We start from the raw sequence: 72,089 nt of genomic DNA, 5'->3' as shown, positions 1-72,089 counted from the left end.
GATGACCATGGTATTGGCTGAGGAAGGAGATGTGGCAGGTAAGCTGGGCAACTAGAGCACGTATTTTCAAACAAAATAGAAAGGAAGGCTCTGAAAGGGCATTTGTTAGGTTCAAAATACAAAATACAAAAATTTCAGGGGACGATACCACCTGTGGGAGAGAGTTATTTTATAAAAAGTAAAAAACATGGTGGGCCCCAAAGTTTAAAGCACCTCTTAATCCCAGTCCTTCAAATGCAGAGAGGAGGCATCAGAAGGGCATTAAGTGAAAATAGATTATATATTCCTAGCATCTGGTTACCGGCAGATTTCTACTTGCCCTTATCTCAACACAGAAACATCCAACCAAAGATGACTTCTGCCAGAGTTCACAGAGACCTCTGGGCCTCAGTGGGGGCAGTATTGATCTCTTTCCAGATGCTTTAGGCTGAACTGTGTCCCCTCAAAATTCATATATGGAAGTCCTAACCCCCAGTACATTATTTGGAAATAGGGTAATTGCAGATGTAATTAGTGAAGATGAAATCATACTGGAATAGGGTGGGCCCCTAATTCAATATAACTGATGTCCTTAGAAATGAGGGCAGGTGCACACGCGCGCACACAAACACACACAGGAAGGGCATCGTGTGAACATGACGGGTCTACACTAAGGCGTGCTGAAGGCTGCCAGCAAACCACCAGAAACTGGGAGGGAAGCCTGGAATAGATTCCACCCCGCAGGTCTCAGAAGGAACCAACCCTATGGACACCTTGAGCTCAGACTTCCAGCCTCCAGAACTGTGAGACAGTAGATTTCTATTGCTTAAGCCACCCAACTGTGCTGTATTATGCGATGGCCGCCCTAGGACACTAATACACCAGATTAATAATTGCATCTCCAACATCTGAACTGCCAAGTGCCATCTCCTCCACAGATTATTCACCACCACTGAAGAGTTACCACCACGTCAGTTTTCAAAGTCATCTTTTAAGTTGCTTTCCACCTGGAGCCCCTTCTTATGTATTTACTTTCCACAGTTAGAAAAAGCTGTGTTTACTAATCTCTAAGATGGGATTGATGCAAAGCCATCTGTTAAATGAGAAAAGTTCCTATATATGAGATAATCAACAAATATGGTTCCGATTAATGATTTTTAATTACTATTTAAATATTGACTTGGACCGGGCCCATGTGATGTCAAAATAGCTGATTCGCGTGTGGCTATTTCAGTCAAACAATGAGCTGTTTTGCCTGCATATCGCCAGTTGGTGTGGCGGATCCGTGTTGTTATCCAACTGACTGGGCTGACCGATGGCCTTGGGCATGGGAAAGCATAGCCTGCGCGCCTTTGTGAGCACCAGGGGACCAAGCCAGAGAAATAAAAAGGCACTGCTTTTCTTTTAACTCCCAGGACTGTTAATAATGAAATACTACAGTGCAGGGGATTTTCACTAAGAAAATATCACTTAATAACATTAGTTAATAGTCCTTCCTGTGGGATTTTGTCACCACCTTATTTCACCTTTATTGTTCTACAGGGGAGTTCATTACCGAGCCCTAGGTGACACTACTGCTTTACAGAGCCCCGAGGGCTGTCGCTTCAGGTGAGGCAAATTCAACACAATGCCTACCGAGCTAATAATGAAGAGCAGGGCAAAGAGGGGGGAAGGGGGGTGACCAAGTTCTCCTTGTTTGCTTCCTCCCATTATTTCCTACCTTTCCTCACCACCCACTAGCCAGAGCGCTGGGTACTGGATGGAGGAATGTGAGGTGGAGCTTGGAGTCATCTGGGAAGAGTAGTTGGACCTGGGGACAGGGCAAGAAGTGAATTGGGCAAGCTTTGTCCATGTGGGTCTAAACCAGATCCATTATTGGACCTCAGGCACCAGCCCCCTGGCTGCCATCAAAGCTCCAAATAACATGAGGTCTTTGCGGCCTTCTCACAGCTCTGAGACTTTCCGCTCCTTTTGGCCTCCCCCACTTTCTTTCTCCTTCTGAGTCTAAAAAGAGAAAGAAAGCATCATAGTGGTCCCCATAGTCCACCTTTGCAGATCTATGGCTTAAAGGACATGCCCAAATTGGAGATTCCACAGGTTTGGGCTTCCACAGCAAGATATGGACATCACAACCTGAAATTCCTATATCCCCAAACAAGAGCACCCCACATCTATCTAGGTAACATTATCATAAGTCTTATTAGGACATTATGGAGATTTTCAAGTAATATTTTTAGATATTAAAAGAGAGAAGTCTTTCACCTAAAAGGAGAATTTAAAAGATACACAGATCAAGAAAGAAGGCTGCAAAGGCTTTGTGAAACTAACATTAACAATAAGTAGAGAAAAAACTAGCATATATAATGACAAAAACAAACAAAACACATTGCTGCTGGGAATGGAAAATGGTTCAGGTTCTCTGCAAACCAGTTCAGTAGGTCCTCAGAATGTTAAGCACAGAGTCGCTACATGACCCAGCTCTCCCACTGCTAGGTATGTACCCAAGAGAAATGAAAACATACAGCCACACAAACACTTGTACATGAACGGTCACAGCAGCATAATTCATAATAGGACCAAAAATATTTTATGAAAGGGCTCTCATATTTACAGTGGCCCCACGCAGGTGTCAACGAAAGAATGCGGGTGTAATACTGTAAAATGTTGGTGCCTGTTTTCTCCAACGTGATTTTTGTGTAAATTAAAGCATGTGCAGAGAGTGTGTGTGTGTGTGTGTGTGTGTTTCCTAACAGAAGTATAAGCTGCTAGCAGGGAATGGAGGCCTGTGTGAGAGCGCGTGGTCTTCGGTCACCCCCAGGGATGGCTGGGTTCTAGAGGGTCAGCAGAAGGAAACCCCCAGGCGTACATGGCAAAGACGGATTTCGGTGCATCAAAGAGGAAGGCTTTCGGGGAGCCTCGCCCAGGAAGGCCATATATTTCACCTTCCTTTCTTTGTCTCCTTACCTTGTGCTCCAAAGGAAGTGGCCTCCTTTAAGCAACTAGCCCTAAGGTAGAACTCAGTTCCCTTGGGAGCACGCACATTTATTAATCCCCGTGAATCACCGCCCGAAGCATTGAACCTAATGGCTCTTAGTCTGCACCCGGGGGACCTCTTCAGGCCGCTCACCCCTTGTCCAGCTCTCGGGACCAAACCATCGCACTCCACCGCACTTCGTTGTAACTTAGAGTTTAGCACGATCCACTTTTTCTTCCTCGCCCTGCGAAGCTCTGTTCTCCAGTAGAATTCGGTGAAAATCAACTAACCTTTCTAGGGTTGGAGATGGGTGAGCAGAGCTCTTTGGAATGGCACAATGTCCTCAGAAACCATGACGCAGTGTCTTAGCTCCCTCCCGCCTCCATCGTGCCACATCTGTCCCCCTAAATCCTGTCAATACTTCCCTCTCTCCCCATCCTACCTTGCTTCGCGCCCTACTCTCTTCTTGCCCCGATTATCACCAGGATCTCCCAGCTGGTCTCCTCTCTAGCCTTGTCCTCCTTTTTTCCACCTTCCATGGGCCACCCAAGAAAGTTTATAAAACATAAACCTGCCCACAAGCTCCCGTGTTTAGAGCCCCGAAATGGCTCCCTGTCACCTTCAGAATAAACATGCAGCTCTTTGTCCAGGCTTTAAATCCCTATCTAACCCAGCTCCTGTCTGCTTTTCCAAACTGAACTATTTGTAGTTCCCAAAACAAGCTAAGTTCTCTGTCCCATCCTTAGAATTTCAAATGTTATTCTCTCTGCCTGGAATATTCTTTCTCTCCATGGTGGGTTGACTAATTTTTTTTTTTCCAGACAGCTTTCCTGAGGTATAATTTACATACCATTAAATTCACTAGGCTTCACTAACTGCTAACCTTTGAGACTCCATCAGGATGTCATCTCCTGTTTTCGGTTGGTTTTCCCCAAAGACAGATCCTGAAAGAAAGATGTGGGTGCGAGGGAAGCCCCAGAAAGAAAGTGGGGGAGCAGAGAAGGTGGAGAGGAGAGAGAAAAGCCAGCACAGGGTGTGCTTGTGAGCGGGTTACTAGGAGTCTGGGTATGTATTTATTTTTCCTGCCCCTCATTAATTGAGGTTCTCTCCTAAAGGTGTTAGCTCCCTGGCAATTCCTACCTGCTCCCTGGCCAAAGACTCTCAGACAAAGAGGGGCAGGAGGCCATCAGCATATGTGGGAACCACCTAGAGTGAACTTCTGCAGTGGGCCAAGAGGCTAAGTATGGAGCGCCAGACAGCATCTCCATAAATCCTCTTAAAAGCTTTTCCAAACCCCACCTCTGCCTTTCAGGCTGGGTTAGGGGTACCTTCTCCCTGGCCCCATAACAACTATGTCCTTGCCACCTACACAATTTTGTTGTTTCACTTGTTGACCTCAGTCCACTGCACTGTGGACACCTCAAAGGCAAGGTCGCTACATGTCTTCGTGCCCCACATTTAGCAAAGTGCCTTGGACCTATCAGGCCCCAAACTGTGTGTGGTTGTCTCAAAGCACTTTACATTCATTATCCTGTTCTACACCTGAAAAATCTCCTTACCAGAGAAATATCATCATCATCTTTATTATTTTGATTCTGTGAACAGAAATCTGAAATAAGTGATGAGACAGAGCTGGATGGAAGACCTAGTTTGCTAATGGCCTGGCCAGTAACCAAACTGCTTTCTGTTGCTTGGCACACGACCGGGGGTAAGGGCATTCACCTGAGGCTCAACCTCTCCAGCCACCGTAGAACAGACCTTCCCCTATGCAGCATAATCCCACTTATAATATTCAGAAGATGCCTGAAGGTGGAAGCAAAGCAGCCCTAAAAATGCCAAGTCCTGAGCATTGTTTGAAAAAGGAAACTTTAGGTGTTTTTTTCTTTTCTCACCTAACCTCTCCAAGGAGCTGCCTCCTGATGTAACTTTCCCACAAGTCTACTATTTGTTAATATGTAAATCAGACTTTACTATTAATTAATTCACCAACACAACGCCATTCACTAGAAGGAAGTGATTAGCCATGGGGAACAGGATGCCTTGTAGCTCTGTCATTTTTAAAAGTCAAAGCAAGAAGTACACAGTTCTAATAACAGAAGGGATGAAGTGCTTTGTTCTTAGGTTATGTTCTGGAGTACAGTTTTTAAAGGGATTAAATATATGAACATCAAAGAAAGACTGCCCTGAAGCTAAAAGTTTTATCAGGAAACCCCCTGCTTCTCTTCGGTCCCCTACGTTCCCACATAAGACAATGGGTCTGGTGATTATCAAGGTCTCTGTTCACTTTATACAATAAAGGAAAGGCATTAAAGAACCTTTCCCTTTGCACTGTAATGACTGCTGCTGAGCCACTAAAAAATGGAAGACTTTCAACAGGCATAAGGTCAGAGTCTATTTGGTTGCTTTTTCTGCTATGTATTTTGGAACCACTTGACAGTTTTCCATTTTAACATTTTGAGGGATTTTTTCATGGCAGAATCCACACATGGGCTGCAGAAGTTTTGCCGTCTGCAAAAGGAGTGGGTTGGATTAGATCAGCAAACACTTGGGGCTCCATAACAGTATTTTTGTTGGTCCACAGAACTCCTCTAAGGATTACCAACATCAGAAATAAATCCAAACACTGAAAAACTGATTAATGGATAGGCCACAGTATTGCCACTTTACAACACTATTAAATAAATAGCAAATACAGAAATAGCATTAAGTTGTTTATAACATTCGTGGCATATTATGTTACATGACTAAGACGTTTTTGACACATTATGCTATCCAGTCAAAGCATTTTAGAAGAGGAAACAAGTAATTTCCTGCTTAAAGGAAGAATGATTGGCAGGAAAATATGGATTCCTTTTTATTTTTATTGAATTTATTGGGGTGACACTGGTTAATAAAATTATATGGGTTTCAGGTGTGCGCTTCTCTAACACATCATCTGCATACTGCACTGTGTGTTCACCGCCCCAAGTCCAGTCTCCTTCCGTCACCATGTGTCCCCCTTTCCCCTCTCCTACCTGCCCCCCCTTTCCCTCGGGCAGTCACCATGCTGCTGTCTGTGTCTACTACTCAGCCGTAAAAAAGAAGGATCCCTTGCCCTTTGGGACAGCACGGATGGACCTGGAGAGCATTATGCTCAGTGAAATAAGCCAGGCAGAGAAAGACCAGTACCATAGGATTTCATTTATATGTGGAATCTAATGAACAAAATAAACTAATAAACAGAATAGAAACAGACTCACAGACACAGAACAGACTGACAGCTGTCAGAGGGGAGGGGATTTTGGAGGCTGGGTGAGAAAGGTGAAGGGATTAAGCAAAATAATAATAATAATAACAACAACAACATGGATTCTGATGTCAGATGGCCCTGGGTTCTATTTATATTTCCATTACAGGTAACCCTACACAAGATATTTAATCTTCTTAATCCTCACTTTCCTCTCTTTAAAATGGGTTTCACAATAGTTAATAGCCTACAGAGTGACTTTGTAAATTAGATAGGCCAAGATATGTGAAAGGGCCTAGGGCTAAACTTAGCACATAAAAACACATAAAAATATTCTTTTCCCCTTTTTCCATCATTCCTGTAAGTCTTAGGCACAATTACTCCTAAAATTCAAGAAATTATATTTTAGAGTCACTTCTAACATTTACCTTTAAATGTCCTCCTCTCCACACAAACATCACAAGGGCATAAAAGTACTGGGCACAATTTTAAGTATGAACATATTGGATTTAGTGATCCACTAATCTAAATTTCTTTCCATTTTAATTGTTCCGGATTAGGTAAAGACGGTTTACACTCTAGGTTATATTAGTTTAAATAATCTCTTTAGCTCTAAAATGTCTCTAAAACCAAGTGATGGGGGCTGAAAGGGGGAGGAAGAACTAGGTTTAAATGACTCTGTCCCTGGTGCTGAAACCGAATAATGTACCTAAACTCTCCTCATTTAGACGCAGTGGAAGAAAACCCAGTTTAACTTAATGAAAAACCCCAGCTGCGCTTAGTTTAATATCAAGAAAGTGGCATTACTCAGGGATTCCCAGAATGAGGAGCTATCACCCTCTTTGGCCAAGCTCAAAACTTTAGGACTATCCCAAGGGAAGAGAGAAGGGGACTTCAACCAGTCCGGCCCAGTGATCAATAAACTATCAAAAAACTGATATGTAATACTTACAATTCAGATATTTATCGATATAGATATTTGTATAGGTCATATATATAAAACATTACATAACAAAGAAGCTCAAAACAGCAAGATGCTAACTCTAGGCTAAAGGTATTCTAAGACTAGAGACAAACCAGATATCACCTATGCCTTTTTTGAGCTTTCACATATTGTTGTGACTGCTCCTCTAGCATTTCCTTTACTTGGGCTTATATTTTAATCCTCAGGAGATTTATTCAACCCTATTAGACTACAAATTCCTTGAGAGCAGGGAATTCCTTGTTCAATTTCTCTTAGCTGTTGACCACCGTAGGAACTTGCTCACTGAATTAATTCAAATAAAATTGCTCACTAGAGTTAAAATAATCGATGTTGGTGTGGCAGTCAGAGAAAGCTTATTAGATATATGAGCTAGAATTTTAAGGGAGCCTTGAAGAATGGAAGGATTTTGAAAGGTGGAGAGAAGTTAAAGCCACGCTTTCTGTTAGGAGAAAAAAATGCAAATCAAAGATTTGGACCTGGCCACCTCAACCTTCTGGTGACATGAGCACAGACACCAAGACAGTGTGTTCCAAAATGTTTCTCTCTGGATCTATGCATGAAATATAGCTCTCAGCCCTGAGTCTTATGTTTATTCAAAAAAAACGATTTTTCATTACTTTTTTCCTTATGTCATGATGGATCATTCTTCTAAAAGATTCATGTCAATATTGAGAGCCTACTGAGTTGGCAGAATATCCTGAAAGACTCAGAGACCCAATCAGCACACTTGAGTAGGAATCCCCTGCACATAAGTGTGTCTCTTTATCTTAAGCAGCCTATTAAGACTTGTCACACATATGTTCTCTCTTCAATAGCAAGTTTAAAATACCTTCAGTAGTCCCCCTTTGGGTAAAATTTCTGGGGCATAGTGTCGCTCTGCATAAAACAGTCTCTTGGTCAAAACAGGGCTGAGTCCCCGGAGATATTTCATGGAAACATCCGCACTCAAGGTAATGCTGATGTCCGTCACGGGAGCTTCCCCACTATGAAAGTATAATCCTTGTTATACTTTGGTCTTTCCTGCATGTGTTTTTCTCTTCTCCAAGAGATCTTACCTAGATCTTTTAGAATGGCAGAAAAACTCAGCGCTTTAAGAAATATTTTAGTGTTACTGAGATCAGGAAAGTATAAAGTGATGATAAACACACTATACCAAGTGCCACCCTCAACTGCAGCCACCCAAATATCCTTTCCATGATCCTGCTACGCACAGTCATTTCCTAGTTGACATAGACCTCTTTAGATTTAAGATATATGCATGAAAATATTTTTTGTTTCTTGGGCAGAAAATGGTGGTGGGATTACCGAAAGCTGATGCTTGACAAACTTGCTAGACAAAAGCAGACCCTTGTTTCTAACCTTATCAAACCAAATAAGCTTTTCTTTCAAGTCCCCACTCTCTCCACACCATGATCAGTCTCTTTGGTATCTCTGAGCAAGACTGAGCCAAGAGACTGGTTCCAAATGTAACAGACAGAAATCCCCCCTCAAGTGGGAATACTTCATTTATTTTTATCAACAAATTTAATTCCTACGAAGGAATGCCCTTGTTCCTTACCATTTAACAATAATTAGAAAGATGTCTGTTAGGAGCAGTCTCTTTTAAATTCAATCCTAAGAAAATAGAGATGCAGGCAGAGATTTCTGTACAGGATGTTCAACTCAGTGTTATTTATATTAGCAAAATTTAAAAAACAAATGTCCAACAATATGGCATAAAATATGTAAATGAAGCTCAGCCATAGGATGGAATTCTATGCAGCTATTCAAATGTTTAATAGCAATATTAATCGACATGAGAAAATGCTCACGATCTACTTAATGGGGAAAAATGGTTGCCAAACAGAATGTTTATTATGACCCTCAATTTTGGGGGGGGGAGGGAGTGTATAAACATTTCATGTACATTGCCGGAGCCCTCCTGCCAAAGAGTACCAGAGCACACCAGTAGTTTAACAAGCTGGGTTTATTTCTTGTTGCAGTGAGGGAAAACATGCACCACAGAGAACTGAGGGGTGTCTCAATAAGGTGTTAGAAAGGACTTACAGGATTTGGGCTTGCATTAAGTGATTTTAAGGAAGGTTTAAGGCAGCAGGGCTTGCTCTGGATTGGCTCCTGTCAGGATGCAGGGCTAGTTTTACGATTGGGTGCCTTAATAAATCTTTGTCTAGAAGGTGAAAAGACTAGACCGATGCTAAAGCTGTAGTTTGTTTAAGAAAAACCACAATAGTCACTCATATTAGCCAGGATATGGACATGTTTGGTCATTTTTGTGGTTTGGAGAAGGTTCATGTTTTGTCTGTGTTCAGACATGATTATACAGTGGTCTTAATTTTGTCTGGAGCCAACACAGTTACAGGATGACCTTATCTGACATCAGTGTTGTGGGGAATGGTTTTGGTTCAATGAGAGACTACCAAAGCTTAAACGTGAGTCCCAGGACAGTTGTTACCACCCCGAAGTCCGCGCAGACAATACCAGGCCAGGTTCCGGATGCCAGGGGCTGATTTTCTTTTTCACACACACACACACACTCAGAAAAGACTAGAATTATAACAAATACCAGTTACTAGGTATTTGTGACATTCCAGGCCTTGTTTTTAGTGCCTTACATCTTTTATTTTTTTAAAAAAATATGTTTTTTATTGATTTCAGAGAGAGGAAGGGAGAGGGAGCGAGGGAGACAGAAACATCAAGGTGAGAGTCACTGATCTGCTGCCTCGCGCACGCCCCCTGCTGGGGATCCAGCCGGAACGGCCTGTGCCCCGCCCCGCCCCGCATTGAACAGAACCCTGACCTCCTGGTTCACGGTCCACACTCAACCTCTAAGCCACGCCTGCGGGGTGGTGCCTTACACCTCTTGACCTATCTAATGCTCACCACAGCTCTATGGCGTAGGTACTATTATTACTGCCATTTTGCAGAAGAGAAGAGTGTGGCAGAAAGAGGTTAAGTTACTCAAAGCATCACAGTAAGTAGTGGAGCAAGGACTCAACTTAATGGCTATGGACGCAACAGCCCTGACTTTATATAACGTTGCCCATGTGTACAATACCTTACCAACACAGGGTCCCTTTGAAAGCTGATGAGGGTACAGAGATACAGGTGTCTTTTTGCTGCCTTCTTTCTCTTATTAATTTAAAATTTTCTACAATTAGTATGTATTAATTTTTAATCAGGAAAAGGGATAATTTACGAATGTACTGGTGGAAGCTCTGTTCCCAAGGTCACTGTCCCAAATGCAAATGCAAGCCTTTGGTGGTGGCAACGGGCGCCCTGAATGTCTAATCCAAAGAGGAGACAACACCCTCTCTCCTTTCTTGCTCCAACTTAATTTTGACAATACTAACTGGATTGCCCGTAATAGAAAGTGGCAGAGAGAGAAACTCCCAGGCCGCTGGGTGCCTCGGAATTCAAGCAGGCAGGGCGGGAGTTTCCCCAAATGTACAGAAGGACGATTAGGAAGAGTTGGGAGAACTGGAAGCAGATGCCTGGGTCTCAAAGGAAAGGCCCTTCCCGTGTGGGAGGACGACACGCCCACCCCGCCGGCTGAGCGAGGCTGGCTTTCCCCCTAAGCCTCGGCCAGGGCGCCGAGAGGGGCCGCCTGCGCTTCGGCGGCGTGAAGGCCGACATTAAAAGGGGGTCAGTCCCAGGGACGAGAGAACCAAGGTTAGGAGGGGACCCCTTGCAGGGACAAAGACTTCAGAATAAAAAGAGCTTCGCCGAAACGTTAAAGGCTCCCGGAGAGCCCCGTGGGCTGGTTTCCCTTCTCTTACTTCCGCCGCTGCGCTGGCATCAGGGCGCGTGAACCATCTCTGCTCCCTCCCCTCGAACCGGCCCACTTCAGGCCTCCAGAGAAGTGCCCACCCCCCAGCTGCCCCCAGCTCGCCAAATGGCCCACGGCCGCGCCCCTCCCCCTTTCGGTCTTCCAGCCCCCCCCCAGCCACGCAGGACACCCACCCCGCCATTTAGCACCTCGGCTGCGCAGCGGTGGGTGGTTTCCCAGAGCGTGCGCCCTTGCAGCCCCCAGCGCTCGCCGCGTCGCTTGCCGGGGCACAAGTCAATGAGGCTTTTCCCTCCGCGATCATCGTGAATCAGCAAAGCGCTGCAGAGCGGCGGCGGAACCGCGAGCAGAAATTAAGATGCCGGGGGAAGGGCGCAGTGGAGTGTAGCAGGGGAATTTCTAGCCCCTCCCGACATGTGCCTCCCTGGGAAGGCGACACGGAGCGGTGGGGCGAGGTGCTGGCTGGTGCCGCAGGTGAACTTAGGCGCCCAGGGGGAGCTTGGGGAAGCGGTGCGCGGTGTGGCGAGCAGCGAGGGCGCCGAGAAAGTGCAGGAGGCTACAGATGGCTGGAGGGACCCGGGAAGCGCGGGCAGAGCGGAGCGGTTCCCCCCCCCACCCCCGCCAAAGCAGTTTCAGGTGTTGTTGAGGGAATATAGGAAGGAGGGTCTGGCCTGGGGGAAGGGAGGAGAGAAACCAAAAAAGGAGGATTTCCCAGCCCACGACTTCCTGTTTCCAACGTGCAAGTTCCCAAGTTCAGTTTGAGAAGTGCAGGGCCGCTTGGCATCGGGGAGTAATACCTCCCGGAGTCGGGTCTCCCACCCACTTCCCTCTCCCCGTCCCTGTCCCTCTCCCCTTCCCCTCTCTTCCTCTTCCCCTCCTCTTCCTCCTCCTCGCCCCAGTCCATCTTCCCTCAGCTTTGATTAATATGCATGTTCACGTTCAGGCGAGCGGGCCACAGCCAGGGACCGCGCCTCTATTCTTGGCCGCCTCGGGCTTGACCCTTGGGACTAGGAGGCCAAGCAGGAGCGACCAGGGGCGTGGTATGTGAAGGCCGAGCACTGGGAGAGCAAAGCCTGGGGACCCCCTCGCCACGCCCCAGTCCTCACCCCCATGACCGGGCTCGGCGACACAGTGGCCCAGACTCCGAGATCCGGCCCGGTCTGCGTTGCAGTGGACCCCGGGGCTTGGAGCGCGCAGCGAAAGGCGCTAAATGGTACCTGTGCATGGCCGTTCCCGCCGCCGCAGGTCTATCCCGGGCCCGAGGCCGGCGCCCGCCTTCTCGGGGAATTCTCTGGAGGGGGAGTTCGAGGGGAAGCACAGTGGCCGCCCGCTAGCTTAAGGCTGGCGCTCACACGTACACGCCCAACTTTGCCGAGCCTTCGGCGCCCCGGGGCTCCCCCGCGCCCCCTGCGGCTCGGCGCGCTCAGAGACCCGAATCGCTCCAGGTCTGAGTGGAGGTGTCCCCCACTCCCCACACTCGCGCGTTTGAGCAGGAGAGGGCGGGGTGGAGGAGAGAAGGGGAGTAACGCTAAGGACTCCCCGACCAGCTGTTCACAAACACTCTACACCCGCAGGGGCGCCCGCTCCAGCCCCGCCGCACCAGGTCCCCCAGACCCGCCAGTGACGACAGAGGGGGCGGGGGAGGAGGAGAGGAGGAGGAGCGGGAGGCTGGGCGGAGAGCCGGGAGTCCGCGAGCACCGGAGCCCTGGCGGCCCGCGGCTCCACCGACTGACCATCATTATCGACACTTTTATTACTGGGGCACGGGGCGGGGAGGTTGAGGGGTGCGCAGCAGAACTGCCCAGCCCCAAACCGTCGGGAGCGATCCTAGATGAGGGTTAGTCTAAAGATTCTCCACAGGCGCCTCTCGGGTGGACGTGCCCCAGACGCACACTCGGACTCCGTGGTCCCGCGGAAACTGCGGTGTTGGGATATTTTAAATGGCTCTTACTTGAGAGGAGGCGTGATTTCCACGTTCGAGCGTCTTCGCTCCCCACCCCCTCTCCGCACCAGCCAGTGCGCGCCACCACCTGAGCTTGGCGAGAGCCGGGGCGCACGCAGTCTTCAGCCTCCTCCTTTCCGCCTCTGGGGGAGCTCGGCTCTGAGCGGGTCCGCCTGATGCCCCCCGGGAGAACTCTTTACTTTTTGTTTGGAAAATCGGGGCCATTTCTTTATTCATCTCTGGGTCTCCCCGGAGGATACAGGGGAGGAGAAGGCGTGAGCGGCGGGCCGGGGGAGGGGAGCGTGGGGAGGGGAGGGGACTGGGTGTAGCCTGGAATTCTCCGTCCTCGTGTTCCTAGGCTGGCGCGCAGAGTCTCCCCGAGATAGCGCCGCCGCCGCTCCCCGAGCCACCCCGTTCCGTTGGCCTTCGGGGTCGGGTGAGTGGGGTCATGACGCGCCGCGGGGGCTGCCCCGGGCCCCTTCCGCGCTGAGCCGGGACCCAGCCCAGCCGCGCGGAGCCCCTCGGGCGGGGAGGCGGCGGAGGGTGGGGAGGGCGCACCGGGGAGGGCGGGGTGGGGGCAGCACCGAGGCCGCCAGGCTGGGGGGCTCTCCGAGCCGGCGCGGCCGCGGGCAGGAGGGCGTGTCTCCCGCCGGAGGGGACCATCCCGAGGCGCGGCGCGGGACTCCCCGATGGTGGTGCCGCGGCTCCGGGAGAGCTCCGGGTCTCGCCTTCGCCTTCGCCGCCGCCGCCGCCGCCGTCGCCACCGCGGGCGCCACCACCGCCACCGCCGCCGCCGCCGCCCGAGCCCGCGCCGAGCGTGCGCCTCGCCCTCCTCCCGCGCCCGCTCTGCTCTAGGATGCTGCGGCAGGTTCTGCACAGGGGCTTGAGGACGTGTTTCTCCCGGCTCGGCCACTTCATTGCCAGTCACCCGGTCTTCTTCGCCTCGGCGCCCGTGCTCATCTCCATCCTGCTCGGCGCCAGCTTCAGCCGCTACCAGGTCGAGGACAGCGTGGAGCACCTGCTGGCGCCCCAGCACAGCCTCGCCAAGATCGAGCGCAACCTCGTGAACAGCCTCTTCCCGGTCAACCGCTCCAAGCACCGGCTCTACTCGGACCTGCAGACCCCTGGGCGCTACGGCCGGGTCATCGTCACCTCCTTCCAGAAAGCCAACATGCTGGACCAGCATCACACGGACCTGATCTTAAAGGTGAGAGGGGGCCGAGCGCGGGCAGCCTCCGCCGGCGCCGCTGCCGCGGCTGGGCTGGCTGTGCGCGGGGTCCGGGCTGAGAGCGCCGCCTCTCCTGTCCCAGGCGGCTGCGGCAGGGGCTCCCCTGCACCGAGCGCCCCTCGGAGGCCGCCCGGAGCCTCCCAGCCTCCGGAGCGGGAGCGTCCGGTCCCGGCCCGGCCCTGCCCTCGCCGCTGTCGTCGCCACCCAGACAGCTGCTGCAACAGTTGGGGCGGCGGCAGCCAGGGTGCCGTGGTCAGTGCGCTTGTTTTGGTTGCAGTGGTCTTGGGGGTTGGGAGGCTTGGGGCAACTGGGCCAGGAAGGAGCAGAACAAGAAAATGCCTACTAAAAAAAAGTCTTGCCAGTTGAAAGCAAAATACTGTGCATGTGGGGATTCAGAGACCCATCTCCCCTTCCTCTCCTTTTCTCCCTTCCTCTGGCCCCGGGAGTGCTTCGGGAAGGGCTGTTTGGAGGGACTGTGAGGAGCAAAGGAATGTGAAGTCGGACGGTGAGGAAGATGCCTCCCACCCACCCAGAAAGACCTGTGGTCCCTGACAAGGACAGGGGCTGCCCTGCTGCCCTCTTCCTGGGAGCGAGGGAGCCATCTCTGTCTTCTAGGGTAGGAAATGATGGTTGTAATTCACACGTATTTAATCTTTCACAGTATCTCCTCTCCTCCGAAATGCAAAAACTTCCTTAGGAAAAGAGGGATTCCGTTGATGGGCTTTTATTTGGGCTCATCTGGCCCTGAGGGTGAGGGGCAGAGCCAGAGGGTGAGGACAGACACTAGGCTGTGTGGCCCTGAGAAGAGCACAGGAAAGCAAGCACCTGGTTAGAGGGTGACTCTCGCAGAAACAGGTTGTGCCATCAGCCTGAGGTGGGGATTTGATGTGAAAAGTGAGGTTAATGGTGATAACTTTCTGGAAGTTCCTAAGAAAAGCAGAGGAGTGGGGGCTAAAGATGGAAAAGTGGAGACCTTGGGAGAGAAAAGCAAGAATAAGTGAGAAGGTTCCATCTAAATGCCCATTGGGGATTGTGAGGCTTGTTTAGTTCAGGTGCTCCTCTGGGGACACCAGTCGGGAACCAGCCCCGGCTAGAGCCGGGCCAGAGGGATGGGAGGTGCTGCTTTCGTGGGGGTCTCTGGTCTAGAGCTGGGATTAGGAGCTAGTTAGGTTTCTAGTCTTCTTATCCCAAGGGGAGTCAGCCAGTGAACCTGGGGAACTCTTTCCTTCTCTTTTCCTCTACAGGCAACCCTCTATCCCTAGAGACAAGCTAATTTTCCTCCCTCTGTTGACATATTATCAATCAGTAATTAGTAATGAGGGGAATCTGACGAGGGACTCAATGGAATTAGGGCATTCCCACATCGGGTGGCTGGTGATATTTTGGCACGCACATCACACATACTCATCACAGAGCCTTAGGAACATATATCCCAAGATGTTTGCTTTTCTCACAATATAGTTCCAACATCAAAGTATTCCCCCCCACACACCCATACCTCAGTGAACATATTTTGGCACACAAACAAATACAGCTCCAAATGTTTTTTGTTGGTTTTTTTTAAGAAAAGAAAGAAAACACGTAGTAGTTTCATCACAGGCTTAAGGAAACTATAATTTAGCCATTCCTGACAGTTGGAAAGCTGCCCCATGTTTTGATAGATGATCTACTAAATGATATTTCTCTTTGTATCCACCCCTCCCCCAGGTGATGTTTCCACTGGTTTTTTGTCATTGGTTTTTGTGAGATTTTTGCCCCCTAACAAACCCTCAGGCCGGTGTGACAGGCAGTCACCAGTTACATTCACTCTCAAGGTTAATGAGACATCAACAGGCACATCAGATCTCTTTTCAACTGGACTGTTTCTCTCCTATTTGACTTTGATCTGTTTACGACAGGAAACTGCATTATAAGAGAAAGTTGAAGAGAGAAAGAGACTGGCTTTGCCTCCATGTCTAAAGGGCAACTTTAAAGGACAGTGGTCTTGACAGTGAATTGTTTTAAGGAACGGGATGGTTTTTCGAGTTCTAGGTGTCTAGGAAAACTCAGAAAACTCCAAACGCACTCAAACAGTGGTCAGGACTGATTTCTAGCTGTTGGCTCTCTGGCCAAATAAACTCATACAGCTAATAAAAACCCAGGTGTATGGAACTGGGGGAATGGCCTTTGGTTTTATGTATCCATTTTTGTCTTTCTACAACCAACTCCTATATTTGGTAGGTATGGAGCCAGAAGACAGAAAAATGGACCTCAGTAGTCATGGTAATGCAAAGTGTGAGAATGAGCACTTATTTTTTTCTTTTTTTCCATTAGACACATGACGAAGACTTGTCTTTTATAAAAGATGTTAGGAGAGGGAGTCACTGTTTCTGCCCTTCCTAGTGGTGTCCTGCTACTCTGTTGCTGGCATCGGGGACAGCCCTGACAGCTAACACTGCACGCACACCAGCCGGCCCCTGCCTGTTTTATCGCATCGCGTTAGAAGTGAAGCGGCCGGAGCCCAAGCAGGGCTGGAGGCTTTTGCAGGCCCCACTACGAGCCCAGAGAAAGTAACTTACAGGGCGGTGTCCTTTACGCCTCATAGTGTCCTGGTCGCACCTGTTCAATGAAGGGGATCCTTCTTGGGATGTTAGTCCAGCTACGTTCTGATCAAATAGAGACTGGGATAGGAAGGTGACAAAAAAGAAAAACCCAGGTTGATTTTTTAAAATATAATGGAGAGTATCACAAAAAAATAATCCCCATTTGAAAAGCCAGCTGATCTGGTTTGGAGGCGCTTTCTCATATTTGTTCAAGGCACGTGACTGCCGTGCTCCGTGCAGCGTAGAATCTGACCCCAGACTATGAGCGGGGTGACTCTCCCTCGCCATGGTTTCCTCTGAAGGCTGTGTGGCAAAGATGGAATTTGGGGTGAAAGTGGGTGGGGCCTGATGATGCTGGTAAGGGATCAGCCATTAATTTCTGAACCTCTTTAAAGAAATGTTGATCTTCAAAAGTCTTCATTTCCCTAGAAGATTAAATTTAGCTCATCATCATATTTTAACAGAAAATCCACAGTGCTTCTCTCAGAGCAAATTTCTGGGTAATGTCTCATGAGCTTTTATAGATATGTGTAAGAAGGTCTTGTTGATAATTGATCTGGGCTGTGACCAAGACAATACCTTGATTTATTGCAGAATCATCTGTGGAGAATGAAGAACCAGGTTAGCCCAGTCCGTACAATAATGCTGTCACCCATATAACACTTTATAAAATGCAAAGATGCAGGATGTTTAAATACAGTAGATGCCTCAGGGTAGGCAGGAAAGTGCTGTGATCATTTTACAGGTGAGAAAAACTCTTTAAAAACTAACCAAATTACCCATGGGAAAAAGACAAAGACAGAGCCAAGACTGGGACCCAGGGTTTTTGACCGCCAGCACGGTGCTCTTTTCACTATAATGTACTGCCTCGCCTGTGATAAACTACTTGAATGATTTAAAATGTACACTTTTGTCATCCAAACGAAGTATATTTGACCAAAGTCTCATGCTTGTCTCATACCGTTGTTCTAACAGTGGTAATTGGATCATCAGAACATTCTGTTGACTGATTTTTTCTGATGTCAATGAAAATCCACATACAGGGTGGGGTAAAAGTAGGTTTACGGTTGCGAACATGTGAAGCACGGAGTTTATTCTTGTGTTATTATTTATTACTCATTATATTATTTTCCATATGAACAGCTGTAAACCCACTTTTGCCCCACCCTGTCTAGAAACTTGTAAGTGCCCAAAGTAAAGCATAAAATATTTGTAATTAGCGATACCCAAATGTGGAAAGATGGAATATTTTACTGGAAACAAATCTCTGGATGGTCAAATGTGGCAATTTCATGTCTGAGCTCTGTGCCCCGGCCGGGGTCCGGGGCAGTCGAGGCCAGTGCCTCCCACACAGTGGAGTGGACCCTCAATAAATACTTGTCGAATGGGCCTGCCCTGGTTTACTCAGGCCCTTATGTGGCCGGTAAAGAAAATTCCATCAAAACCACTTTAAAATGTATTTTCAAGATGGCATCTTTATTTTTACAGCTTTGCAGGCAGTTGATAGGCTTCTCTTTTTCCAAGATACCCTTGTTCCTTCTTTCCTTGTTTGTCTCTGTAGGTTTCAGTTTTGAAATTGGGTAGGGAAATGTTCTCTTCTTCAGAGGAACCTCGTGGGAGATTTTTTTCCAGACCAAGGGAAGGACACATCGTTGCTATGTGGACATTGTTCCACTTACTGGGGAATGTCATTTTGTTCAAATATTGAGTTTCCATTACATTTAAACTTTTTATGTTTTCCAAGAAGGGCAAAATCATTGCTAGCTCGGGGTCGCAAAGACCTGGTAGCTGGATCAAGATCCCAGTTTTTCCAAAGACTGCCTCAGCACTTTGCATCATTACGGGCCATCACCAACATTTCTTTCTCTACAGTCTAAGGATCAGCATATTTCGGCCTGTTTTCGAGCTCAGATGTTTTTACATTTTTAAAAAATTATAGCAAAACCAAGAAGAGTATGAGGCAGAGATGGCATGTGGCTCTCAAAGCCAAAAGTACTTACTCTTTAGTCCTTTACATAAAGAAGTTCCTGCACTGAATTCCAAAACTTCTTGAGTAGAGCATTTCCCAGAAGCCAGTACTGTTAACCTCTAGGGCAGTAGTTCTCAACCAGGGCCGATTGTGCCCCCCCAGGGGACATTTGGCAGTGGTTAAAGACATTTTTGATTGTCATAATTGGCAGTAGGTTGCTACTGGCATCTAGTGGGTGGAGTTCGTGGATGCTGCTAAGCACCCTGTGTGCACAGGCCAGCCCCCCACAGCACAGAATTACCTGGCCCTAACCCTGCTTGAAGGGGTTCATTTGTCTGTTTCTTCTGTTGTATTAGGTGTGTGGGTTTTTTGCACCTGCATTGATTATGCAAAATGCCAAAATCTTACAGAACTTTGGGGACAAATACTATGACCTCTGAGGAAATGCTCTTTTGGGCAGTTTTCCAGTGTGACCTTCCCCAAGATGCTGTTATCTTGCTCTCTCCTATGGCTCTGTCCTTTACGGTCGAAGTCCCGCTGTAGAGGAACCCAAGAAACTGAACACAGTCGCACTGCTTGGACTGCAAAGCTGCTGAACTGACCCTGGCCTTGAGACTTAGAGTGCCCATTAGCAGCAGTTCTGACTGTCAGTCTGCAGCAGTCCCCCGAGGCCCTGCTTCTCCTGGCAGTGTGTAGGACCCCGCTGTGAGTGGTGGCCTGCCGAGGAGGTGGGGGGCAGCGCTTTGTTGCCTGGTCCAGCTGCTTTGCCTTTCTGAACATAAAATGTCAAAAGAAAACTTGCACCCAAGGAACAGGGGATCAGAGACCCTTGGGTTTGGAAGGCACCTTAAAGGTCATCTCTGCAGATGCTGAGGCTGGAATCTGCTCTTCGAATCTCAGGGTGCTTTGTCTGGTGGCAGGTGCCGTGACATCTTGAGCAGTCCAGTTCCTTCGGTGAGTTTTCTGAGTGGCAGATACTCTTAGAAAAGATTGAGCCCAGGCCTGAAAGGGCAGCGTTTGTGCATCTGCTGAACCAGCCAGTTGCCTTTAAAAAACTTTTTCAATTTTTCAATTACAGTTGACATTTAATATTATCTTAGTCTTAGTGCTTTTGCACTTTATTTTTGCACTAGGGGAAATTTAAAAAGAGATCAAGACTGCTTTTCATTTTCCTTTCATTTCATAGGAGGTATATCCAAATAATCCAAGCATAATACTATTCCAGGGTTGTCTGATTTCTGAACACATTTCATTTGTGTGACTAGTATCCTCAGATGCCTACCTTGCTCATCTCATTTAGATCTGCAGAGCAGTCTTTTACCTCCTCGTGCAGATACGCATTTGGGACAAACTTTGGGTAAACTGCTAATTAGAACTGAAATTTAAATATAAAGCGGGAGTGTGAGAAGAAGCCCACCTTTTTAATGACTCAGAGTGTCTTGATGGGTGCTGCATTAGACTTAGAGAAGGATGATTTTTTTTAAATTAACACAAACAATGAACCTCTCGGGATTCACCAGACTTACACACCTCACAAAACAGCTGAACATTTAATGGGCGACTCCTTATGGTAACTAAGAGAAGAAATAGGCTCAGAGAAATTATTTGTTTCCTGCCTGATAGGTTGCAGCATCTCTTAGCACAGGAGCTAGAGAGATGTAAGGTGCTGGGAATCTGATCAACTTTGACCTTGTGACATGGGCCATCTGGTACCTGACTCTGGGGCTCAGTGTGAGCCCCAAGTGATACCTGAGATAGGCTTGAAACAGACCTTTGAAGTCACCTGCTCGGTAGCACCTCACAGCAAGCAGGCCTGTCTGCAGCACTGCCTGTGCTACCCACATGCCCGGAAGGCCACAGAACTTCCGAGGAATCCTGCCAGACTGATTTAATGACCAGCAGGGGAGGTGAGTAATCTCTAACCTTTAAAAGAAAAAAAGAAAAAGGAAATCAACACCAGTTGGTATTTCATATGGGAAGCCCTGAATAATATGTCGTGCCTTCAACTTCAGAATTCAGATTTTAAACAAAAGGAGGGAATTGGGAAGCTATTTTTATCTCCTTGCTCTCTAAGAAATCCTCTTGAGAATATTGTTTCTGCTATTTTGAAAGCTGCCCATTGTTAGGTCTTCTACTTTAGGTTTAACTTATGGGCTCCATGTACAATCGAGTTAAGGGTTTGAGTGCAAGCTGCGACTTTGGGAAGTAATGTCCAAAAACACCGGTCAGGAAATGGGGACATGAAAGAGGGGGCAGCAGGAAGCCAGTCGAGGGAGGACTCTCCAGCAAGTGTCCGCTGTGGGCACCCAGGACTCAGTCTCACTGGGGACCTCTGGGAGACACTAGAACATGTGGCCAGGTATCCCGACTGGAAGTGAGGAAGCTAAACATTTATTCCCCAGCTCTCCAGTCATCAGTAGTTGATCCAGCTGCACGTGGGAGCATTAAATAAATATCTAATTCCAGATGCTGCATGTGCCCCTATAATCAGAATTGTTGCTGTTGTTATTGTTTTATAAAAGCTTCAGGCAAAAGCGCTGCATGGGTTTTCAGTGAGTAGCCTTGGCATGCAGAGGCAAGTGTAAACTGAGAAACTGGTGGGACCCTGAGAGCACCTGCCCTAAGGGTCTTCTGCCCAACTAGAGTTATGCGCCTAGAAGTTAGGGCCCAGATTCCTAGGGGATGTTCATCCCTTCACTCAACAACATGGCCGTGACCCCAGCTCCATGAAGCTTACAGGCAAGAATGAGCCGGCATGGCTGTTCTGTTTCTTCTTGAATTTGATAAACAACTGCCATTTTCAGTTCTGTCACTGGGTGGTGCTAAAAATAATTCCAAACAGGGCCTGGACACCGCCAGAACTTAAGGTTTCATATGCCAACCCCCCACATTTGAGTATCCCACTCCTCTTCATGAATACAAGAGAAGCCTGCAGGCCCCCATTTTCATACATCTACTTTTAAAAAGATTTTTAAAATAAAGTTATTGGGGTGACCTTGATAAATAAAATTATATAGCTTTCAAGTATACAATTCTATAATGCATCATCTGTACATTGCATTGAGTGCCCACCACCCAAAGTCAAATCTTCTTCCCTCACCATATATTTGACGCCCTTTACCCTTTACTACCCCCCCCTTCCCTCTGGCAACCACCACACTGTGGTCTGTGTCTGAGTGTTTGTCTTGTTTGTCCATGTGTTGCTTTCAGTTTTATGTCCCACATAGGAGTGAAGTCATATGGTTCTTGGCTGTTGCCATCTGAAAGGTAACAGATAAAGATGGCCATTTCCCACATCTGCTTTTGTTAGCCTCCTCTCTAGAGGAGCACTCACTCCTTACTCTGCCGTCAGACTCACACGTCTCCTACTTTATGAGGCCTCCCCAGAATGCCTCCTTCCCTCCCTTAAACCATCTGGCTCTCAGTCATATCCATATTCTTGAATGCTTAGCTACACACTAGTATATACTTTGCTATCTTGTCACATGATAGTTTCTCTTTGGCAAGATCATAAGTTCTTCAGGTGCAGGAACGATGTCTCATACTCCCAAATCTCTCCTAGAACCGAGCATAATATGGAGTATGCAGTAGGTGCTTAATAAACTGGTGCTGGTCGATGACTTACAGGATGGAAAATGTTCCCTCCCTCCCCTGTTGATTTAGTTGGCTCAAACATAATTTTGTCTGGTAGCACGACCATGTGATTTCTTGGAATCTGCCTTCCTTTTTTGATCCTTGGTAAATCTTAGTTCCAAACTTGATGATAAGCAGTAAGCATCCATTCTGTTTCAGGATCTTCTGACGTTTACTTTATATGAGGAGAAATTCTTAGAAAACCGAACACCTGACCACCTTCTCTGGCCCAAGTTCAGTTTGGAAAGGCGTAAACTTGACCTCAGTCCGCAGTGGCCCATCCCCAGGCGGGAGGGCGGAGCACTCTGCAGTTCACAGGTAGCACCCTCAAGCTACACATGGCCTTGTTTGCATGAAGTCAGGTCTCAAAACTTTGGCCTCAACCACGCTCAAATACAAACATGAAACATTTTTTTTAAAACCAAGGGCAAGTGGTTTTCCCAGCTGTAGCATCAGTGTTCAAGAGATCACCATCCTGGTGTTACTGAGCCTCACTCTTAAGAGGGACCCCATGTTAACAGAGAGATTTGCTCTGAGGGTGAACTTAAAAAAAAGATACTGGCACAGAAATCAGTGTATCTCTGGTAAGTTTAACGGAAACGCTGAAACAACTAATTTCTCAGCATTGACGATGACATTCCTTTGCCCATCTCCCATGGGCTCCACAAATCTGTCAAATGCCACAGCTTTGTCAGTTCCTTCCAATTGTCTCAGAGAAAAAGGCATCTCTGTTCAAAATATCTGTGCTATTAGGTACCTTAATTTCGTGGTTTTCATTGTTCTTTCTTTTTGTTCATTTTCATATAGCATGTGGTCATAATGAGTAAAGATGGATTGCTCTTAGGCTCTTTAAGGTGCTCACGCATCACTTGGGCATCTAGTGAAAATACAGATTCCAGTTCCGCCAAGGGTGGGGCTGTGATACTGAATTTCCAACAAGCTCTCAGGTGACGCTGACGCTGCAGGTCCAGGGGAGCACACTTTGAGCAGCAAGGCTCAGATACAGCTGCTGTGAACAGAACACTGGGTTTGGAGTCAGGAAAGCCAAGCTCCAGTCCCAGTTCTTTTAAGTATGTGACTTTGGGTAAATCTCCTAACCCCCCCGAGAAACAGTTTCTTCATCTGCACTGACTATAATAGCATCCCCCACACCCATGTATGGTAAGGATGCTAGAGACACGGTATGTGAAGGCTCTGTGTAATCCTATTTGGTGTTTTGTAAGATGTGTTATCATTAGTGCTATTTGCTTTGAAAATGACTGTTACTTCCTCATATGTGCCAGCTTTTTCAGAGCCATTATTGCCTGTTGAGTAAATACACATATAGGCATTTTTTCTTTGATCCAACAGGCAATAATGGGTGCTCAATCTGCATTCTCAGTACTCACATTGGCAATTTGTTAGTCTTTAATGACTCCATCTGAGTCATTATAGACGACTGGATTCATCCTACTGCTGTGCATGCAGCTCCTAAGTTCTCAGGCGGGCAGAGTTGTCGCGGGGATGGGCGGATTGCACTCCAGCTCATCGAGGTAGTTTCTCTGGGCTCAGAACCTCATCTTCATGCTTGACAGTGCTTTGCACACAAAGGGAGCCTTCATTTCCTGCCCAGGGAAGTATCTTTGTAATGCAAAGTTCTAGGAGGCTGCAGGCTCCTATTTCCAGGTTCTCTTCACTACTCCTCACAGTTCTCTTCAACTCTCCTCTCTCACTTAATTTACATGACTACAGTGTTTTCCTGGAAAATCTGGCCTGCATAAATAGATCTGCGAGCACATCAAAGGGAACAGTGCCAGAGATCAGGAGGACCAGGCAAAGTGATCGTTATAAAGCCCCTTGAAACTGTGAAATGGAAGATTTTGCTTAATTGGGGTTTTAATCATTTAGGTCAGTGTGTTCCCTCACTTTCTTTCTAAAAGTTGTTTTTATAGGGTATGAAAGAAATCTATAATGATTTAGGGTCAAAATCAAATCCACCAAAGAAAACTTTTCTGCCTACCTGGTTCTCTATGTCTGAAGTCTTCAAACAGAACAAACAGTGTAAGTGAGGATCAGCACTTCTTCTCAAATTTGAATGTGCTTTGAAATTCCCTGGGAATCTGATGAACTTGCAGATTCTGATTCAGTAGGTCTGGGATAGCAGGCCTGAGGTCCTACACTTCTAACTAGCTCCCAGGGAGGCGGCAGCTGCTGCTGCTGTTGGTCTGAGGACCACACTGCCTATAGCAGTGGATTGGTGGGTCCAAGGAATCTTTGCATGTTCTGACTAATTAATTAGTGTCATTTCATTACTTCCATACTCTAAAGCAGTGATTCTCCAACTTGAGCAGGTGTCTCCTGGAGGGCTTGTCCAAACACAGACTTTGGGTCTCACTGGAAGAGCTTCTGATCTGTTGGTCTGGGGTGGGGACAAAGAGTTTGCATTTCTAACAGCTTCCCAAGATGATGCTGTTCCTGCTGGTCCAAGGACCTCACACTTTGAGAACCACTGCTATAAAGCATCCTAGTAATTGGCTGCCAGGACTAATTCCAAAAATGCAGTTTCTCTCTATGTGTTTAGGACCTGACCAACAGATACAGGCAGGGTGCAAAAGTTACTTGTGCAGCAGTTAATTCTGAATGATGCTGTAAGAGCTATTTGCAAAGGGTACTACCTAAGTCTGAACCTTTTAAGTTTGCAGTTTAAGGCAAGCATATTGGACAGAGGGGCCTGCTCCGCTGCCTGTCTCCAGGTGTTGGAGTTTAGGAGAAAGGGGCTGAATAGAAGAAAGCACACTCTGAGACCAAGGGAAAAGAGATACCCCCCCACTCACACACACATACACTGTGGCTGTTGTTGCAGCCTTCACTGTATGATTGCCAAAGCTTCCTTTCTTCCAAAGACTTCCCACACAGGGTCACCTGCCACTCACCTTTACAGAAACTGTTTACATCTAACCAGAAGACACAGCAGGTACAAATAGGAGGTACATCTTGCATTTCTGAGACAAGGACCCAGCTCTGTGGCTGCCAGAGACACAGTGTCCGCCACGAGGGCTCTGGCAGCTACTGTTCAGTTTCAACTACCGTCTGATGTCAGTGCTGTTAGAGATGAAGTGGAACTGCATTGAAGTCCAGGAAGTGCTGCTTTGGGCACAGTGGAACAGGACTGCTTTTAGAGCCCCCAATTTCTGTGTCTGAGGCTGTGAACCATTAATGTACCCCTGATTAGGTCACTTAACCTCTCTGGGGTCTTCATTTCCTCACCCGTAAAATGGGATCAACAACATCATCACAGGGTTGGAAGATAAGAGGAGAGAATGTGTGAATAGACTTTATAAAGCTTAATGTGCCTGAAGCCACACAAATCTCACAGTGTCTGCATTGAACACACGTGTTGGTCTTGAGCAAGGATTCCCGAGGGGGGTGGTGGTGGTGTAAATATCTTAGTTGCCCAGTTGGCATATTTCACATCACCGTCTTCTTTTGTGTAAAAAAAAAAAAAAAAAATGCCTTCAGAGCCAGGGACCACCTTTTACTAACCAGAAGCTTTGCTGCCATGGCCTCATACTCCCAGATGATGCAATATTACATCAGTCTATATTTTTACTTTGACCCAAGGAGAGTAAAAATAGCATATTTGATCATTCACTGTCTACACTTCTCTAAAGCTTGAGACCTGCCCTATCCAATTCAGAAGCCACTAGCCACATGTAGCTGTTTGACTTCAATTTAATTAACATAAGAACTTCATTTCCTCAGTTGCACTAGCCACTTTTCAAGTGCTTAATAGCCGCATGTGCCTGTAATGGGCAGAAGAGATAAAGAACATTTTCATGGTCAGAGAAAGTTCTAGGTGCCAGTGCTGCCTTTCCCAGGTAACATAATTGCTACATCATAAAGCTTAATTAATAAGCAGTGGGATGAAGATTCAAACAGGTCTGGTTTCTAAAGCAGTTTTTAAAAATTAACTAGACCAGATGGCCTCCATGACATGCAGGAATAGATGAGTGAGGCATGGCCCCTAGTATCTGGTAGCCTTGAAGTAGTATTTCAAGCAGGAACAGAGGAAGGGGGAACTTGCAGTTTCAGCTTCGACATGTAAAGACCATGGAAGTTATCACTCTGATCCTTACAACAAGAAAAACCTAAATGAGCTGAAAAAGAATGACTTTTCTTGCACACATCAGAGAACTGAGGTCACAGGACAAATTGTCATCCCAACATCTGTAGAGGCAGGCACATCTTTGGAGACACAGACACGGTTTGTTTACCTGGAGCAGAAACCTCAGGTAGAAACACTTAAAGTGTAGTTTGGACAAATTGCTGGAGGTTGAGCGTAGAGTAGCATGAGAGGTGGAAACTCTTGGGAGCTGCAGTCACTATCTTTGTAGGAGCAGGGGTCGGAGGTCTCACGCATTTTTGGGCTTCCCTTCCAGAAATGCCACCAGATTCCCAAGGTGAAGATTGGGCAGGGAGAGGTGGAAGAGTAATCATTGTGAAATCTATCCAGTCTTCTCCATAACAAAGGCCTGCTCTCCAGGGAAGAGGACTTGGCCAGAGCACAATTCTGAAACTACCCTAGGTTCCTCTCTGCTAAAACCCCCTTCTGTCTGCTGAATGTGGGGGAGGGGAGAAGAGTACTCAGGTGTGAGGGCTTCAAGTAAGTAGATTAGGGGTGCTGCAGCCAGGAAAGGGAGTAGGGGGCAGGGGGGGGAACTATGTCACTAGGGAAATATTTGTGATGGTCACAGCCTCAAGGTACAGTAAAGACTGAGATTTCCTCAGAAGGTTATATAGCATTTCCCCTCCCTACACCTTACCATCATGTTAACAGGGCTCCAATATAATAATAGTAGATTATAGCTGAAAGAGATGCAAAACACAGACTCTCTTTGAAGAAGAGTACTTAAAGAAGTCTAAAGTCAAGAGGAGAGACAAAAACAATAACAAGAGAACTTTGAAGTTTCTGGTACCTGTAGCCACAACAAATATTAGATACATCCCAACTCCTATATTAACAGAAGTCCTCACTGTAATGCCTATATACTTCAGTTCCTATTAATTGATATAATATATCCAGTTGGGGGAATTACAAGGCATGACAAAAGAAAAATATATAGTATGAAGAGACAAAGGAAGCATCAGAACCATACTCAGATATGACATAGATGTTAGAATTACCAGACAGGAAAATTACAATAACTGTGATTAACATGTTATGGGCTTTCATGGAAAAAAATTAGACAACGTCAATAACAGACAAATAATGTAAGTAGAGAGGTGGAAACTCTCAGGATGAATCAAAAGGAAATTCTAGAAAAACTGTAGCAGAAAGGAAGAATGGCTTTGATAGACTCATCAGTAGACTCAGCACAGTCCAGGAAAGAATCATTGAGCTTGAATAAAGGGGTAATAGAAACTTCACAAACTGAAACACAAAGATATAAGAGTGAAAACACCCTATAACGTCCAAGAATTGTGGGAAAATATTAAAAGGTTTAGCATACACATACTTAGAAGATGCTAAAAGGAAAAGAGAGAATGCAGCAGAAGAAATATTTGAAGTAATAATGGCCAAGAACTTTCCAAAATTACTGACAGACACCAAACAACAGATCCGGGTAGCTCACAGACCACCAAGGGAAATAAGTACCCATAAAACCACACTTAGGCATATCATATTCAAACTACAGAAAATTAAAGACAGAGAAAATCTTGAAAGAAGCTGGGGTAGAAGGAGACCCTTAAATATAGAGGAACAAGAATAAAAATTACACCAGACTTCTCATCAGAAACCACACAAGCAGGAAGAAAGTAGAGTGAAATATTTAAAGAGTTGAAAGGAAAAACCACCAACCTAAAATTCTGTATCCAGCAAAATTATGCTTCAAAGTGAAGGAGGTATAAAAACTTGCTCAGAAAAACAAAAACTGAGAGAATTCATTGCCTGCAGACCTTTCCTGCAAGAAATGTTCTTCAGGCAGAAGGAAAATTATATAGGTCAGAAAACACAGATCTATATAAAGGAATAAATGAAGGTTAAAATCTTTTTTAGTTTTCTTACTCTTAATTCATCTAAAACATAACTCTTTAAAGCAATAATAGTAGCAATGTATTGAGAGATTATAACATATAGATAAGTGGAATGATTGTCAGCCATGTCACCAGGGACAGGAGGGAGGAATTGCGAATACTCAATTATAACCATACTCCACATAAAGCATTCAGTATTATTTGAAGATAAACTTAGATTAGGTGTAAATATGTATGGTAAATTCTAGGGCAACCACTAAAAATTCTTTAAAAGAAGTTTGACACACCAAGAAATAAAATGGAATAATATAAAATTCTCAGTTAAAACCAGACAAGGCAGAAAAAGAGGGGGAAAAGAAACAAAGAACAAATGCACCTAGAGAACAGTTACAACTATGGTAGATATTAATCCAACTATATCAATAAGTACTTTAAATGCAAAATATATATATGTATATATATGTATATGTATATGTACATATCAATTAAAAGATGTGTATGTATATATTTATGTCAAAAGACAGTAACTATATGTGTGTGTGTGTGTGTGTGTGTATATATATATAAAAATTAAGACTCAACTATATGTTGTCTACCAGAAACCCACTTTAAATATAAGGACTCAGGCTAAAAATAGTGATAGAGAAAGATGTATCATGCTAACACTAATCAAAAGAAAGCTGAAGTAGCTATATTTTAGATATAGCTGACTTTAGAACAAAGAAAATTATCGGTAATAAAGAGGAGCTAAAGGGGTCAATTCCCCAAAAGACATAATAGTCCTAAACATATATGCACCTAACAACAAATCATTAAGATACATGCGGCAAGAACTGATAGAAATAAACGGAGAAATAGACACACCCACAATTATAGCTGGATATAGAATACTTGGACAGAGGTAAGGCGCAAGATGGTAATACTCTGGGCAGAGTCACGGTCCAATTTTTATATTTTTTACTTTTTTGGTGATTCCTATTAATATCCCAAAGAACCAGTGTGCTTCAGAACACACACTGAAAACACTACCCAAAAAGAGGGAAATGGAATCAACAGGACTTGAAGTTTACTGGATTGTGAGTAAACAAACAACAAAGAGTGATATTGGCTTAGAAACTTCCCACCTGGGTAAGTAGAAGGAGGATGATGCTGTTCATTATAACAGGAAATGGGTATAAGAACAATTTGGAGGAAAAGATTCAGCTGTTGGATATATACCAGTTGAAATATTGCCATTAATATATATTCGTAAACCTTCAGAAGGCAGGTGGAAGTTCAGGTCTAGAGCTTGGAAGAGAAGTGAGGTATTGATGTGAACTGGGGAATGGTCAGCATAAAAATAACAAGCTAACCCATGGAGGTGGAATTCATTGCTCAAGAAAAGTTTGTTTGAAATTCACAAGATCAGAAGTGCCAGAGACAGAATCTTGAGTAATATCCAAGTTACGAGGTAGGCAGATGTAGAGGAGTCGGTCAGACAGACAATGGAAAGCTAGGTTGAGAGGTAAGAGGAGAGGAGAAAGTCATGTCATGGAATTCATGGGGGAGAGGGAAGGTTCAGTCAAACCACACATACTGAGCATCTTTGTTTGCCAGGCGCATAGTGGGGGATACAGCAGTGAAGAAACCACGCCTTAAGGAGGCCTGCTGGATTCCCATGAAAATCTCAGCATGCTTAACCATCTTATGTATTTTTAAAGTACTACTTTGACCCCACATTATTGACTTAACTGCTGGGGGTTTAAGAAAATGAGGCATGGCCCGGCTGGGGGTGGCTCAGCTGTTGAGCATCGACCTAGGATCGGGGAGATCGAGGTTCGATTCCTGTCAGGGCACATCCCCAGCAGGGGGCATGCAGGAGGCAGCCGATCAATGACTCTCATCATTGATGTTTCTCTCTCTGTCTCCCTCTCTCTGAAATTAATAAAGTGTTGATTTTTTCATTGAGGCATGAACGGTAGCCATTGGATTTACCTGCTTAGAAGTCACTGTTGCATTTTGGCTGATGCTGGGATAGTCTAGACTGAAGTGGTTTGAGAAGCAAGTGGGAGGTGAGGAAATGAAGTTTAGCAAGCATGAATCTCTGAAGTATAGTTGGAGTTAGCAAATGTAAATAGCTCCTTAAAGAAGGGGCGATGTGGTAGAACTTGGAAGGGAAGTGGGGTTAATGAGGCCTTTTTTAATACGGGAGAGACATAAGCATATTTCAAAGCTCATGGGAAGGAACTAGTAGAAAAAATTAGAGGACATGGGAGAAGAGGGGATAAACAATACTAGGAAAAAGGAAAGGAAAGCCAGAACCCAATGAAAGGAATTGATCTTAGAGAGGGCGATCCATGGCTTTGATTTGCATGGGTATTTTTATGAATATTTTAGCAGCAGATTGTGAGTAATTCTCATATGATGGCTTGGGGTTTTCTCTTCAAGATAGTAAACAAGGTCAGTAGCTGAAAGTGAACCTTGTCACGATCTAAGGAAAGTGAGTATCTGTCTAATGTCTATGAGTTTGGAAAGCCAATTGACAAGGGAATGAAAAGAGACTAGGTCGTATATCTGAAGCAATCTCTTTTGCAGAACTTGGGTATGAGAACACTTCCCTTTTGTCTCAATACGGGCAAAAGTATAAAGAAGAAATTGAAGTGGAAGTGAGAGACAAGTTGAGAGAGTTCACACTGGATATATTTAGATTTCAGAAGAAGAATGTGAATTATATTGAAGGAAGGATATGTTAACTCCAGTAGCTTTGTGTCATTTGAATGGCTCATCAGAGGAGACTGAAATGACCGCCAAGGGTGACAAAGACTTCGAAGTCTGTCACATCTCAGTGGTTCTCAACCTTAGCTACAGGTAGAATAGCCAAAAGAATTCAAACATACCATGCCTAAATCTCACACCCATATATTCTCATTCCATTGGTCTCAAAGAGGGTGGCCTGCCCCAAATATGGCCCACAGACTGGCAGCTGTGGCAGCAGCATCCCCTGAGACCTTGTTAGAACTATGGAGTCACAGGCTCTACCCAGACCTACTGGAGCAGAATCTATATCGTTACAAGATCCGCAATTGAGTTGTGCGCACACTGTCTGAGAAGTGCTGAACCAGAGAATGGTCTAGAGTAGAACCAGACGGCTACTTTTTAAAGCTTTCCCAGGAAATTCTAATGTGCAACCAGAGTTGAAAATCACCCTAAGTAGAAAAAGAGATACTTTTAAAATTATATTAAGCTCATATGATAAAAATGTCCTAATATTCTAACTGCACACACACACGCGCGCGCGCGCGCACGCAAAGAGTGCATGCAAAAACTGGTGAAAGCCAAATGAGGCATGTAGTTGAGTTAATAGTATACCAAAGTCAGGTTCACGGTTTTGATCGTGCACTATGGTTATGTAAGATGTTATCATTAGGGGAGCTCTGAACTATGTTTACAACTCTTTGTGAGTCTTCAATTATTTTAAAATAAAAAGTCAAAAAGAAAACATTTTAAACTAAAAGAGATCCTGCCTAGGATTGCGGAGCAGCTGCTCTCCATCGCCACATAAGGAGGAAGCAGGCTCCATCACTCATTCATTCACAGGGGAGCCACTGGAGGGTTGAAAGCAGAGGGGTGACAGGTTTAGATTTGTGTTTTAGAAAAATAAACCTGGTGGCAGTTTGGAGGATTGACTAAAAGAAGAAAAAAACAAGATGAGTTAGGAAGCTGTTTCTGTCATCCGGATAGATTATAAGGGCTAGAACCAGATCAGGAGCAATGAAAATGGAGCACATGAGGATGGATTTAAGAGATGTTGGAGGTAAAATCAACAGGACTGGATGAATGACTCATGGATTATCAACGGTGGCTGTGTGTCTAGGACCCTAGGAAGCTTTTAAAAATACAAATGCCCTCGCCCTCACCAAGAGATTCGGATTTAAAGGTGTGAGGTGAGCCCGGGCATCTGAGTCTGTCGAGTCCCGCACGTGGTCCTAGTGAGCAGGGTGCAGAGCAGCTGGCTCAGGCCGAGGAGGTGGGAAGTGCAGGGTAGAGCTCAGCTTCCAGTCCCAGAGGCAATGCCTAAGCCAGCAGGGGAGGCAGCAAAGAGACTGCCCGCCTGAGTTAGGGAGGCAGCCCTTCCTCTTCCTCTGATTTTCTGTTGAGTAACATTGTAAAGCTTTGAGCTAAAATGTTTAAATCCGTACTGCTTGCGGCCTAGCCTCTTCCCATGGTTGATATAAACAAATATATTTTTAAATGAAACAGTTCAATTGTGCCATCTAAACATAACCTCATCTTATTAAAACAACTTTCTATTAACCCCCAATTTTAAAGTATTTATACAAAGAAATTTCCAGCAGGCTGGGTTGAATGCTTTGAGAACAAGGTGAAATTCTTTGTTTTTGCTGCTGTCAGCCCCTCGGCATATTCTGGAACACCCTTCCCAGCCTTTCTCCTAAACCCACCCGGATACCATTTCCACCTTCCTCCGGGCAAGTCTTTCATTTGGGGTTGGTTGGTTTGTGCTCCTGGGAGGCTGTTGCTGGGAATCCATCCAGATGCTACAGTAGGAGCGGAGTGTGGTCCCTCAGGCCCCTGCTCTCCTGAGTCAGCAGAGCAGCAGGCAGGACAAAGCCTCGCAGTCACCACTCACTGCTAATAAAGGCCCAGATTCCACGGAAGGTGTTCCGGGAGCACACGCCGTGCCCCCGGAGCCCAGAGTGGGGATGGCTAACGGATTGTCTTTTGCAGGTAGACCTGCCGAAGCTACCAGTCTGCGCCTCCTAAGAACAATCTGAGCTTTCCCCACTGAGAGTTGCTTGCTACCTGCTGGAATCTCTCTTTCTAAGAAAGTTGTGTGCGAAGCACCATGAACATGTTTCCGTTTCAAAATGGTCTGCTCTTTTGCATTTTAATTTTCCCCTTTAAGGATATTTTTGCCCCTTTTTTACTTTAAAAAAAAAAAGAAGTTACTAAGCCCACTGGTATCCACTATAATAACACATAACTACCTCATAACATAAGCACACTGCAGAGTTTAACAAGTATTTAAATGGTTCATGTGAGGTAGAAAACATTAAGATGGCATTTACAGGGATACTTCTGTGTTCCAGGTTCTTCTGTTACATTATGTCTCAGCTTTCCCCTACCTGTGCTATTTACAAGGTAACAGGGTAACTCCTATGCTCATCCATTTCTTAACTGAGCCCAAACTGAATCTGAGATCTGCAGGCTGGTTTATACTGATTTAGATAAAGCTACTTCACCTTGGAAAGGGAAAGAGGAAATGATAGGCTGAGAATTTAAAAACCTCTTTATTCCTCTTTTCAATACGCTATTCTTTCTAGAACTGCATATATTAACATCTGCCTGTATCTTCCCTTGAGAACCGGGCTGGAAAAACATGACTCTGCTGGGTTTTTTGTGTCTAAATCGCCACAGCATCTTTACTTTTAGACATAAAAGTAATCATCTTATCCCGCATGTTCTGGTTCCTCTTATTTGCTTGGTTTTCTGTTTGTCCCCCCATCTTTGGGAACTAGCTAGTACTTTCTCTTGGTCACTTCTCATTATTTAACTAGGCTTCAGGGCGCGCAGGTGGAAACTGACGCACGCTGGTGAAGCCAGGGCACTTGGACTGGAGTGTTGGCTTGTCCGGAGCGGTTCTGTCTTGAGTATTGTGTGCCTGCACTGTGCTGGGAGTGGAGGTATAGCAAAGAGTAAGACGCAAAGATCTAAAAGAATATGTCCTATAATATGGCAAGCGATGAGACAGATGTGTCACACACAGGGCTCCACAGAGGACCTCATCTGCATTTCCAGGGCAGGCTTCCTGGAGGAGGTGATGCCAGAGCTGAGCCCATCACTCCTCACAAGTCCAAACTCCTAGGAGGGGGACTGGGGATTGCAACTCCGCTGCTCCCTCTGCAGGCCTTCCTGGAGCAGCCGCAGTTGCGTTACTGCTCCCCTCTCCCCCCAGCTAGAAGGCAGGGCTCCAAAAGGTGCCCTGCAGACCCTTCCCTGCCTCACGGCAAATAAGGCACTGCCTCGCACAAAAGGACAGATGCTGCTTCTCACAAAGACGAGAACCCTCACATCATGACATAGGCACTTGTTCTATGACAAGACTACCACTAGGCAGCCAGGAAGAATATGGTATTTCTAGGCATCAGGGTAAAACCATCACATGGCCCGTGAATCGAAACCCATGGGCAGAGGTGCCAGCCACACTTCCTGACTGAAATGGGGGGAGGTTCCAACATTTACTAAGAGCCTGTGATGTGCTCCCCTGCCAGGCACTGTGTCTACACTGTCGCTTTCAGAAATCAACACCACTTCCAGATGGCAAACCCATCTGATGAGAAGGACACGGAGGCTCAAGAGGGGCATTTCCTCAAGGTTATCAGGTGGCCACTAACTTAGTTGGGTATGGACACAAGTCTGTATGAGCCCAATGTCAAGCTCTTTCTAGCAAGACAGGCTGCCCCTGGAGCTCTCCTTTCTTGCAGTCTTTATAAGCCTACTGTCCCTGAAAACTGGCTGCCACCTCTCTCCCTAAGGGGCACCCCACCCCGGGTCTGAAAGTGGCCATGGAGGGCTATTTACAAATGCTTACAAGTCAGAGCTATTTTTGTTAGAGAACTTATTGTTAAACATTTACCAACACATCACTGCACATACCTGAGGGAAATGAGCGTGTGTGTCCACCAAAGGATTTGTACAAAAAAATGCCCAGAGCAGTTTTATTTATAAAAGCCTTAAACTGGAAACAGCGTAAAAGGACCACCAACAGGAGGGTGAAAAAGCACATTATGGTATCGTCGTGTGAAAATAAACAAAAATAGCCCACTACTGATAAGCACAGCCTGGGTGACTCTCGCAGGCCGCGGGTGGAGTGAGAGAAGGCAGGTGCGGGAGGAAAGCCTAGGAGTAAGCAAAGCTCTTCGGTGTTGACAGAAGCCAGTAAGTTTCCTTCAGGGGTGGGGGTATTGCCTGCATCTTGATCTGAGCAACGTTGATATGCATATGTACATATAAAATTTATTGAGCTGTGCACTTAGGATTTGTGCACTTTGTATACGATACACCTCAATAATGAAGAGTGTACCCACAAACACACACACACACATTCTACTCAGCAACCCTGTTAATAAGGTGGAAAAGTGAGGCTACTGTCCCAGCAGTACAGAGCACCCAGCAATGGTTAGTAATGACAAGGAGAAAGGCAGCCTGCATCTTGGCAGACAAAGCAGCTCAGTTTTACTGGCAGCAGAGCTGATACATGAAGAATTTGCCTCCACCAGCACATATCCCCAGGCACATCACTGCCTGGGAAGGAATCCAGTGAACACATCAGCTGTCTCTCCCACACACCTACCGCCATAACAGCAGAAATCCAGAAATGTAAAGATAGGGACTCTCATCCAATTTGGGCAATATTCTAGCATTTGCTGTCAACAAAGAATACTGAAGCCTGAGACCTGACCTGCTGAGGTGTTCCAGAAGGATGCAAAGAGCCTCTGAGTGTTTTTTTCCAATAAAGTCAAAGCCAAAGAAATGTCTGCTTCCTTTATCATCAGCAAGAAGAAAGATGAGAGAATGCCATCTCAGTCCTCCGTTCCTGGCAGGATGCAGGCCTAAGCCCTTGAGGAGTTACAGTGCATTCTCGTCGTCAATATACCCAGGGCCCAACGTGATTAGCTTTAAACTTTAATTAGAAGACTATGCCCCAAATGAGAGAGGTATGCAGTTGATAGCATCTGGCCATTTCCATTCATGAACTTATCAGAACCATTTGAGAAATATTTGTTGTATACCTACTGCATACAAGTTGGTCTCAAAAAAAAAAAAAGTGTCCACCATCTAGAGACTGATCCTAACTTTACACCCTAAGGGTTGAGTTTCGTTTTATTTCGACATGCCATACTTGAATATACAAGAAATTTGGGGATTGGTTTTAAAGTGGTGCCATGTTCTGAGGACACTAGGAAACTCTAATTGCAGAGGCTTTGACTATCAGACATCTTAGGTAGGTTCCCAAGAAGCAGACCTTGAAAGGAGAAATCAAGTAAAGGCTATTTATTTGGGAAGTGACAGGCAACCAGAAGAGGAGCAGAGCAGTGAGAGAAAGGGAAGGCCCCTAAAACGGTGTGTGATCAAGCAGGTCACGGCTGTGGGCAACTGGAGCTCAACCCACCGGGAAGCTCTGGGAACCAGCTGAAAACACACTCATCCATGAGTAATCCCACCCATGGGGAGGGAGCTGGGTATTTATATGCCAACTCCCATCTGTCATTGGTTGAGGTCTGCTCCCAGGGGATGTTAATTCCCCAGAACTTCTAGCTGCCAAGCAGATGGCAGAGTGGGCTCTCTGACAAAGAAGCGTGGGTGCTGGCATTCGAAGTCAGGCAGGTGTGCTCTCAAGAGGTAAGGGCTAGACTAGAGGATATGAGCGGCATCTGCTACAGAGGAACTGGAGACAATTAACCAAGAACTTCTGTACTTCTATGTTCCATGACTGCGCTTTAGAAGCATACATACAGAGAAGCGAAAGGCCAGACACTGGCTAGATCTGCACATCTAGAAACCTGTAACTGATAGACGGCACATTAAGACCCAAACCTGGGACGTGCAGTTCAAATGTTTAATTGGTACTATAGATCTAAAAGTTTCCATCAAATTCTACTGCCTGGCTTCCTCCCTGGGCTAAACTCTCCAGAGTTGTAAAAAAGTAGAGATGTCAGTTGCCTCCTTCAAGCCAGTTGATCACTGTAGTGATCTACACACTCACACACACACACATTCACTGAAGAAAGAGTGATTTTCCCCAGACACAGTTCTGATCATCTCATCCCGTTTGAAACCCTTCATTGGCTCCTAGTTGCCCACATGACAAAACCTATCTTCCAAGTCCAGCAGACAAGGCCTTGTGTGATTTGGACCTTGCTTGCCTCTCGGCTGTCCCACCAGCCTGAAACACTCCCATTTCCATGACATCTGTTTTGTGGCTCCGGGACCTTGCCTGTGCTGCAATGTCTGCCTGACACAACTCTCTCCACCAGTTCCATACCCCACGGCAAGCCTCTGCCCGCGGTTCATTTCTCCTCATTCGTCAGGTGCTAATTTAGAAGTCACTTCCTCCAAGAAGTCTTCCCTTGTGCCTGCAAAGTTGGCATAGGTGCCCTTCCCTTAATATCCAGTACATCTTCCATCTAGAACGCCACGGAGGTTTTGTAGTTGCCTCATTGCTCGTCTGTGTCTCCCAAAGTCTGAATGCGCTGTGAGGGCAGAGCCACATCTGTCTTGTTCACCTGGCTTGGCATGAGATTTACTAATAGAGCCTGGCCAGCGTGGCTCAGCGGTTGAGCATCGACCTAGGATCCAGGAGATCCCGGTTCGATTCCCGGTCAGGGCACAGGCCCGGGTTGCGGGCTTGGTCCCCAGTCGGGCTTGCAGGAGGCAGCCGATCAATGACTCTCTCATCATTGACGTTTCTCTCTCTCTCTCCCTCTCCCTTCCTCTGTCTGAAATCAATAAAGATATAGTAAAAAAAGATTTAGCAATAGTTACTAATAAATGCAAGGGTGGGCAAAAATATGTTTACAGTTGTTCATATGGAAAATAATGCAATAATAAATAGCAATACAAAAATAAACTGTCACATACTCACGACTGTAAACCTACTTTTGCTCCACGCTGTATTCGTGGACTGGGAGGATCCTCCCTCATCTGGCCCCATCTCCTCTGCAACTTTCTATTTCTTTGCACCCCTCACTCTACACAAACACGCATGTGCATGCGTGCAAATACACGCACACATAAGACTAGATCCCCTGTATCCCCATTATACTACTAATAGCTAGCTACTCCTAGCATGGAGCTGTAACCCTTTACTTCACTTCTGGTTTCACCTGTGTGAACCAATTCTGAGACTCTACCTAAAGTCTACTAGACTCTAAGTCTCTTGAGGGTAAAACTGTGTCATAGTGTTTTTTAATCTCCCTGGGGCTTATATTAACACCCAATATAGCATAGACGCTTAATACATGTTGAGTAAATGGTTCATTGCTTAACTGGTGATGAAATGCAGAAGACTGTCTTTGCATAACCTCTAACTCCCAAAACGAAGCAAAACTGCTCTGGCCTCCCACCTGCCACCTGTCTGAGACTATCACAGATTTCACATCTGCAAACCTTGAAAAATTGCATCAGCCAAGTCCACGAGGCACTGTCAGCATTAAAGCAAGATGGGATCGCCCAGAGTGACATCTTTGGACATGACAGCAATCTTTGCTCCTAGCTGGGGAAAGCCACATCTCAATGAGACAACCAAGTGGAAGCCATCTGTTGATTCCAGCAGGGCCACTGTGCTCAGGGCAGATAGATGGAATGTTCTAGGGGTGCTATGGATTCACCCCTCTTCTGCAGTAGTGAACAGAACTAGGCTACATGAAAGCTGAATCCCGCAAAACATCAGAGCCTAGACAAGGAAGGAAGTTGCGATGGAAGGAGGTTAGATGTGGTTGGAAATAGTTAGAGATGGAAGTTTTTCCAGATTCCTTTCCTGGAGGCCCACCTGATGACAGCATAGCATCACCTGCAATAGTCAAGGTCCCATCAGCAGTGATGGGTCTGCAAAGCAAAGGATTGCCATCTGCTGCCCACTGTGAGGCATAAAGGGATAAAGTCACATCAGTGTTCTCATCCTCTGGGACACTCATAAATAGGGAGAGCATCCTGTTTTGCATGTGATGGTTCCACTTTATGCCTGTGTTCCTGTGAAATTAAGAGTGCCCTCTTGCACTCTCAAAGTGCTCCAGTTTGGATGATAAATTATACGGTCACCCTAGCACAAACAGAATTAACAGCAGGCAAATCTTCAAATACACGTGACATTGGGAATAGGTATGTGGGCATTTTTATATTAGTTTCTAAACTTTCCTGATTTTTAAAAAACTTCCCCTCCAACAAAAGAAATCCAACGAACAAATACACAAGAAAAACCAAACTACTCTATAATTAAGTATAACATAATTATTGTTTCAGTACCCAATCTCCTACCTAAATTGTTTTTCTGCTCTTAGGTTTTTTAGATTATAGTCTAACCTTATCCATTTGTCTAATGAGATCAGCCATTTGTCTGCAGTGTGTAAACTACAGGACTAAATTCAATGTCATCTGTTTATTTAAGATGGAAATGATATGCATGTAGCACAGTAGCCTTTGGGTACAAATGAAATATCATTCAATGTCACCAGAGAAAATATAAATCAAGAAGGAATAAACATTAAAGGTTCTCAGCCAGCACATCCTTGCTCGGCTTCCTCTGTGTGCCAGGGATACAGGATGGAGTGAAACGGAGTCCCTGCCCTCAGAGAGTGAATATATTCTAGTGTTAAACTGCCTTTGGGGAGGGGTAATGCCCCAATCCTGTAGCACACCCAAGTTCAAGTCGACATTTTACAGTAGGTCCCTAAATTGCCAGCCCTTTTCACTAATAGGTTCTATAAAGTATTTTTTCTTTTCCCATGTGTGTGTATGTGGTGGCAGGGGAGTCACATAGGAAACACACAAGATGCAAAGGATGCTATCTGGACAGATGAAAGTCTTATCTCTTCGCACATCTGCTTCCCTCATCTCCAGCCGGCTGCACGTGCTTGTCATTGGTAATGGGGCTGTGGCTTCTCTCTGAGGTCTCTGTCCTAGGTATCTTGCACCCGCTGGGCCTCACTGTTCGGTACAGGTCAGTCCTGCTGTATCTCCCAGGCTGCTTTGTCATGTTTGACCCCTTGACATTGCTACGTCATCACCACTTTTCATTCATAACTGCTGCTAACATCTCATGCTGTGGCTTAACCGTGCTTAAGCCTAATACCCCAAAACAAGTTTCTCAATATCCAGATGGTCAAAGCAGAGAGATTAAGGGGCAAAGTCTTTACTTTGCCACAGGAACTCCCATTAGGGAACAATCTTCTGAGCCCAGGATTTAAATCTGGGCTGATCCACTTATGAAATTTGTGACTGTGGGCAAGTTATTTAAGCTCCTTGAGGCTCAGCTTCCTCACCTGTAATGCAATATAATATCTGCCTCCCTGAGTTGCTGCGAGGATTAAATGAGATGATAGATGCAGTATTCTTTGCACAAAGCCCCAACACTTTGTAGGCACTTAATACTTTTTTGTTTCCTTCTTTCGCCCCCTCCACAGTCCCCTACCTAGCTGGCTGTGCATGGTAATCTAACTGAGCAGCTAACCTGAAAAAGATGGGACAGTTTCAGGCTGGGAGCTTACCCTAGAGTCAGAGAGTGCCAGCTGTCCTCTTCAAACATTTGTATTGATGCATACCTTTAACCTCATTTACTCTTTAGTCTCTCAGTAAAGATGTGAGCAAAAAGCTGTCACCTGTACCTGTCACCGAATGTACTTTTCAAGAACAGCTGAGGAAGTTGTATCAGTTAGAGAAAAAAAGTTAAGGGAAACAAAGCAAAACAGGATAAAACGGGGGGTTTTGTTTGTTCACTTTGTTTTTGCTCACAATCTTTTGCTGGGTACCACTTGTGTGTCAGAGACTATACTGATCAATTTCTCACTTACCCTCCAACAATCCTAATGAGATAGGCACTTATTATTTCCCCCATTGTACACATGAGGAAACTGAGGCACAGAGAGAGCTGTTAAGTAACAGATTAGTGCCCAGAGTCAAGCATCTACTACCTGCCAAAGCTGGCAGCTGAGCCCAGGCAGTCTGTCTTCTCCACACCACACTATACATCAGCATTAGCACCTCCGGAAGGGCCAAGGCCCTGGCAAGCTGAATTTGCTCTGTAATACCTCTTTTCAGATATGGAAGAGGGCAGCGGCTAAGACACGCCTGTGACTTTTAAGGTCAGTAGTTTTGTGTGAGAAGAGAAAAAAATATTTCCAGGGGAAAAATGTACTATCAGGTAATACACTCTTCTATGAATTGCATCAAGTACTCGTTCCTGTAGAGCTGGCGGTCCATCACCCAGGAGTGTCCTTACTGGGTCAGCAGGTGGAATTCTTTTCTTGTTTCTTCTTTCATCAGCCTTAACTGTCATTGTCCCCAAGCTCGGTGCCCATTAGAAACTTAGTAAATCCACTGAAGGAAAAATAATCACCAAGGAGCCCCTCTGATGGAGACACTTGTTCATGACTTGGTAGAGTTAACATTGTTATTAGTTATTTGCAGTCTCAAATATTTCAGGGGTGTGGGTTAAATGGCATTTCTCTTTTTTTCTTAAGCCAAAGCTGTTATAGGTGTGAATTTGAGTTGCACGCAGGGGTTTATGCCCACAGATTCTGCAGTCTTACTTTTGCTTGTGGAAAAGGGAATGAGTGGATACATGAGAGCTTTCCTAGCCCAAAACTTGTCATTTTCCTAAAAGCCTGTCTGGTACCTGCTTGGAAATCAAATAAAACTGTCTGATACCTGCCTATGAAAGCTCCAGTTCTGACTGGACTCTTGGGAAGGAGGAAGGGCTAGGAGGGGGAAAGAACAGCCCCTTACTAAAAGTCAATTAGGTGAACCACATAAAATTGCCAATATTGAACCACCTTTTTACCTATACAAATGGCAATTTCATATGGTTCAGGCCAATACTAAGTGCCAGGCCAGACACCTTTTATACATTATCTCACTTGATCCTCACAATGACCCTATGAGGTCAGGTTTATCCCCAATATAAAGATAATGAAACTGCGTTAAATGCCTAAAGTCATTGTCTTCCTTTGGATTTCCCCAAAAATTGACCCAGAGTCAAGGACTTGATGAGAGTAGTGTATTTGGAAGACAATCCCAGAAAGCACTGGTAGGAGAATGGCAGCCTGAGGCAGGAAAGGGAAGTCAAAGTTGTAGGTAAGCTCGTTACTCTGGAGCCTAAGGCCTCTGGGGAACTCTGGGAAATAGTGAGGAACACATGCCACAGGGTCATCCCACCTTGGGGACAAGTAAGCTGGGCTATTTATACACAAATTAGGCCCAGGCCACTTGGGATTGAGGTAACATGTTAATGCCCCAGTATTTCCCCAGGAGGCTAGAAGAGTTAGAGCAGGAAGCTGGTGTGCACTGAAGTGTGGAGGGGACAGGGGCAGGGCCCAGCCGTGTCTGCTGCAGTCCCATAGCCAGAACTAACAGAGGCAGGGTTTGAATTTGTGGCATTCTGACCTCATAACCCATGTCCTTCCCACTAAACAAGATGTTGTCAAAGCCTGGGAAAGATCAGGGGCTCTGGGAGAATCAGGAATCAATTCCAGGATTATATCTGGGCAGCTGTAAGACACCAGAGAGAGACCATCCCATGCTTCCCTGCCTATAACCACAGCTGTGGAGCCCTCTAGTTTACAAAATGCATGCGCAGCCATCACGCCATTTGGCTCTCACCATGCCCCTGAGACAGACTAAAATCCATTCACTTATGAGATTATTATATTCATGTGCTTACTCCATAGCTGTTGAGTGTACGTGCCAGGAGCAGTTCTAGGTAATGGAGATGTACTAGACCAGGCACACACTCCAGCATGGTAAAACTCATATCCTAGTGGGGGCAACAGAGTAAAGAAACAGATGTATAATGTGATGTCACAGCTGGTGCCGTGAAAAACTTAAAAGAAGCAAAGATGATGGTGATGGCAAGAGATGCTATTTTTTTCAGTGGGGTGGGGTCAGGGAAGATGACATTTAGGCCGGGAAGCGAAGGAAGCGAGGCTGTCTGGAGGGAGGACATTGCGGGCAGAATGAAAAGAAAGATGGGTAGTGTGGTGAGGGCATGGTTAGACAGGAGTGTGGCGAGATCAGCAAGGGCAGTGTACCGTCTTGTTGGCTACCGTCAGGACTTGGGTTTTTGCTCTGGGCGCAGTGGGAAGCATTAGAGGATTTAGAACAGGGAAGTGGCATGGTGTGCGTTTTCAGAGGTTCATTTTTTGTGTATCTCTAACTTACATGGTCAGCAAGACCCAGAACCAGGACTCAAATTGAACTTTTCTGACTCCTGCTCCAGTGCTCTTCCCACTCAGGTCCACGGCTGTTCTCCAGACCCGCATATCCTTGGTATCCTGTTTCTTTTGTTGTTGTTGTTGTTGTATTTTTATTTGAATTTATTGGGGCACCATTGGTTAATGAAGTTATATAAATTTCAGTTGCACAATTCTCTAACACATCATCTGCATACTGCCTTGTGCTCACCACCCCAAGTCAAATCTCCTTCCATCACTGTTTATCCCCCTTCCCCCTCTTCTACCTGCCCCACCCCCTTTCCCTCTGGCAATCCTCATACTGTTGTCTGTGTCTATGAGTTGGGTTGGGGTTTTTTGCTTAATCCCTTCACCTTTTTCACCCACCCCCTTATATGTGGAATCTAATGAACAAAATAAACTAACAAACAAAATAGAAACAGACTCATAAATTGGCATCCTGTTTTTTCCTGTCCCTTGCATAGTTATTTGTGGTTTCCTGACCAAATCTTAAAACAGCTGTTCCCTGTTCCCTAGGCATTTGGCTCCTTGGGACTCCTCTTTGCCTCTTGGCCAATCAGCTCTAACATTCTCCCATTCCCGAGAGCATCTTGTCCTCAATATCCATCAAAACATGACCCACAAACTTGCTCAACCAGTTTAAGCTTGACCATGAAAGTCAAGTGAGAACAGGATGGAAAAATAACCACTGTAATAAAAAAGTTTAACTTCACAGATTTCCAGAGGTCTTCAACACATCAAGGAACGTTTTCTGTACTCAAAACAAGTGCAGTTGTCTCCCAGATGATGGGGAGAAAAGAGAGTATTGGACCTGTGGTTCATTGTGTTCCTCCCCATCCAGACCCACCGAGAATCAGGCAGAAGTTGCAATGAGATATCACCGTTGCCTTTTCCTTCATCGCTGCTATTTTGTGTTTCTAAAATCTCAGATGGATTTGTTTCAGATCCAAAGCAGCTTTGTTTTTTCAGCCAAGGCTGCAAAGACTAAACAGCTTGTTTTGGGGAATTACAGTGTGGGGCTCTCTTGGTTGCTTCTTAGTGTCAACAGCCATGAAAAGAGTGTTTACCCCCTGGTAAGGCAAGGAGAAAAACAAACATCCCACTCTCCCAGACCTGCACTGGCACTACCTATTGACAGAAGTCCCCATTTGTCTTTTGTCACTGCGGCAGGTCAGCATGACACTAGGCACGCAGGTAGAGAAGACACGTGTGGATAGAGAGTCACTTGTTTGGCTATATCCACAGCTTAAATTTCGTGTCCTCCGAACATGTAATGTTTCAAAGGCAGAATGATATTTCTGTTCACTTATTAAGGGTTGACTAACTTGCTCTTGGCTGTACTACAAATGAATCACGGTAACAATTCCCAACTCGCAACTTCTGGTGTTCTGATGTAATGCATTTCTATTAAAAGAAGGGGAAAGAGAGTGGGCGAGAGTGAGATCATGCAGAGACGGAACAGAACACCCAGGCAGCTAGTGTAACTGCTGAACTTCAGGGACCAGATCCGTCCACTTGGAGGGGATTTCTTGGGTGCTGGATGAGGGTACCTTGTCAGTTGGTTCCTACGCATTTACAGTTGCGGAATATAAGACCCAGCTCGAGACCTGGAATTTCGAGGGACTCGGTGAAGAAGACATTTCATTCGGGGGTGAAAACCAGATATTCCTTGAAAGCATTTTTAAGCAATTTTGATTGTGTCACTTGGAAGGTAATATTAGGGGGCACATGATAGAGGTTAGAAAGGCAAACCAACAACCTCCCTTCTGAAGTTGTTTTCCTGTTCTGCAGCGGATTTGGGAGCAGCAGAAGGAAGGAGTGGGCAGGCGAGACGAGGACGGGAAGGCAGCCTAGAAAGGTGGTGTCATCAGACGCTGCCCCCAGGGAACCCCCGCCTCCTCCGAGTCTCTCCTCCTGGGTGAGGTTGCTGGGGGCCAGCTCGATGCGGTAATTGTCCTGCCTGGCAGAGTGGCCTTCCCGCCTTCCCTCTTCCCCTTTGCAACTAGAAGCAAATACAAAAAAGAGCCGAAAGGTACTGTAAAAGATCCTCGGAGCCCACAGGTATTTTTCCTATGTTATCGCCTCTCCGGAGCAGACACTGCCTCCCTCCCGGAGCCCTTCTGCACTCTCCTCCACAAGGTGCCCTGCTGTCTTCTGAGGAAGATCTGAGTGTGCCAAGGAGAGGCAGAGAGGAAATTAGACTCTGGCCTGTCGTGACCAGCAGCCCACACTGGCTCTGTCCCAGGCCCTGGCAGAAGGGGATTAGAAGAGCCAGTGCCTCCCAGAACGGGAAATCACTCGTGGAAGTGAATCTCCACCCCCACCCCCCAGCAACCCTATCCTTCCCTAGCCTGTCGTTTTCTTTCTGGGTTTCATCTCCTATGAGCTCTGTCATTGACCTAAAAAGAACTTCAGTGTGTTGTAAAAGCATACTTCCAGTAGCTATAATGACTCTCAAATTGATATTGATGAAGTTCACTTTCTCTCGCCCAGGATCTGCTTGTACAGTTTGTGGATGTCACTCAGCTTAGAATTGTGTTGTGTCTGATCCGAAAGGATCTGTGCATAAGATTAGCTGGACCCACCTCCTTTTTGACTGAAAAATCCGAGACCTAAAGGAGTAGAGTGACATTCCTAGGGTCTCTGACACTCCTTCCTAAGTAGCAGAGGCCAGACTGAAAGCCAAAACTTCTCATTACTGGATTCCATTGTGCCTGTGGCCCCTTTTTCTTGGTAAGTCCCTGGGAAAAGCTTTATTCAGCAGCTACAGAGGCTGGATGGGGAATTAAAGAAGTCAGTAAGCTCAAACCCCATTCCCTTCATCACCTGTTAATATCGCCATGTAATGCTGCTGTCTAAAGATGAAGTTTGGTGTTTGGGGTTCTTTCTGGTCTCTCTTAATGGACCCCAGATCCTCAAGTGTGGCCGATCCACAGCTCAGTTATATGCACAGCCAATCATTTGAACCAGGTGGGTTGACAATTCTTCATTCTTCCCCAAGTCTTCTTCATCCAATAAGCTCTAAAGCTTTGCTGGTCTGTGGCTCAATGTCCCACTGTGGAGTAAGGCCTAATTGAGAATCCTGCATCTGCCCTTTCCTTACTAGGTCATCTGAGGTGAGTTCTCGGCATTCTCTAGGCCTCAATTGCTCCAGCTATAAAATGGGAACAATGATTTAAGCATTTCTATAGGGTCTTGTCTTGAGTAAATTTTTAAAACTGCATAGAAAGTACTTAGCAGACTAGTTACTATTACTGTCATCATTCTGAACCTGAAGGGTGACAAGAGCAAAGAAGCTAACAATGTAAACAGTGCGTTCAGAGCCTTAGAATGAATCTCAATTTAACATTCGGTTCTGACCTCTTTGGCAGCAGATACAACACTATTAAAAAAAATATTGCGGCCCAGCCAGGCGTGGCTCAGTGGTTGAGCATTGACCTAGGATCCAGGAGATCACGGTTTGATTCTAAGTCAGGGCACATGCCCGGGTTGCGGGCTCGATCCCCAGCAGGGGGCATGCAGGAGGCAGCCGATCAATGACGACTCTCTCATCAATGATGACTCTCTCTCTCTCTCTCCCCCCCTCTCCCTTCCTCTCTCTGAAATCAATAAAGATATATATTAAAATACATATGTGTATATATATATATGTACATATATATATACATATATATATATATATATATATATAGTGATCGGGATTGACAGTGGATTAGTACAGGACACTTGGTTGTCTGCTTTTAGGATGTTCCCTTTGTTTTGGACATTGTATATCTTAGGTGAGGTTCCATGTGTTGAGTGTGATGTGAGCAGCCTAAACTCAGGGAAGTTATCCGATTATTGACAACACAGTAGATTTGGTGATAACTTATTGAATGTGTTGACTGAATTCAAAATCTATACATAGTTACAGAAACATGGATTATATGTCGATTCACATGGCAGAGTGAGGCTCTATGAAGGGTCAGGACTATTACTTTGTGTCGTTTCCCTCCCCGCCCCCCGTCTTCTTTTCTGAGAAGAGGGTCTCTTATCTAGCCCAATAACAAGCTCGTGTGGATTGAGACTGTCCATTTTGTGGACTACGGTGTCTTGGTCATGCTTTGATGTTTTCCTGTCTCTCTTTCCCCCTTCTGCCCCCAAAAGCAAAGATTAATTTAAATGCAAAGATGACGTCACCGTAAGTTAACTTGTCAACATTTTGACTTTCTTTTTCAGTGCAGAAATTAAAAGTAAGTATAAAGCAAAAAAAATCATAACTTTGATCTCCAGCTTCCTTTTCCCCCTGTGGATGTATCTAAGAACACCTACTAATGCATCTGCTGTCTCCTTTACAGAAGTAAATCAGGGCATTTTAAAACCCTATACGGTAGATGTCCAGGTAGCATGTGCAGTGTGTCTGCCCGTGGCCATGTGGACAGCCAGGAGTAGACTGCATGTGTACTTAGATCCAAAGATCAGAACTGAATGGTTTCAGAAGTCCCAGAAGGGAGTCATAATTCTCCTTTCCCATGCCTTGTATTATTTCTCACCTCTTATCCCATAGACTCTCGCTGCCAGGTGGGTGGCCTCAGCCAACACCCCCTTCTCTGGCTGCTTTGTCACTCAGCATCTCCATGCCACTCAGAAGCAAAAGTGACATATGTTCTACCCACCTCTCCATCAGAAATTCAAAGCAGCTGCACCTCACAGCAGCTGTGGTACTAAGAGTTAACAAACCTTCCCTGCCAAACTTCAGTAAGTTCTCCTTGCCCAAGCCTCCCTCCTATGATTTTGTGGTACAGGGGTTAACAAGGTGTCTGCTTCCTTTGGTCAGTGGTCCCGGGGGTCATAGCAGTAGATCAACAGAGTTGGCAGATCATTAGATAGTTTAGAACTCCCCACGCAGCAGGGCGGCATGGCCACCTTACAGAATGGATGGAAAATATCCCCTTGCTATAATTGGGTTCAGCCCTGTGGCTTAACACCATCTTATTTGGCAATCTTTTTCTCTTGACATATTTAGTAATCACTCTAAGAAAGATTTATTAGACTGTTCATGGGAACAAACAATGCATTAAATATTACACATATGCATGCTTTCAATACCACTCCTTTTCTAGCCTATTCCAAACCTTTCCCCAAGTCTTCCTTTTAACTCTTATCAAAACTCTCCCTTGTCTTTAAATTCCTCTTGGTTCTTGTCTCCTCCAAAATAACCTTTTATATTTTGGAATGTTTTTGTAGCTACGAGTTCTTTTAATCAAAATTCACTGGGCCACGCTTAGAGAGGAATAGATGGAAACACGCTCTCACAGCTTAAACCCACTGAAGACCTTTTGCCCGTCATTAATCTCAAACCAAAAACTCAGCATACGGCTAAGAGTTTTGTACAGATAGGCTCTTGGGTATCTCTGGGAGACAGAGAGAGACAGAGACAAGGAATGAACTCCAAATATTTCAGCCAGTGCGTTGTTTCCTGAACCTGAGAGTTGGTACCCCCGAGGAGATGTGGGGGATGGGCACCGAAAATCAGGATTAACAACTTGCGCTCTGCGCTAACGAAAGGACTTTGACAGCTGCTACCCCTCGGACATTTTCAAAAAGCATAATAAATATCCCACCCACCCTGGCACATGCACAGCAAAATGTCTTAGCAAATAACCCATCTAGAACAGATTTCAGAGAAAATCTATCAGGGTCATGGAGATGCTCAGAAGGTTAGGAGTTATAGTGGCGTAGCCGCAGTATGGCAACTCTGGGCGTTACTCCCTTTACATGTGAAATGCTCTTCTTCAGTCATCAGAAAGGCAGTAATGGCTGTCCCTGCTCTTGGGACAGCCCACGCAGTGCTAGGCACCGTCCTTTACCTAACACTCAGCGACACATCTACCACTGGCCACAATTCAGACAGAAGGCCTTACTTTCTCACCTTAGATGGTAGATTACACATAGTCCTATACGTCTGAACTTGAGCACCTGTGAATTATTTTTTCCATTGATTTTTAGAGAGAGAGTGCAAGGGAGGGAAGAGGGGGCAGAGACAGAGAAAGAGAGAGACACATCAATTGGTTGCCTCCCACACACACCCCAACCAGAACCGGGGATGCAAACTGTGACCCTTTGGTCCGCAGGCCGACGGTCTAACCCCTGAGACAAACCAGCTAGGGCATGATTTTTTTAGGGGTGGGGCAGCGAAAGCACAAATTCAGGAATTAGTTGCTAGCAAGAACCTTCATTCACCTGCTGATATTGCCTCTAAAGGTATATTGTGAGGGCCCAGGACACAGGTTCTGGAGCCAGACTGCATGATATAGCTCAGCTCACTCTCTCTTACTGTGTTTGTGAACTTGGGCACTTGGGCAAGTGACTTGGCTTCTCTATGTCTCAGTTTTCTCACATATAAAATGAGGCTAGGACCTGTTCTTCAGAGTTTCTTATAAGGATTAAATGAAATAGTCTGTCTAAAGGGCCTAGAACTCTGGCCGGCATGTCGTAGGGGCTGTTAAATGAGTGTCTGTATGCCCATGCACACTTTGATCGCAGGCGTACAGACCTGGGCATGGCAAACATCACTGAGGGCGAGGTGTACGGAATGAATCCACTGTGCTCCCTTAGCACGATTCCCATGGATCCCAGCCAGGCTCTTGCAGTTATAGCTCCCTTCCCATATAAGCAGACAAGGAAAGTCAGAGAATACGAGGGCCCTCAAGGTGAACCTCTTGTCTCTTACGGCACAGAGTGATTAAATTGGATGCAGAAATTGCTCAGCTGCCCTACAAATCAGCAGCAAGGGCGGGGCCTGCAGAGGACCGCTGCACCTGGACTGCACCTTAGTTCACTTGTTACTTGACATTTTGCAGACAGAGCAACTGATTGCTGGACCTCTGGAAGATTTTCAGACATTTATAGACCAATTGAGTCCCAGATAAAGAACAGGACTTATGGAAATAATGTTGGCACTTGAACCCAGCACTTTTCCAACTCTAGCTATATCAGAATCTCCTTGTGAGAACACAGATGTCTCGGCCCCACCCCAGAGATTCTGGTTTACCCGGTCTGAGGTGGGGCTTGAGAATTTCCATTTCTGGCAAGTTCCCAGGTTGTGCTGACGCTGCTGGTCCAGGGACCACACCATAAAAACCACTAGTTAAATGTGTGTTTTGCATCCTTACTACCTATTTCTCATGTAAGGTTATAACATTTAATTTGAACCCTTTAGCTTAGAGATGGCATGAGTGACTCCCCACCCCCCAGAATGCCACATTTGAATCCACAGGGCTAATGCCACGCTTTAATGTGTATTTTGGTAATAAACACTGACTTTCATTTTTTCCCCCATAGTTGCATGCTGCTGTGACCAAGATCCAGGTTCCCAGACCTGGTTTCAATTACACGTTCGCCCACATATGTGTCCTGAATAACGATAAGACTTGCATCGTGGATGACATAGTGCATGTTCTGGAGGAGCTAAAGAATGCTCGGGCCACCAACCGGACCAATTTTGCTATCACATACCCGATCACTCACTTAAAGAACGGGAGGGCCGTGTACAACGGGCACCAGCTTGGAGGTGTCACCGTGCACAGCAAGGATCGGGTGAAATCCGCAGAGGCCGTCCAGCTCACCTACTACCTGCAGTCAGTCAACAGTCTCAATGACATGGTGGCTGAGAGGTGGGAGTCCAGCTTCTGCGACACTGTCCGACTATTCCAGAAAAACAACAGCAAAATCAAAATGTACCCTTACACGTCCTCCTCACTGAGGGAAGACTTCCAGAAGACCAGCCGAGTGTCAGAACGTTACCTGGTCACCAGCCTGATCCTGGTGGTCACCATGGCCATCCTCTGCTGCTCTATGCAGGACTGCGTCCGCAGCAAACCCTGGCTAGGCCTACTCGGCTTGGTGACCATAACCCTGGCCACTCTCACCGCGGCCGGGATCATCAATCTTACTGGTGGGAAATACAATTCCACCTTCCTGGGAGTCCCCTTCGTCATGCTAGGTAATTACTTTTCTTGTTCCCCCTGCTGGTAACGGTGACTGGGTTTCCAAGAGGCAAAGAGTAGCCATCTAACGCCTTGGTTTCATTTTGAGTGTCTTCCTTTTGCTTAGAAGTCCTGGGACCAGTCATATAAAGTGCTGGTGGTCAGCAGGAAGCAACCTTATCTGGTAAATGTGCCAGAAGTCCCAGCCCTGGTTCTCCATTAAGTAGCTGTGTGGCATTTAGCAGATATTAATCTTCTGTGTGCTGTCGCGTCTTAGGTTGAGCATCCCCAGAAACAGACCCCGAGACAGGGATTTAGATACAAGTAGCTTATTAGGAAGGGAGGTGAGCCCTGGAAGCCCCAGTGTGGGAATGAGAACCTGCGGCAGAGAAGGAAGACAGTTCAGGGCCTGTTAATGAGCAGGTGACTGCTGCGGCACCTGGGGCTCAATCCCCCTGGGGGCGTTGGGAGGCCTCCTTCAGGAGCAAGGAAGCTGGAAACTGGGCTGGGTACCCAGAAGCCCTACGTATGACTCATTGAGGGCTCTCCCCAGGGTCGCTAGCACCCCAGCACCTCCCAGGAAGACTCAGCACATATTCCTGCAGCTGGAGAAATCCCTCCGGTTATGGTATTTGCAGTAAGAAGCCTCCAGTGAGCTCCAGAGTGGTGCCCAGGAGGGCACGCACAGGGGTTGAGCACTGACAGTGTCTGCTACCCTCAGTTTCCCCATCCTCTAGATAGAGTGGATGTGAACATCACACCAAAGGACACAAGTCAGTGTACAAGAACTTTCAAAGCAACAGGTGAGACATAAATAGAAGGAAACTTTTCCTGTCCTTGCTGTGAACTCAGGAGAATGTTTTAAAACGGTGGCGTGAGAATCCCACTACATTCTCTCTTGGGGGCGGCAGGAATTTCCTGAGAGCGATAATGCTCGAAACAAAGGCACAGTGGTCATAACGTGGCACCAGTTACCCTGTCCGTTTGGTCCTGAAGATGGCATGCCGGCAAGCCTGCTGGCAGGATTCACAGTTAGCTTTCCCCCTTTTCTCTGGCAACTTCTCATCAATTCCTTTAGCGAAATTAAAATGTCGTTGCGAGTCAGATACTGGCGTGGCAAGTGAAGTGGCAGTTTTCGTGGACTGAGAAATAAGTAGGGTGGGGTTCGTTACTGTGCTTAGGCGCTGCTAGGGGTAGCGGGAAAGAAAAGAAAAGAAAAGAACTTCCCGGGAAATCTCGGCTGCCTTCTGGTTAAAGTGATCGGAGGGGCCGCAGGGTTGCGGGCCGTGGAAAGACCTGGCCCTCCGCGCCCCGGGGCCTGCGGGAACCTAGGGAACTTAGGCCGGGCCGGAGAGACGCGGAGCCCCTGCGGGAAGCGGGGCAGTGCAGACCCGCCCGCCGGCCCGCAGGGCTGCGCCTCCGACTCAGTCTGCTGGGGAGGCAGCTTAATCGGCCTCGTAGAGTAAGCCCCGGACGTGCGGGTCGATGGTGGAACACAGGGCCGTTCCTATAAGGCCTGGGTATTCGGAGCTTCCAGAGGCTTGAGTCAGGGTTTAAATTAAGATGTTTTGCTCATGATTAGTCACAGGCTTGGGCTTCTTCTTTTTTCTTTCAGCTTTTCATTTTAAAAATAGTGGTTTTTGTTAGGATTGTTTCTGCGGTGGGGGGACGGGGGTGGAGATAAACAGGAGTAAGAAAAGGGTGGGGAACTGAAGGGAGACAGTAAGGTTCTTAAGGTGAAGAATAAAGGACGTGAGAGCTAGAAAAAGGGCTATTGTCCCTGGTTTTGTGACACTCTAGCTAGTGACCAGTGAGTTCAAAGTATGACACGATATTTAAAACTCCCAAACCTGACTATTTAGTCAGGGGTGCTGACCTCTTTTCTTTTAGATTGTCAAATAAAAAAATGACAACAGCCAACACACACACACACACACAGGTTCCCTAAAAAGTAATTGCACTAAAATAAAATTACTTATAATAAAATGTTTAGCTCTTCTTAATATTAATTTTCAAGGAAAATAAAATAGTAATATTCAAAACTTCATCAAGTTAATTTCACTAAAAAGCTATTTCACTAAGTAAGATGAAATTAAATATTTAAAACGTCTTTAATTTTATTAAGCAAAAGAAATTCAATATTGACAATTTCTTGAAACTTCTTTTTGTACTTTTTAGAGAGGTTTTAAATATTGAAAGTAAAAGACAAAACAGAAAGGACTATACCAGATAGTACTGGGGCAGAGAGGGGTGTAAGAGATGGAAAGATGCTATTAACAGGGGGGTGTCTTTAAAAACTAAATCCAGAAATAGTAGTGTCACAACCCTGCAGAGACTGAGTATCACCGAACTCGACGTCCGAGTTCAATTCAGAAAAATCTGGCCTTTGCAGTGAAAGAGACCAAGTGCTGCAGGTGCCCAATACTCCCTTGTTTGCAATTTGTGAGGAATGTTACAGGCATTGATTTGATGGCAGTTTTCCCTGCTGACAGTCAGTATGCAACCTTTCTGTACATTTTCAGTCCAAAGAGATCTCAAATTACTTAGTCACAACATGAAAGGAAGCTCCGAGTTTTAGCAGCTAAGGCCCATTTGCAATAAATACTTTGCACCATGTAATGGGTGCTTAATGTGCTTATAAAGCCAACAGTGCCTGGATTTGGGATGGTTGCTGCCCATCTGTTTCTCAGATAAACTCTTTGTTCTCAGAGTCTGACGGTCAAATAAACTGTAAGCAATAGCACATTTGAAAATGTTGCATTCAGGGCCAGGGTCATCTGGTTTTTTGATGATCAGTCCTAAAATGCCAATAAATATTTCAAATGACCAAGGAGAAGGACAGTGCTAAGGGGTTTGTACTGAGTCAATAAACTGTCTGGCTTTTTTAATTGCTGGCTTATAACACAAAATGAGCATGCTTAACCTAAGCAGATTTAAGCAAAACTTCTTGATTTTTTTTATGTTACCTAAATAAAATATCAAATAAAAATTTTAAAATATATGGCCTCATTTAGAAGGAAAAGTATCTTAGAAAAAGTCTCTAACACAGACATTTCCTTAGCTGACAATAGGTCTACAATGTGACAAACACTATAGATTTTAAATTCAAGAAACTAAACACCCTCAGTGTGATGCCGGTCACATAAGGCCAGGCCCAGCCAAATGCCAACATGGCAGTAAACTTAGAATGGAAAATTTTAAGACCACGTGTGTCAAGCAGTATTAACCTGACAAAATTCCAGAATAGGAAAGAATTTGGATAAACTCTGAGAGTTCACCATAATGGGATGTGACTGTGTGTTTCTAGCCAAGACGGTACGTGACATCTCTGGCAATAAGAATATATCCTACACAGATGAATCATTTTGGCAATGATGTCAGCAGAGATACATCATGATTTGGGATGGTTTTAATCAGCAGCACTCATATTAGACAATCCCACTTCTGGCAAAACCCCCTGTCCATATGAGTCAGATCAGTTTATTTACAGCTGAAATCCTTAAAGGTATTATCCATGCCCATTGACATTTTTTAGTTACTATACTTTGGAGAGGAGTTTATTTCATCCATACCCCACATGCATAAAGTAATGGCCTCTAATTCCAAGCTATTTGATATCAGGTATTGAGATATTTGTGCTGCCATTTGAAATCATTTTGACCCATTGTGGAATTTCCTTTTAAAGGGTGGTGACTTACACCACCTTCCTACAGTTGTGTGCGAGTTAAGAAACTGGCATCGGTTTTGTACACGCGAGCTCTCCTTACAGGCTTAACCCTTCCGCAGCCTTGCTGATCAGACACAAATGAGGCCTGGCCGGGAATGCTGGTGAGTGCAGAGGGAAAGGAAGGAGGGTTTTCTTCTTTCTTCATCTGGAAGGTTTGTTGCTCGCGCATATGCTGACCAGCTGAAAGGGGGGGATTGAAGTTGTGGCAAAAGGTAGTTTGGATATTAGTTTATATGTGGTGATCTCATTTATAAGGGTTGCTTTGCATTTATCAAGATGCAAGAGTCGTGAGGATCAGATGAGACAAAAAATCGCCTTCAAGAAAGATATTGTTCAAGTCCTTTCAGGTGTCTGGGACTTTGAGGAGGTCAGATGCCAGATCTTCTTCCTTCTGAATTATCCAGCCAGGCTACTCACGTTCAAGGATGGGAAAGGAAGCAAGGAGGTGATAAAGTGCGAGGTGGGAAAGAATTGCGGGGATGTTTGGCTTCTTTCAGACAGACATTCTAAGATTGCCTGTATTCAACAGAAACTAGGAGATCAGGTTCAGTTCTCCAAGAATTTGTTGTCATTGATGCCCCCTGGAATATGCTGTAGTCTATGGAGCTCGGGCTTATAAAGGGGTAAAAGTTCTTGTGCAAGAAATGTAGCTGTAAATGAGGATTGCAACTCAGTTATTTTCGCTCTTAAGCTTAAGCAAACCTGAAAGGTTTTGCTTTCTTGACTAGTATTCCGATATATTTCTAAAGTCATGGAAAACATTGGGGAAGGGGCAGGAATCAGCCAGTGTAAACTAATAAAGTCTAAACCATATGAAATTGCCAATAGTCAACCATTTTTTACCTAAAAATTGATACCTATATCCGACCATTTTTGAACTACAAAGCAGTAATTTCTTATGGTTCAACCTAAGCATTATTGTAGAAGTCCATTGTTGCAATACTATGACAATCCACATGATGAAACAGAAGTATATTACAGGGTAGTGGAAATACTCTGCTTAGATATAAATCACAAATAGGTTTGGTAGATTTTAAGAAAAAACTGGTTTATAGAGGTTTTGTTGTTCCCATTTTTGTTTACATCCGATTTGAAATATGAGTAATTCCATACAATATTTTCAAAGTTTTTTTCCTGAAAATCTTATTTGTAATGATCTGTGGTCATTGTGGGGCTAATTTATGAAGAGATTGTGTAATCTAGTTTTGTGGATGGTTCTCAGCCTCTTATTTTTAAGTTGGTGAGCTAGAGCAAAATACATTTTACTGTTCTATCCTTAACCATAAAGGAAGCCAAGACCAGGACTGGGGTTGCAGGTCGAGGAAGGCAGAGTTCAGTTATGTCGAAGAATGCAAGAGCACCTCCTTTTTCACCCAGACCTCCTTGGGTACTCTGGGTGCTCTGGCCGCCTACTTTAGGGCATGGGGGTGGCAGATTCCAAAAGGTCAGCAGCAGGACACATCAGCACCCTGAGCTGGTAAAAATTAAAGCGCGAAGAGAAACGCCTAGTTTGGTGTTGTATTTGGACTAACAGAAAGTCACTGCTGGGCTGGGAAGCCTTGACCAGACGCGTCTACAGGAGTTCACTCCACTCGGAGATTCATAGTCACTGTTAAGGAAGCCCCGCGTTTCATGGAGGCTACTGCACCAGGCAAGAGCCCAAAGGTGGATGGAACCTAAGAGAGGGATTCTAGCCCCTTCTCAGCCTGCTCTTCATGGGTGTGGGGGTGTATAATCTGGGTGTATCATATATGTTATATATCACATTAGCTATATTAGATATCATATGCAATATGACATATTACGCAATAAGTTCATGTGTGTATATAGATGTATTTTATGTGTTTATAACTTATATTACGTAGTGTACATGGTTTGAATGTTTGAATATAAATACTATATATTTACCTATATATTATATAGTATATATTCACACATTTTATATGTAAATATATAAAATATGTTTGAATAAGATAAGCCATAATACATATATTTATATATTACATTTGTCTTCTACATGAAAACATATTACACAGTGACCATAGCATATATTATGGGCCACATTTGCACACACTCAGTATCTAAATACCTTGTCTTTAAACAAGGCAGAACTATTAGCACATTCATTTCTTGGACCCGTATGTGCAGCTCCTTAGTGGAGGAAAATCGTTTCCCAGATTAAAACCCAGTTCTGTGATTAGAATGACCGGAATACGACAGGTCTCTGGTAGAAAAAATAACGTGTATTTGTCCTGATGTGAGCATCCGTCTTAACTTAAGCAGAGGAGGCCTTTACTCTCACTCTTAACTGTGAGACGAAACAGGCTGTGATAAGCCAAACAATTCGGCATAGAGAGTAAATGTTTATAACTGGCAAAGTGTAAATGTAACCCAATTAATGGACTTCCCCCTGAAAATAGATGTTACCCAACCCAGACATATCTATACTTTCAATTTCTTCTCAGAAAAACAACAGTCGTAAATCTATGTGGATGTCAGTCAAAGAAAAGCATTTTACAAATACGAGCTACTTAGTAAAGCTCATCTAAGAACAAAAATATGTCTTAAGCGGATTTTGCTCATGCAGTCGTTACACTCTGTGGCTTTTCTGGAAGAATGTAGTGGTTTTCTTTCTGTACATGAAATTTGGCACTGCCCGGACTCCGAATATTACATGTTTAATATCAGGCACTGTCCGCTGATATTAAATGTTTTCGCACTGAAACCGAAAGGTCACCCATCAGCCAGCCAGCCCGTCTCACCTCTTCTTCCCAGCTATTCCTCACTTTGCGGAGGTCAGGGTGAGGAAACCCTGCCCGTATGTAAAGGATCAAGATGTGACAGGTGCCTACAGGAGTCGGTGTCTGGCTGTGGCCGTGTGTGCGGGGAAGGCGGGGAATCTGACCGAGGTCTAAAGAAAAATCCACCTTACCAAGTCCACATGTATGAAACAGATCAGTTTGCCTGTGACTGTTTTGGGTATTGGCAAAACAATACCCAAATCGCCCAGACTGCCCCCTATAGCAAAACCATTACCTACATTTAAAATGTGATTCACTTTCTGGACTACTTTCCAGAAGTATATCTACTGGATAAAGTTAGGTTAACTCTCAGCTATTTGCCGGCGGATTCCTTGCATTAGTGAATTATAAACAACCCTGAAGGCTTTGGTCAGGCCCCAGAAAGGGTCTGGACCAGAGTGAAATTTAACCTAAGTGTTCTTGAGACTCACCCTAAGTGACTGCAGGATTAGGCAGTTGAAATCTTTCCACCGTTAGGGTTACTTATCACCTTTTCTGTTTTTTCTCTGCATTGGCTCCAAACCTGAAAGTTAACTGCACATAAAAGGTATAAAATTCTTTGGAAAAGAAGAAAAAGTATTAGCCTAAATCCTTTAGTATTTGAGTTTACTAGATGACAGTCCCAAAGCCTGCTGCTAATAAAATGTAAAGCGCACTCCTGGCACCCACTGTGCCTGAGCATTGGTGAAGAGCTAGCTCCACCGTCCTTACCCAGGGCCTGGCTGAAAGCCCGCGCTGCCTTCAGAGCGTTCACTCGTGAATAATTAGAACTTGGACCTGTGTGTGTGTCTTGACACATACTGATATGCATGTAACTATACAGACGTGCAATGAAATCAAAAGAGAAACAAATATCTTGAATGTGCTTTTAGAAGGCCAGTGAATTCTTTAAGAGCTGCTTTAGGTTCCGCGTTCGATAGCATCAGTATGTATTGTTTAACAGTTAGTTCCCTTTGGCAACTGGTCAGCCTTAAATACTGCCACTCTAAGAGGGAATGGCCTGGGACATAGGTTAGCTCCTGGCATGCTCGCTATGATTCAGTCTCGAGCCATGGACCTGCCCCTCCGATGGTGAGCCCTGGCTCCCATGACCACCGCAGGGTCTCTGGTCATCAAGGGCTAGACCTGTTGGGAGCTTCCTGTTTAGGTAGCTTCCCACCGCATGAATGCTGCTACCAGGGAGTCCCCATGAACACTGGAGATGGAAAATGGTCCCTTGCCAAAGGGATGCTCTGTGCCAATATCATAGGCCCCTTGGTCAGATGTAATAGGGAAGCTTATAGAGCTCCTACATCATAGAGAAAATTTAATAATTATCAAAGCAGACAGCAATACTTGTGCTTTTAAAGCACCTTTTAAACATGGGGAAGACAATAGCCAAACCTCTGAAAAGTCTCTTCAATCCACAGAGTATCTGTTCACCTACCTCTGTAAGATGTGGCCAGAGTCCTGCTTGCTGGACCCCAGCCCCAAAGTTAGGAGCGTGATGGATGAGGGTGACGCTAAGGAAGCGAGGCAGCTGCCGAGAGAGGAAAGTGGAGAGGAGCGAGCAGAGCCTACCAAAATCTTTCTTCCCTGCCTTTCCTTGATTTCCACTGGCCCACTTTCTGCAGTGGCTATAAAAGACAAGGCCCAGGCTGGCTGGAGGGAAAAGTATGAAGGAGTCTGTCCCTGTGAAACCCACCTACCTCTGGTTTCCTCTTCACTGCTGCCTCATCTCTACTCTCTGTCCCATTCCCTAGACCTAAGGGAAGCTGCTTCAGTAGATCAATGTCCCAGGTGGGTTTGCGCTTAAAAGGATACCCTGGAAGGCCAAAACCAAATGGAATGTGGCTATAATTATGGGCAGAGCAGGCATCCCAGGGTGCAGGGCATTCTTCATGTCCTGAGGCTCAGGGAATATGTCCCCCTTTGAGTACAGGCCAGGAAATGGGGGCCTACAGTTCAGCTCTCCTTTAGGGTAATAGATCCTCTCCAACATCAATACCCAGCTGTGAATGAGGCCTACTGCCAGCTAGGCACTCCAGGCTGTTAATCCCAGGAGGCACCTGCAGCTATGTTGGCACTCACCCTCCCCTGATTGACTGAGCTTCAGCAAGGAGGCCCAGTTATGGTGTGGGCAGCTGTCCCTGAAATCCAAAGAGCTCTTCTAAGACACTGCAAAACTCCAGGTCGGGGTTTAAGGTAAAGGCATCTGTTAGTGAGGTGTGGCTTGACGAACAACAATCCTGGCCTATCAGGAATGGTGGGGGGCAGGCAAGGCCAATGACAACTAGCAACGATCAGTAGAACAGATTCTTTCTCAGGGCCTCCTTTTCGGGCCTCTGTGTCTACATGCACACCCCTGTAGCAAGAGGAACAAAGGAGAGGCATAGTGTCCAAAAGCCCCTAAGAATAAAATCAGAATTCACTCTAGAACTGCCCCAGAACAAAGAGCATATGTGAAAAGAGTTAAGATTCAATAAAAATAAACTGTAGGACAAGGCATTTAAAATGCAGCAATAGAACTCAGGAGACAAGCAAACAACCTACTTCTACCTTTCCTTGAGCTTATTTTCATTCTGGACCCTCAGGCCTCACCCTTTTCACCTAATAGCTCTGTTCAAATATCTTTTCTCAATTAGCTTCTAAGATTATTCAACAGCAAGGTAAGAAATGGATTCTTTTTTTAAAATATGTTTTTATTGATTTCGGAGAGGAAAGGGGAGGGAGAGAGAGAGAAACATTGATGAGGGAGAAACATCAACATCAATCAGCTGCCTCCTGCACGCCCCCTACTGGGGTTTGAGCCCACAACCCCAGGCATGTGCCCTGACCGGGAATCGAACCTTGACCTCCTGGTTCATGGGTTGAGGCTCAACCACTTAGCCACACCGGCCAGGCAAAATGGATTCTTATTGTAGTTTCTAATCAGGGTCAGATAATGTCATTATAAAACATTACACCATTTTTAAGAAAGGTGTGTAAAACAGATTCCATTCAAATTCTACTATATGGATAATTCATATATTTCTATATGCCTCCTTATTTTCTTGCCATGTTTAATGATTGAGTACTAAAGCCCTGTTTTAAAACTTGTTTGTTTCTAACAAGGAAATACTGTAAAAAAGAACACTTCCATTTGCCATTTTCAGTGAAACTCGAAATTGTGTTTTGCCCATCGGAACTTATTCTACACGGCTCTAGATGAAATGATCAATACTGTTTCCCCAGGGTGCAGATGCCTCAGAGATATTAATCTTCCTTTACCTTCATTGTCAAGGGATCTATTACTTTTAACCAAAGGTCGGTTGGTCCTTCCTGACAACACAGTGGAAATAGACTTAACAGCTTTCCCTCCTGAGACTAGATGCTAACTATCTAAAACATAATTAACAACAGGCTGCCAGTCAGTGAGGGCATTTTTTGCTTCATGTATGGAGAGTTTCGGTGCCTCCAATTTAATAGGGGCCACGGAGCTAGTTATCAAATTGACAATTTCGACCTGACCTCTAAAAGTGGCTGTAAAACGATGGCTAGTAAATTAAGACAAATGCCAAATCCCTCTGAGGAAACGGGCCTATGTAATAACTATAAAATGGGGATTCGGGTTTGAGGCCAAGGTTTCACAATAAGGATATAAATACCAGCTTGGGCACGAGGGGAGGGAAGACATGCGCTCAGTTATTGTATACACAACATAACAGTGACTCACTTCACTCAGCATTACGCTTGGCTGGAGATTTTAAATTCCTTTTTAAAAACAAGACTATTGTACCACAGGGTAAAGATTTTATTATCCTCAATAATGGGATTGAATATGCCAAGGCCTAGAAGCAGAAAATTAGATCTGTTGGTGCCAGTGCCAAGACAGGGGTTGTTGAAAGCCATGATGGGTCACTTTGGTGGGCTTTTCAATGTTACAGTTGCCTGGGACGCCAGGGAGGCCCATGGGGCAAGTGTCTGGCTCCAACCAGGAGAGGTGAGAGAAGTCAAGGTAGATCTGGTCTCAGGCAGTAAAATGGAGTCGACATGGGCATTTGCTGAACCTCCGCTATTGCAGCGTTACTGGAATACTAACCCAGGAGGCAAAGGCCTGTGTGGTTAAGGAAGGAGGTTACTGAGCTGGCTCTCTCCCTCAGAGCCATTGCCAAATAGTGTAGAGAAGCCAGAAGAGTCACCACCTGCTTGATTCGTCATCTTTGAATAACAAAAATTGGTCAAACAGATCCCTGCAGATAAAATACAAGCCATAAACCTTCAACGTGAATTTTAATTTTGATCAATTGCCGGGAGAGTTCATATGACTCTCGTTCCTTCTTTCATTTTTCCTGCTCATTCAAACTTGTTCCTACTGTGCTCGCTTCCGTCTGTTTCGCAGATTTATTGCTTCCTGCACTGATACTTAGGGAAGGAAAAATAAAAGAGAATGTGATTTAGGTCCCTGTGAAAGCTCAATTTAAATGCAGTGCCTCTTTCTCCCTAAAGCCCTCCACGTGGCCAGACTTAAATGAGATGAGATATAACTCAGAGCCCTCTGCCCACTGCCTTCCTCCTCGCTGACCTCTAGCCAGACTTGGGATGGCAAGCCACTCAATGAGTGGCCAGGCATCCTCTCTGGAGTGTTCCACCAACCAAGGGAAGCAGACACTCCGCGAGCTACACCAACACCTTAAACTGTCGATGTACACAATCCCCGAGAGACACAGGCACAAGTATACTCAGCTTTCTATAGGCAAAAGTCCGCCCAGCTCTCTTGAGCCAGGAGGGAACGTGAACATCTTAGCTCCTCTAGCTGCCCTTTGGCTCTCCATTAACATCTGTGGTTCACCAAAACACGGCCTCTCTCCCCGCAGAAGTCATTGGCATCTACCGTCACCGGTCCCACTAGGGCTGGTTATGTTGCCCTTGACCCTGTAAGTTGCCCATGACGGAGCCGATTCCTCTCTTTAAAGAGATCAGTCTTTCGAACTTTTCATCTGGTCTTTTTCTGCCCCCCTCAGGTCATGGATTATATGGGACTTTTGAAATGTTGTCCTCCTGGAGGAAAACTAGAGAAGACCAACACGTTAAAGAGAGAACTGCAGAGGTCTATGCCGACTCCATGCTCTCCTTTTCTCTCACCACTGCCATGTACCTGGTCACCTTCGGCATAGGGGCCAGCCCCTTCACAAACATCGAGGCAGCCAGGATCTTCTGCTGCAATTCCTGCATTGCAGTCTTGTTCAACTACCTCTATGTACTCTCGTTTTACGGTTCCAGCCTGGTGTTCACTGGCTACATAGAAAACAATTACCAGCATAGTCTCTTCTGTAGAAAAGTCCCGAAGCCCGACGTGCTGCAGGAGAAGCCCGCATGGTACAGGTTTCTCCTGACGGCCAGGTTCAGCGAGGCCACGAGCGACGGCGACGAAGCGAACACTTACGAGAGTCACCTGTTGGTATGTTTCCTCAAACGCTATTACTGTGACTGGATAACCAACACCTATGTCAAGCCTTTTGTAGTTCTCTTTTACCTTGTTTATATTTCCTTTGCCTTAATGGGCTATCTGCAGGTCAGTGAAGGGTCAGACCTTAGTAACATCGTGGCGACTGCGACGCAAACCATTGAGTACACTACTGCCCAGCAAAAGTACTTCAGCAACTACAGCCCGGTGATCGGCTTCTACATATACGAGTCCATCGAGTACTGGAACGCCAGCGTGCAGGAGGACGTGCTCGAGTACACCAAGGGCTTCGTGCGCATCTCCTGGTTCGAGAGCTACCTGGGCTACCTTCGCAAGCTCAACGTGTCCACTGGCTTGCCCAAGAAAAACTTCACGGACATGCTGAGGAATTCCTTCCTGAGAGCCCCCCAGTTCTCGCATTTCCAAGAGGACATCATCTTCTCGAAGAAGTACAACGACGAGGTTGACGTGGTGGCCTCCAGGATGTTCCTGGTGGCCAAGACCATGGAAACGAACCGCGAAGAACTCTACGACCTCCTGGAGACCCTGAGGAGACTTTCGGTGACCTCCAAGGTGAAGTTCATCGTTTTCAACCCGTCCTTCGTGTACATGGATCGCTACGCCTCCTCTCTGGGCGCCCCCCTGCACAACTCCTGCATCAGTGCTCTGTTCCTGCTCTTTTTCTCCGCATTCCTGGTGGCAGACTCTATGATCAACGTCTGGCTCACGCTGACGGTCGTGTCTGTGGAGTTTGGAGTTGTGGGCTTCATGACATTATGGAAAGTCAAACTAGACTGCATTTCTGTGCTGTGCTTAATTTATGGAATTAACTACACAATTGACAATTGTGCTCCACTCTTATCCACATTTGTTCTGGGCAAGGACCTTACAAGAACTAAATGGGTAAAAAATGCCCTGGAAGTGCACGGGGTAGCTATTTTACAGAGTTACCTCTGCTATATTGTTGGTCTGATTCCTCTCGCAGCTGTGCCTTCAAATCTGACCTGTACACTGTTCAGGTGCTTGTTTTTAATAGCATTTGTCACCTTCTTTCACTGCTTTGCCATTTTACCTGTGATACTGACTTTCCTGCCACCCTCTAAGAAAAAAAGGAAAGAGAAGAAAAATCCTGAACACCAGGAGGAAATTGAGTGTGTAGAAATGGTGGATATTGATAGTACCCGAGTGGTTGACCAAATTACAACAGTGTGAGAGTGTCTGCTTGTTATATTTTCACCCTAGGTCTTACGGAGAGCAATGAGATGTTAAGGAAACAAATTTAAAGTTTTTCCTTCTTTTCTAAGGATAAGAAATGGGCACTGATTGCCCCAAAAAAAAGAGAGTAAAGGACAAGTGGGGGAAATGGGCATTGCATATTTCCAACCTTTGAAACAAAAGGTTGTTATCAGAAAGAATTTACACACACACACACACACACACACACACAGACCCTAGGAGACTTACAGTCTTCTAAACCAAGATCAAATAGAAGAGAGCTTATGAGCAAGCAGAATCCTATTTTATTCACACTGCAGATGTTGCTGGTATTGTGACAAAAACCTACTGATTGAAAGGTCAGCTGCCAAGGCAGAAATAGCTTTAAGCATTGTTCAAACAGTAAGGCTCCCAGAACTTCTGCAGAGCAGTAGCTCCAGGCAGGGTGTGTGTGGTTTGAGGTTTCAGCCGTCTCATCTAGCTCCCCAACACCCCAAGGAGATGCTTGTGAAACTTCTGGCCAGCAAAAGCAAGCCAGAACGTCAGGAGCAGACACATGGTGGAGTGGCCATCACCATGGACTGAAATTCAGTCACCCCTAAATTCACCCAGGTGAGGCAGTTTTGTTGTCTAGAATGAATTGATCATATCCCGCCCCCCCCCATCAATATACTTTTAACATTTGTACAGTTTGGTTAATATACCTTTAAACCAGTGACAGCTCCAGCATTGCAGAGCTGGGCGATTCTATTTTGGAATATCTTGTTGCTTGTCACCAAATGGATCTGCTTTATTAGTTACAGCTCTTGGCAGGAGGCTCTGAGTACCCAAAACCACAGAGCCAAACCCAAATACCTGGCACGACGGAGGAAAAGCAGGTGTCTACTTGAACCCAGAGACACTGTTTCCATTTTAACAGAAAAATGGCCAGCTGGTACAGCTGTTTGTGGTCTGGCCCTACGTGCATTTTGTGCGTGGATGCCCAGAAACAAAATCTGCCCACGCCTAGCTGAGGAAAGAGAAATGAACGCCGAAGTGGTTATTTGCTGTAGCTGCCAACTTGTAGTGCCAGCCTGCCTTCGCTGTGATACGTGCCTGCTCAGAGACACAGAGGAGAAAAGGGGCTTTGGTGGGCGCAAGTCCCGAAGCTGAGAAACTTCGAGAAAGCGCAGGCAGGGAGATAAAGGGCTGAAAGGCAGATAGATGGAATAACTGGAAGATGTAACCACCGATACAAATCTGTCCCTGAGACAGTCAAACTTTCCTGCTACACTGGCTGCACTTCCATCTTCCTGCCCCATCCCACGCCTTTGTTGGTGCCCGTCTACTCCACCGCATGGCCCTTCTGCACGTCAATGAGCCTAGATGTTTATACTGTTGACTTGCAGTATCTGCAGGATCTAAACAGAAGCGGTTTGATCTGCAGAGGCTATGTATGTTGCCCCAGACCCCTGCGTTTCTTTAAGTCTGTAAAAATGAAGCTAAAAGCTGGTCACATCTGAGGCAACTGTCTACAGTGTTTTTCCCTTTTAGAGATGTAGCTTATTTAGGCATCTATAGCGATAAGCATTTCCCAAAAGCACCTTACCTTTTTGGACCTTAGCGGATGTACTGTGCAACTTTCCCATCCTCCACGGAGGAGGACACTGAGACCTAGGAGAATGAAGCGACTCACCCAGGGTCACACCACTAGAGGGTTTCTATCATTTTAGCATGCCTGAGACAGGGCAGGCCAATTTTAGATTTTCTCATAAGAGGGCTATTACTCCCTTCAAAGTACATTTCCAAGAAAGGAACACAGGACTTTGTTGGCCACAGAGCAGACGGGTTTGTTGTGTTTTGTTTTGGTTTTTTTGGGTTGTTTTTTTTATGTCTCGGTAATTGGGATTTAGATTTGTCATTGTCTTTACAAACAGCAAAAATGCCCAAATGATTCAGATGTAACTACACCAAGTGCAAACCTGGGCTTTCTATTTCATGTACTGTTGCTCACACAGTTGTAAATAACATATGCAGGGGATCACAGCTAGTGCATTACACACTTGTTCAATCTCTCCTGCAGACACACTAAGTGATCATGCCAACGTGTTATGCACTCAACTAGAAGATAAGGAGCTTTAATCTGAGGACAAGCACAGTCCTCAAAAAGGGCGTAATAGATCTGCGATCAATTCTCTCTCCAAGGGGCCTGCGACTAGGCTATTATTTATAAAACACAGCTGAAGAGGGGATTGGTTCTATTCTTAAATCATATGTTGCTAAATCATTTTCTGAACTGTGTGTTCTAAATCAGCCATTGATTTAGTGTCGGCCACGTGGGGCACCCCGGGTTCAAACGACTCCACGAAACTGATCCGACACGCACACCGATCAAGTGGATTTTGTTGAGAATTTAATCATTCAGTGTGGTCAACCGGAAAGACTTACTGTGGAACTTTGTTTTACAACATAGTTTTCCAACTTGACCGAGCCCCTGTATTCCTTGGGATAATGTATTTTTAAATGAAGGGAATTTTCAACCTTGTCAACTTCTCTTTTCAACACTTGAAATCAAGGCTTATGAAATTCTGACTGTGGAATGACTTTTTTTTTTTTAACTTGGGGACTCTGCATGCCAAGATTTATTACTGATTATTTCTTGTTAGATCATTATTTACTTGTTAATGTTGATTATTGATTATTGCTCTGACAGCACTGGTTTAGCCCCAGTTTAGCCCCACCACGGAGAAGACACTTTAGAAGTAACTCAAAATCACATCCCTGTAAAATCTGCCTTTACTTCATGAAGTTTTACTTTTTCAATTGCTATAAAGAGGGAAGGAATGACCCCAGCAAACACTTGCAAAAGTTTTCTTTTTCAATTAATTCCAACCAAGACATTAATACTCACTTTACCAAAGAAACTCATTTGGTTGGTTTTGAGTTGGTGTTTGGTGTTTGTTTACCAAAGAAAATGTTCCATTCATCAAAAACATTTCTCCTGGTCAACTTTAAAAAAAAACTGTGATACTTGGGCTTTCTTGGCCATTCATAAGGGGAAAAAAAAAAGAAAAGTCAGGGTAAGGGTGATATTCTCTCATTGAGTAAACTCAGCAGAAGACATAAATTCCCAAGAAACTTGGGCTTTGCAAGACAGAACATGATACTTGAAACGGGGCATTATTGTTTAGTACTCCAGCAATGGTCCAGTAAGCAGCATAAGGGCTCCTCAGGCTAAAGGGACTCCATGTGTTCCACAGAAAGCAAGACAACCCTCATGAAACTCCCTCTCCGTTGTTCCAGCTCGTAAGTTTTGTCTTGGTTTGGTTCTGGGTTTGGGGGTTTTCTGGCTGTTGTTTTGCTGTGGTTTAGTTTGTGGTGTTTGTGTTAAGTTCTCCTGCTCCCGCCTTTCCTATTGACTTTCACCCCTTCGATTTTCAGTCAAAAGTGAGATCATCCGAACCCATCCTCCATGGCTGCAGTTATTTATGCAATACACTGCTCTCTACAAGGCCCTTGACCCTTTTATTGTAACTAGCCACCACCCGATTGTTCTAAGTGGCGTTCTGGGACCCTGACACCACTTTCCTCCAGCCCCAGCTGTGTCTATCTCAAGAACAGGTGGGCTGGGCAGCCGCCTCGGGGGCTTGGCGAGAGTCAGAGCCTTTTGGACACAAATGGTACCCTCCTCCTAATGGCTTTATTCCTTCGGATCCTATTAAAGTAGTCCTGCAGCTTGTAGTAGTGTCTGTGAATCTCTCTTTCTCGTCTGTAAAATGCGGATAATAACAGTCACTATCTTTAAATTCAGCAAATCCTTACTGAGTGCCTAATATCACCGAGAACCTGTTCTAGAGACTGGGGACAGCAGTGAGCAAATCAGGTGAAACCGCCTGCCCTTGGAGAGCCTACAGTTGAGTGACGTGCAGATCCACTGGAAGGATTAAGTGAGATGATGCACTCATGGCAAGACCTAGCATAGAAAAGGAACTGAAGGCATTATTATTTGTAATTTGTCTGTACCACAGTGGGGCTCAGGATGCACAGCTACAGAGAGGTAAATTTTTGCAGACCAGGGCCCAGGATTAGGGCTTTGTAAGATGCAATCGGTTATCCTAGTCATTTTAGGACATTCAAAATTCAGCTAGATCACCACTTAGGGCAATTGTAACGGGGGCACAAGCCCCAGATGTTGGAGTTAGATTGTAATCCTTGAAAGAATGGGATACAGGCACTTAGGGGTGGGAGTGGGGGGGGGGGCGGGGGCACTTACTATTTAATTACTATGCCTGGCTTGTCTGGAGACATTTGAACATTCCTTTTGGGTAATTTGCTTTTAAGTTTGTGCTACATAAAAAGTGCCAGGTATTTGAAAACGAAGTTCCTATTTTTGAAAAGCACGGTAAAGCTGTAACACGATGGGAGATACTGAATTAGTACTACTGGAATCTCTGGCAAAGAATTGAGAATGGCTTCAGCCAACACATTGCAGAGTTCCTCCCCGTGGTGGTTAAACTGTTTATTTCTGTGTCGTGCCAGTCCAGGAGAAAGCAGAGAGGAAAGTGAATGAGCTCCAATCCGTTCACCTGAGTAGGCAGTGTCAGATGTCCCCCCAGCCTGCCCTCGCCTGCCTGCTTCTGCCCAGATGATCTGCTTCAAGTCCCCTTTGATATCTCTGAGGGCGCCGTGCAAGGAGAGGAAGTGAGGGGACCGGAGAGCTAAGGCCTCTGTGCAGATTTTTCAAGTTAGATTAAAATGAGCACCACAAGGGTTTGCAGGAGCCTACCTAGTGGGGAAAGGCGGCTTCTTTTCAAAGTATAAAGCAAGCAGTGTGCACCAAGGAGGCAACCCACAGAGGAAGCTTGGTGGAAGGATTGCTGCTTCTGTGGAATGTGCCAGCCTCTTCCCCTCCGCAACGTTGGCACCAGATGAATCTTTGGATAGAATTAAGCTTACCCCTGGTTTCTAATGTAAGGAGACTGAAAGCTGGAGAAGTGAAGTTACACGCACAGAGCTAGTTAGAAGCAGATACAGGACTGTAACTGAAGTCTCCTAGTTCCTAGTCTCAGTCCTTTCTCCATCCTGCCACTTTACTGCCAAATTCTGTGTATCTAAATTATGGGGTCTTAACCTGGGGACCATGAATGAGTTGGTGGGAGGGTGGGACTCTGAACTCCCTAAAAATAAATTATATGCAAAAATGTGTGTATATGTTCAATTTGTGCATTTTCCTAAAGAGAGGTTCCATGGTTGTCATCAGATTCCAAGAGGTCTGTGACCCAAAAAGGGTGACGAACCACTGTCCTAAATTAATAAAGACCTCGTTGGGAGTGTGGTCCTGGTGTCCTCATTTTGGCTAATGGGCAGTCAAGAATTTCTCAACCATCTTTTCTCTAAGGAGCCAAAATTGCTCCCAAATATTGGTTTCTTCATACCCAGCCAAGTGCCTACTTCCATTCATTTATTCCTCATGCGTTCATTTGTTTGTTTATTCTGCAAACATATTGTCACTGTCCAATTTATGTTCCAGCACCAGCTAAACATGCTCTCCAGGACAGGACTGGGGAAAGGACCCCTCTGCACTGTGCTCTTGTTAACAGAAAGAATGCCAAGTTGCTTCCACATCTTCACTGTTGCAACAAAGTATATATAACCTCAAATTTACAGTAACCACACCCCATACACATACATATATGGGGCGGGGAGCCAGCAAAGCCAACGTAAAGAAGTGGGCCCTGTTAAAGAACCCAGGCAGAGCAGCCGGTTTCCAAGTTAGACAGGCGTGCGCCTGGCAGCAGCACATCACGTCCTCGGCAGGGCTGCTCCCAGGTGAGGCTATTCCGAGACGTCCGCCAGGAGCATGTGAGCACACACAGCAGCTGGCTCGAACGAACGAGAGAATGTGTTCCGTTCACCCCGTTAATGTTTATAGTGGGCAAAGAGGAAATCATGGCCATGGACATGGTTACAATTTAGGACAGGTGTGTCTTAGATACGCAAATAGAAGCCCAGTGCTCTTGACTCCTAGCCATAAGCTAGATGCCATGTACATTAATGGACAAAGTTGGACAATAAATGACTATTTGTGCCCGTTGGCTGTGCTTTTTCTGGTATAATTTTAGGCACAATGGAATGCACCTGGGTTGTTTTAAGGGCAAGGCTGGGGGAATCACTGCTTGGCCTTCCCTGAAGCACAAAGGAGGTGCTGGCTGTTGACCAGTGCTATTTACATAACCCCCTGCCCAGACATGACAAGGGAAGCCTTCTATTGAGATGGAAACATATTAGTCCCACTATGTAGCATCTGAGTGGAGTTAGAAGACTTTTCACAGATCTATAAAGTGCTTTGTTTAATTCCTTTAAAAAATGGCAAAGACTTGACCCATTTCCATGATCCATTCCAGGCTCATCCTTGGAAAAGCCCATATGATTCTCTTTGGCAAAACAATGCACTTAAATTCCAGGGTGAACCTTCAGTATGTTTGACTCAGACTTTCAGCTCTTTAATCTTTAAATTAATATCCTGCGAAAATTGCCCTTGCCCTTGGTCAGAATCACTGAGGCAGATCCCATGATGTCTCCCAGGACCATGAATGACTGTCAAAAATGGTAATGACCCATTGGCTTTGCTTCACACACACACACACACATACATGCACACAATGCACGGACACTCAATACACCTATAACACATGTACACACATAAACACATGCATGCATAAACATAACACCCGTGCACACTGTCTTTTACAACATAACCTGACACATTTGAGGTACATTTAAAATGTCTTAGGGGTTTGACAAGCCAGGGCTTCAGCTATGGAAACCATAACAAATACTACCTTCCTCTTCTATATGTTCCTGTGAGCATGTCTGAGGCCAGCCAAACAGTACACTAAAAAAAAGAAACCTAGAGAAGTGAACGTTTCTTGGAATTTACAAATTTGCTAATTAACAGCTGTATAGTGGGAAACTGCATTCGATGGAATTTTCTAAGACAAAAGATGAAAATAGCAAAGGCCAAAGCCACAGAGATCTCTCCCAAGGTCCGGGGTGGAAGGAGGAAGGACATATTGATGGTCATTCTATCTTGTCAACCTCCAGTCTTAAGGAGTGGGCATTTGCCATTTATCCCTAGCATTAGTTTGATAGGAAAGCCAATATCTTTCATCCACCTCAAAGAAAGAAGGTGCCATCCAAGGCAATCTGATAATAGGAAACATCAGTTGGAGAGAAAACCAGAAACTATCCAAAACTAGAAACATATAGCTAACACACACACTCACATTCAGAGAGTGGACATTAAGAGGAGTTGGGAAGAGAAGCCCTAGTACAGTTCCAAAAATTCAGACAGTGTGACAGGAAAAAAGTAATTAATGGGAAGGTGAAATGAATCAAATTTGTGTGGAATGACTGAAAGTATGAGCTGAAAATAATGGAATTGTTCAGAAATCCCTATAAGAGAGATATGGAGCCTGAGTCTGTACCTTTTTAAATAAAGTAAAAGGACCCCACATTTTCTTTTGCATTCTCCACCCATAATTCCTCCCCAGTAACTTGGCAAGAATCTATTCCTATTGTCTATGATTCCAGAATTCAACCACCCACTCTTGGCTGCGTACTGACACTCCAGCTCAGAGCTGTGAGCAGAACTATTGAATGGTAGGCCCAAACAAGGAAGGCCTCAGCTTGGGT

General features: G+C 45.4%; 1 protein-coding gene across 1 annotated transcript; it reads left to right on the top strand.

Moving 5' to 3' along the window:
• The first annotated feature begins 13,697 nt into the window (after positions 1-13,697).
• On the top strand, positions 13,698-64,634 carry PTCHD1 (patched domain containing 1). The gene is made up of 3 exons (XM_087829323.1): positions 13,698-14,097; positions 50,604-51,264; positions 62,758-64,634. The coding sequence occupies exons 1-3, from the start codon at positions 13,747-13,749 to the stop codon at positions 64,410-64,412; spliced, it is 2,667 nt and encodes an 888-aa protein (XP_087685449.1). The 5' UTR covers positions 13,698-13,746; the 3' UTR covers positions 64,413-64,634.
• The last annotated feature ends 7,455 nt before the right edge of the window (positions 64,635-72,089 follow it).

This window comes from Miniopterus natalensis, chromosome X (assembly GCF_054644295.1).
Source record: "Miniopterus natalensis isolate mMinNat1 chromosome X, mMinNat1.hap1, whole genome shotgun sequence".
NCBI classification, from domain to species: Eukaryota; Metazoa; Chordata; class Mammalia; order Chiroptera; family Miniopteridae; genus Miniopterus; species Miniopterus natalensis.
This window is presented reverse-complemented; position numbering and strand designations above follow the sequence as displayed.

Bases quoted from the DNA above. Each gene is read 5' to 3' on its own strand.
- PTCHD1 (XM_087829323.1), top strand. From the start codon at position 13,747: ATGCTGCGGCAGGTTCTGCACAGGGGCTTGAGGACGTGTTTCTCCCGG. The intron at 14,098-50,603 runs GTGAGAGGGGGC...TTTCCCCCATAG, and splicing joins ACACGGACCTGATCTTAAAG to TTGCATGCTGCTGTGACCAA. The intron at 51,265-62,757 runs GTAATTACTTTT...TGCCCCCCTCAG, and splicing joins AGTCCCCTTCGTCATGCTAG to GTCATGGATTATATGGGACT.